The following is a 72,089-nucleotide window of genomic DNA, read 5'->3' on the forward strand; positions in this document are numbered from 1 at the left end:
GCATCACATAAAATGGCCACAGTTTTAAATTTAATGAATTTTGATATGTCACATGACAGGGTTCCTTGCACATTCCGAAGTGTCCCCAGTGACCACCGGTAACCGGTGACCTGTTCTGAAGTGGCCAGGTTGGGCCAGAGTACGTTGGCATCACTTAAAATGACCAAAGATTTGAATTTCATGAATTTTGATATGTCACATGACTGGGTTCCTTCACGAAAAAAAAAAGTGTTCCGGAAATCATGCAAATCGTACCATGAAATCGTGAATATCGCGATTTTTGCTTTACGAATTTTTGAACTATGCATATTGGGCACGAATTATCCAGGAATCGTGGATAAATATGCATGACTTTCCATGACCGATTTCACCCGTAAACGTGAATAATGTTCATGATTCCATGAAATGGATGCATGAAGTCGTGAAAAATATTCACGATTTTATGAATAAAAATTCATGATTACGGTCAAAAAAATATACCTCGTGAATAAAAAATCATGATTTCATGCATAAAATTCATGAAATCATGAATTTTTATGCATGAATTCGTGCACAAAACTCATGAGTTCTGGAATATTTTTTATGATTTATTTTTGATGGCGTAAATAAATTTCGTGAAATCATGTATAAACTTCATGAAATCATGCATAAATTTCATGAATTCGTGATTTTGTTTTTTTATGAAATCATGAATTTAATTCACGTTTACGAGTGTATTCGGGCATGTCTAATCATGCATATTTACTCACGGCTCCTGGTTTATTCGTGCCCAATATGCATAGTTCAAAAATTCGTAAAGTAATATTCGTAATATTCACGATTTCATGGTACGATTTTCACAATTTCCGGATTGCTTTTTCTGTATCTTTACCATATCGTGCCATTGGGGGACATATCGGAATTGACAAGGAACCCTGTTTTGTGAAAAAACGGAGGACATTTTATGGAATGCCAATGACATATCAAAATTCATTAAATTTAAAACTGTGGCCATTGTATGTGATGCCAACGTACTCTGGCCCAACCTGGCCACTTTGGAACCGGTCACCAGTTACCGGTGGTCACTGGGGACATTTCGGAATGTGCAAGGAACCCTGTCTTGTGACATATCAAAATTCATTAAATTTAAAACTATGGCCATTGTATGTGATGCCAATGTACTCTGGCTTCATCTGGCCACCTTAGAACCGGTCACCGGTTACCGATGGTCCCTGGGGACATTTCGGAATGTGCAAGGAACCCTGTCTTGTGACATATCAAAATTCATGAATTTTAAAACTACGGCCATTGTATGTGATGCCAATGTACTCTGGCTTCATCTGGCCACCTTAGAACCGGTCACCGATGGTCCCTGGGGACGTTTCGGAATGTGCAAGGAACCCTGTCTTGTGACATATCAAAATCATGAAATTTAAAACTATGGCCATTGTATGTGATTCCAATGTACTCTGACCCAACCTGGCCACTTTGAAACCGGTCACCGGTGGTCACTGGGGACATTTCGGAATGTGCAAGGAACCCTGTCTTGTGACATATCAAAATTCATGAAATTTAAAACTATGGCCATTGTATGTGATGCCAATGTACTCTGGCTTCATCTGGCCACCTTGGAACCGGTTACCGGTCACTGCGGAAGAATTCTAAATTTACGAAGGACCCAGTCATGTGATGTTCAAAAATGCTTTAAATAAATGAAAAATAAAATCATAAATTTAGTAAAACCAACATTCAAAATTGTGGTTTGGTTGAGCGTTTTAGCAGAACGCATTACCATGAATACAAAGAGACGAGTTGTTCCTTTTAATTCCGCTATATATTTTTAATATCTTGACAGATACGACAGATGCAGCATCTGGTTGGGCCCAAACGAGGTTGGGCGAGAATATAGACACCGATGTCAGAATTGCCAAGGAGGAAATACGGAAAGGATTTGTCCCCCATTTCAAGTCAGCAGTAGCCGAACACATCATCAAGGAGAAACATAACATCACAACTAGCGACGCGATCATCTTAAGACACATCACGAACCCATCGAAGCTTGCTGTCGCCGAAAGTTTGGAAATCTTCAAGGCAGGCAATCTGTAAGCCCATACATCCAATTGAAATGTTGGCAAAGACAAACTTATGGGAAATTGGACGAGCTTTCCGGTAAAAATATTTACGAGACTGAAAAACCAAGTCTGTCATATAGAAATTGCCAAAAACCACAAAAAAAACCGTTTTTTCAACATTTTTATTTTTAAAACCGCTGTATTTCCCAAGAATTGGACATAGGACAATGGTCAATATGGAGACTTTTATGTAAAATTGTCTGGAGAATCGATTGCCACTACCGGTTTTTTTAAAATTTTGACGTTTAGACCACTTATCAAAAAAACTGTTTTAGTAAATGATTTTTGTATTTTTTTAGGAGTGACATACTATCCTGCATTTTTCGTCAGTCTTTTGGTAACATTTTAGACTATTCCCTCAAAAATTTTGAACGAAAAAAAAAAGTGACATCACCTTTAAATTTAAGTTTTAGACTTAAAAATCAAAAAATCTCATAGATGTGGCATGTATTTTTGTTCCAGTGTATTTTTTTCAGAAAGCCCGTCCAATTTCCTACAAGTTTGTCTTTGACCACTTTTTGATACGACGCAACGGCTTCGAGATACAGTAATTTTTAAATTACAAAATACCAAGGGGAAAACCACTCTGATCAAAGAGCCCTGGGCACCTTCGGGCACGTCTCGGGCAACATCGGGCACGTCTCGGGCACCTTCAGGCACAAGCTCGGGCACCTTTCACTCTGAATTTGACAATTGGAAAAGTAAATTCAAAATAACAAAGAAATCAAGATTCTGTCACAAACATTTTAAATTTTCACAAACATTTGTTTCATGTTGCAAGTGCATTTTGTCGAATAAAATTAATTTGGAAGCTAAAGAAATGTATTTTGTTGACTTCTGAGATCGGGTGTAATGAAAACATTGATTCTTCAACAGAAAAATTCTTTACAAAAAATCTTGGATAAATTGTTAATTAGAACATTTTGTTCATAAACCAAGTTGACATCAACGGAATGTTATTTTTCTAACCATTACGATTCTGATGATTGATTCGATTGAAGCTTAATTTCATAATTTTCAATTTCGTTTATGAGAGAGTTTGCCAATATTTTGTAATGTATTTCAATTGTTTAAAATTAAAAGCAGTTACATCGACATCGTCGGTTACATGCTTCTGGTGTACCCTTTGGGAACAGAAAAGATAGCAAGAACGATGTTTAAGGTTTAGGCATTGGTTTTGTTGCTGTGAATCGATTCATTGACCAGTATTTGTTCACGTATCGACTTAAAATTTTAAATTAGGAGATCGTCGATTTATGTACTATCAAACACTTCAATCAATTGATAATGAAAGAGATTGCACCATGTTTCCTTTTCGGTTTAGTAAAAAATAAAAGATTACATCATTGGGACATTGCAAAATGATGCCCTTTCTTCAAGTAAAACTTCAATATTCTTTTATGTTTATTGAAAACAAGTTATTTTTATTAATCGTGAAAATGCAATGAGATAATAAACAGGGCGTGCTTTTTGGCCACACGGAACAGCTCTTAAATAAGCTTTGGGTCATCGCCGAGATATTTGTAAACAGGATGAACTGCGCGGGATCGGACCCGTGAACTTCTTTCACTTCGATCAGAGGTTGGGATTCCTCGGACTGGATTACAAAAATAAATCCACAGGTATTGTTTTCAATCGTTCTTCTCCTGAAAAGGCAAGGGATCTGGTCAGTTGTCAATCTATAGTTCATAAAATGCTTCTTACCAACAAAAAATTTACAGAACTCTGAAATACTCGATTCATTCCAGTAGAATAAAAAAGAAAAATTACTCTCCTCTTAGCAAAACCGAAGACTCAACACTGACAGGATTGAAATAACTTTATAAACAAATATTGCAAGACGGTTGCTATGTACCGTCTTGTTTTCTTCTTGTATCAGAGGGAATTTCGGAATCAATCACTGCTGACGCGAGTTCTTGAGTAATACTAACTTTTATTCTACAATTATTGTCCTTATATACTAGTGTGTAGAGTAGCTTCTGTCTACCTCAAACTCTCCACGGAAATTTCCATTCCCAGGTAGTTCCAGGCAGGCCCTATCGGAATCCTCCTTCACTCTCTTTCTTATCAGGATTCTACCATGATTCGTCTAGACTTGGCTTACTCATAGGTTTTATGCTTTTCCTGTCCTTCTTATTATTGCATCTAGACTATCCCTACTTAAATAATGACGCATTATTCGGGCAGGCAGAAACTGTATGAATCATAATTTACACCAGACCCCGTAAATCTACTGCCGTTGATTTACCAACTATCAGTTTTTGCCTTTTAATGTATTGTTTAATAATTATCTAAATTTGGATTGGGATACAAATTATATGGTGGTTGTTGTAGTTTTGTCTCTTCACATTCAATTATTTCTTGCTTTTCTTCCTCTGTTGCTTCCTTATTTGTTTTTCGGTTTGAATTTATACTAGCTCTTATATCTTTTGTATTCCTATGAGTTAAAAGATCTGTAAGCGAGTCCCATATACATGCTAGAAGTTGCCATCCTAATCCGTATATTTCATACAAAATTTTTCCATGTACAATAGTGTCAATTGTAAATTTAATAGCTCTAAATATAAAATAAATGCCTATACTTGTTGATGTCATTTTTCCTATCCAGTTACTCCATGATACAAACTTATTCCAGTATTTATTTAACACATTTTCAAGTATTTCTTGTGGAATTAATGCATCGAATTTAAATCCTTGGTAACTTGGATGTTGTCCTGTCAGTATTTTTCCTAATATATTTGCAACCGCCTTTTGATTTCCTTGTTCATAGATCATATTACGCATTTTCTCTATGCTCGCTTCATCGTATATTCCAGCTTCCATTAAGTTGGGAAGGGACGTATATGTCCAATCAGTAACGATATCAGTGGTCAACTTGTTTGGCTCTGTGGTTTCTCTTAAACGACCATCGGTAGTATACCAACGTCCTCCAAATATAAATTTAGCCGGTAATAAAGGGGTACATTCTATTTCTGTTCCTCGTATTTGAAGTATTCTTGTTACTGGAGTTAGGAACATAGAATTATTGTTATACGAAATTGGAATTTCTTGAAAACATCTTTCTGTTATTCTAACAGTTACGTAAACTGGTTTACATTCTAATATATGTAAAACTTCTCCAGCAACTACTGCTGTATATCCATCTCTTTTGACTATGCTATTGACGAACTCTGTAGGGTTCAATCTTGCCAAGGTCAATTTTGTTTCCATCATGGCTTTGTCAATTTTACACATTTCTGTCATAATGGTATTGTATACATCATTTAACTTTTGTCCAATATAACTTTCAACTAAAGTAATTTTTGAGTTGAAGTATGTAAACATATCATAGTTTTTATCTGAAGCTTGCTTCATAAAGGGAGATTTAAATCCGTTTTCTTCTAAAATGAGAATACGAGGATGATCTGTGCTGTAACCTTCATGATTGCAAACTTTCTTCTTTTCTCTTGTTTTGATTGAAAATAAATGGGTGTTTGATACTGTACTATATATCGCATGCTGTGCGAGGTTTTTGTTTTTAACAGTGTCTCCATCTACTGTTTTGTTTACTATACCTTCGTAGATAACTTCAAAATCGGTTTCCTCACATCTTTGATTCATGCTGGTTTCCCAAGTAATGTAACCATCTTCTGAATCCAAATATCTTCCGTGCGCGAAAGGGCTTTCAATGCCATTTCTAAGTTTTATCATATCGTTTTCAAAATCGATTGTGGCTGAGTAATCATATAGTCCGATTTCAAATTCGTAATACACTAAGGCATCTGTCCATGTATACAATGGAGTTTTGTAAATTCCTCCTTGACACGTGCTACCAACTACATTTCCTACTACAAGTATTTTTCCCCTTGATGTGGAATTTCTTTGTAGTTCGCGAATTGTTTGATCAGGAGCAATGTCAATAGTTCCTAATAAGTGCGCCATTTTGCATTCGTCTGTTTTGAAATCTTTTACTATGTATGCATAGTCATGCTCATAGTCTGAAGTATGAGAATGCATCCCACAATGTTTGATTGACCGTTTGAGAATAACTTTACATTGATAAACTTGTGTGGTTCCCTTATGGTTTTTTTGTAAAACTTGTATTTTAACTTCGGTTGTTGTTATGTTCTTGCTAGGTGGTACACAAGAAGCGACATCAAGTAATGAATATGTTGTGAGATTGATTTCAGGGTTCGCACAATCATAAGCTATTATTCCTGGTGATATACCTGATCCAAAGGCTAGAGAGAATAGCATCATGAACGCTAATGCTGCTAGACCACAAATATTTTTAAGTTTGGATCTTGGTCGAAGAACTCGTTTATTAGTTTGAGTGGAACTGGTTATGTTTTCATGTTTGGAATCATCTGATTTTGCATCATTTTCCTTTTTTGGATTTTGAGGGCTTACTTCTTCTGATTTTGAATGAATATCTATCTTTGCATTTGGAATTTTGGGGCTAATCTCTTCTGTTTGTGGATGAACATCCAAGATTGCCAACTTCGCAACGGGTCTAATAAAGTACTTTCCCGTTCCTGTTTTTATCCTTACAGAGCGAATAACTCCGTCTTTTCCGGGTCTGACATCTGTAATTAAGCATTTGACCCACTTACCCTTATTTTCTTCATCAGGTGTTATTGCTATGTCACCAATTTTAATGGGTTTGGTTTGTTGAGTCCATTTAGGTCTCTTAGTAAACTCAGGAAGATATTCCTTTATCCATCGATTCCAGTAGGTATTTGCTAATTGGCTCGATCTTTTCCAATGTTCTCGTAGAGCTTCAGCTTTTGAGACATAATTTAAAATTGGTTCCATATCACCGGAACAATTTATCAAAAAATGAAATGGTGTTAAGACTTCGTCGTCTTCTGAGTCTAAAGGAATATGAGTCAATGGTCTGTTATTTATGATATATTCGATTTCTGTTAACAAGCCGCGCAAAACATCTTCTGGCATTGTTTCTTGTACAGATGATAAAATACTTTTGACTTCTTTTACCATTCTTTCCCACACTCCTCCAAAGTGAGGTGCTGAGGGAGGGTTGAAAAACCACTCAATACCGTCACTTGCTAATCTTTGGCGGATTCTTTTCAATTCATTATTTGCCCCGATAAAGTTTGTACCATTGTCACTATACAGTTGCATTATTCTTCCTCTTCTTGCCTGAATATTTTTCAGACAGATGAAGAACGCATCCGTACTTAGGTTAGCTGACAAATCAAGATAAACTGCTCTTGTAACCAAGCAAGTGAATACCACCCCCCACCGTTTTTCAACACGTCTTCCGATTGAAACGTTCACAGGTCCGAAGTAATCTACTCCGGTATAGGTGAATGGTTTAACAAATGGAATCGTTCTAAAAGACGGAAGCGCTGCCATTATGGGTGGTTGAGGTTGCGCTGATCTATTTTTGCATAACTGACATTCATTTTTTACCTTTTTCATAGTAGCTCTGATGTCGATAATCCAGAACTTTTGCCTAACTGATGCTATTGAGGCATCCAGTTTTAAATGGTAAAATTTTTCATGATAGTATCTTAAAATGAGTTTACTAACATGATGATCTTTAGGTAATATAATTGGGAACTTTGCTGAGTAGTTCAACACTTCGGCATTCTCCAATCTTCCCTTTGATCTCATTACTCCGTTTTCGTCCAGAAACGGAGTTAGTCCCTTTAGAGAACTGTTTTTCTCAATTGGAACACCAAATGTTAAATTTTTCATTTCGCTTGGGAACTTATCCCATTGAGCTTTCTTTATCAAAATAATTTCCGCATTGTCGAAATCTTTCTTTATTAAAGTGTTTTCGAACTGAATATGTTTTGCCTTAGATTCAAGCCTTTTAGTTATAATTCCGATTGAACGTTTTAAACGACTCCAATCAGAACACCATTCTACGTTAATAAAGCTGTAGTCTGGTAACTTAGCTCCTTTTATAAGGTGGACCGGTTTTATTTCCTCTTTCGTTTGTAAATGTTTTTGTTTTGCTGGCCAGTATTCCTCTGTGTATTTCAGAAAAATTGGTCCATGCATCCAAATAGAATCAGTTTTTACAACCTTTGTAGCTTCATCTGCCGGGTTGTTTTTAGTATCAACCCATCTCCATTGAGATATTGTTGTGGATTCGAGTATCTCACTAACACGTAATCCTACAAATATATTGTAGGTTCTGACATCGGACTGTATCCAAGCTAGAACTGTTTTTGAATCAGACCAAAATAAGATTTTGTCTATTTTAATTCTTAGTTCTTTTAGAACGCTTTCTGCAATTCGACTCCCTAGAACTGCAGCTAATAGTTCTAGACGTGGAATTGACAGTAACTTATTTGGGGCAACACGTGCTTTTGCAGCAACTAAATTTACCTCAACATTATATGAATGTGAATCGTTTTCGCTTTTACTAACAGTCCGTAAATATACAACTGCAGCATACGCTTTATTAGATGCATCCACAAAAACGTGGAGCTCTCTTTCTCAATGTTAGTCAATGTTGAATAACATCTAGGAAAATTTATGTTTTTTGCTTCCAGAAGTCTTGTTATCCAATGATTCCAAGACTCATTCAATTCGTCTGGGATTGGTTCATCCCATTCTAATCCCCACTTCCACAATTCTTGCATAAACATTTTTCCTTGAATTGTAATATTTGAGATTAATCCCAATGGATCATAAACTCTCATTATTGTTGATAAGACATTTCTCTTAGTTGGATTTTCTGAACATTCAAGTTCCTTTACTTTAAAATTAATGTCATCGGTTTCGGTATTCCAAAAAATACCCAAAACTTTTTCGTAAAGTTGCTCATCGTCACCGAGTTTTATAGCGCTCGTTTCCATTCTTTTTGATTCTGGAATACTTTCGAGTAATGTCTTTGAATTAGAAACAAAATTCCTTATATTATAATGAGCTTTGTCGTGAATATTAATTACATTATTGACTACCTCTTTCGCTTCGTTCATTGAACTAAAGCTATCTAGGTAGTCATCTACATAATGATTATTCAGAATTGCATTAACTTCTTTGGGATATTTGTCCTGATATTTTAATGCATTTTGATTTTAAACGTATTGGGCGCAAGCTGGTGAGCAAGTTGCTCCAAATGTCATTACTTGCATAACATATGTATCAATTTCTGATTTATCTGATTCTCTGAATAAAAATCTCTGAGCATCTTGATCATCTTTTCTAATTTTTACTTGGTGGAACATTTCCTGTATGTCCCCAGAGATGGCGAAACGTCCTTCTCTAAATCTCATCAAAACTCCAAGTAAATTTGCGTTCGTATCTGGTCCAGACAATAAATTTGAATTCAAAGATTCCCCTCTTGTCTTTGCTGCTGCATCAAATACCAACCTAGGCTTAGGCGGTTGTTTGTTTGGATTTATAACGGAAAAGTGTGGTATATAATAAGTCTTTGATGATTTAGTCATCGCCTCGATTTGCGATAACTTTCTAATGTATCCCTTCTCTTCGTATTCCTTTATTTTATTATTATACCACATTCTTAGAGTCGGATCTCTTCGCATTTTTAGCTCTTGACCTTTCAATCTTGTCAAGGCTGCTGGATAACTATCTGAAAATTGAACGTCGTCTTGTTTCCAGAGTAGCCCAATTTCATATTGACCATTATTATAATTTAAGGTGGAGCTCATTATATTTTCTGCTCTCTCAGTTTGTTTTGAGAGCAGAGGTTTAATCGAAGGATTGATTCCAAGTCCTTCTAACGAGAAATATTCGTTCATTAACTTATTCATCGAAACATTTTCATCCTCATGGATCTCCTCATGAACTGCAACCGTAAATATTTTATTAAGTCCTCTATTAGTCTCAGACACTTTTCCATGCAAGACCCAACCAAGTCTGGTTCGATTTGCAATAGGTTGATTAAAAGTCCCTGCTCTCGATTCCAATCCTTGAATTACAAAGGAATGTGGCAATCCTAGTAGTAGCTTTGGAGCTTGGTTATGATAACTTTTTAAATCCGTATCGCTAAGATAGGGAAACTTTTTTATTATTTCACTTTTATTAAGCGACTGGGTTGGAAGCGACATTTTACTAATAGTACGCATCTTACGTAACTCGTATGTATTTCCATTATGACCCTCGATGCTAATTGAAATTTGCTGACTTTTATCATCCCTTTGGATGTTTCCGTCAGTCCATGAAAGAGCAAGTGGCATCTTTGTACCAGTTATTCCAAGTTGCTTTCGTACATCATCTACTAGTAAACTAGTGGATGAACCAAGGTCAAGAAGTGCTAATACTTCAACCTTCTTATTCCCATTTTTTAGAGTCACTGGCAATATTTGGTACAAGATGTCTTCATCATGTTTATTATGATGATTCACTTGTTTCAATGCCTTTTTTGTTTCATGAAGTAAAGGGTGGTGCTTCATTTTACACCCATTTACATTACATTTACGAGGATTTTGGCAATTTTTTATCATATGGTTTGAAAAATTACAACATCCGAAACAAATTCGATGTTTCTTTAATATTGCCTTCCTCTTTGAGACGTCCATTTTTGAAAAAACTGGACAGTCTGCGTTTTTGTGTTCGGAAGAAGAACACGTAAAACATTTATATTTTGTCGTAAAAGATGAATGAGAATTCAATCTTTCTTTTTTTAAATTTTTCTCTTCATTAAAAGTACTTGACTTCATCATGGTAGCTAATTTTTTATGGTCCTTGAGCCAATCTGATAATTCTTCCAAATCTGGAAGTTTATTTGGCTCAAGTAAATTGACCTGTTTCTCTTTCTCCAGCAATGACTTCATCCATTGCTGGCGAATATTAAATGGTAGCTTTCCTACCAAATCTTGAATCAATCTCTGATCTTTTAAATAATCAGGTTGATTCAGTAGCTTAACATTAGCTACTAAATTTTCGATTGAGTTTATAAAATCAATCAATGTTTGTGGTTTTTCCATTGAAGGGTTTCTTAAATTTATAATTTCTTTTAAGAATCCTTCATAGAGAATTCTTACGTTTCCAAATTCTTCTTTCAGGGATTTCATAATTTTAGGTACATTTTTATGATCCATCAATAAAGATGAAACGTGAAACAAGGCTCTTCCTTGTAAATGTTTATTCAGGCGGTTCAGATTTTCCATGTCGCTGAACTCGCCTTCTTTTGTTGTGGCTTCAAAAATACTTTGAAACCTGGGCCAGACCTTGAAGGACCCATCGAAATCAGGCAAGTCCATAAGGGCTTGTCTGGTAACAATCTTGTTTACTTGGAGAATAGCTTCTCCATTGGGATTCTCAACTACCATAGTAGTTGAGTTTCCACGTTGATCGATAATGGTTGATTTAAAGGTATCAACCACCTCTTTCAAGGCAGCTAGTTGAGAATTAGCCGCCTTATTTGTTATATATTTAAAGGCTTCTTTTTGAGCTTCCATCATATCATGAATTGGATTCTCAGAAGCTTTCAATTTTTTCGAAATTATATCACACCTAGGGCATATCCAACCCTGGGTGTTAGGTTCAACATTACCACAGGTACTATGGAACCAATGCAGACAATCACTGCAATGGACCATTTGACCCTTTTCGTCCTTATTTTGACACAGTTGGCAATGGCCAACTGTATTACCGCTAAAATTGAACAACTTAGAAGCCATGTTGCTTCTTGCTCTACAAATGTCTCACAATTTATAAATGTTGCCCTAACACTGATTACTTGATTACTTTTTTGTTACTAGATTAGTTACTTACTACTTTTTCTGAGGACTTGATCTTGGTGCTCGTTGTCGTCACCTGATGTTTGTTGCTGGACTATTACTGCTCTGCTGCTCACCGTTGCTTCGACACTAGACTATTGCTGCACTACTGCTCACCGTTGCTTGGACACTAGACGTTACTTCGACGCTAGACTATTGCGGCACTACTGCTCACCGATGCTTCAACGCTGGAATATTGCTGCTCTGCTGCTCACCGTTGCTTCGACACTAGACGTTACTTCGACGCTAGACTATTGCTGCACTACTGCTCACCGTTGCTTGGACACTAGACGTTACTTCGACGCTAGACTATTGCGGCACTACTGCTCAAAGATGCTTCAACGCTGGAATATTGCTGCTCTGCTGCTCACCGTTGCTTCGACACTAGACGTTACTTCGACGCTAGACTATTGCGGCACTACTGCTCACCGATGCTTCAACGCTGGACTATTGCTGCACTACTGCTCACCGTTGCTTCGACACTAGACGTTACTTCGACGCTAGGCTATTGCGGCACTACTGCTCACCGATGCTTCAACGCTGGAATATTGCTGCTCACCGTTGCTTCGACACTAGACGTTACTTCGACGCTAGACTAACACTGCACTAGACGTTACTTCGACGCTAGACTATTGAAATTACGACGTATTTCGTGACTTGTGAGTAACACTATCCTCTCTGGAGCTACCAAAAAATGTATCAGAGGGAATTTCGGAATCAATCACTGCTGACGCGAGTTCTTGAGTAATACTAACTTTTATTCTACAATTATTGTCCTTATATACTAGTGTGTAGAGTAGCTTCTGTCTACCTCAAACTCTCCACGGAAATTTCCATTCCCAGGTAGTTCCAGGCAGGCCCTATCGGAATCCTCCTTCACTCTCTTTCTTATCAGGATTCTACCATGATTCGTCTAGACTTGGCTTACTCATAGGTTTTATGCTTTTCCTGTCCTTCTTATTATTGCATCTTGACTATCCCTACTTAAATAATGACGCATTATTCGGGCAGGCAGAAACTGTATGAATCATAATTTACACTTCTCTTCCTCAAGGCTCAATCGGGCACCCTCGGGCACGTTTGGGCAACTTCAGGGCACAGCCTACTCGAGGGCAATGAGCGGAGTGGTTTTCCCCTTGCAAAATACAAAAATATTTAAATATCTTACGCCCTTCTCAAATGTTGTTTTCGAGTACTTTTGGCTCCATATACACAAAAATGGCTTATATAGGCCTAGGATAACATGTCTACAAAGTTTCATTGAAATCGGAGAGGGTCGGGTACAAAAGTACCAGAAAAATTCCTGATTTGAGCTGGAATTGCTCTATACTTAAAATCATTAGCATATTTAACATATTTAAAAAATAAATATTTCAAATACTTAAAATATTTTAAATACTTACAATATTAAAATACCTAGAAAATATAAAATGCTTAAAATTGTTTAAATACTCAACAAACTTTAAACACTTTGAATATTTAAAATACTTGAAATACTTAGCTCAAAACAAAGCGCCGAAATGTCACTCAGCGCATCCACGGGAACCGATAAAAAACGGGATTTTTTAGTTTCCAAACCCAAAACAAACCTCACTGTCTGTCACACGCGTAGAATGCCCCGGCAATTGACAGAAAAACGAAATCCCTACGAGTCCGCGACCAAGAAACTGTCACACGTGGAGATAAAACACGGGAACTGTCTTATGGACCATGTTCCCCTTGATTCGGCAATCAAAACAAACACGCGAACAAACCGGGAACTGTTCTGTCTTTTGCAGATTGTCCTCACTCTTACCTTGTTACTCCTCCTACCGCCCGGTCCTCCTCCCGCGCTCGGTCCTCTTCCTGCTAGCCCTTGGCTCCGTTGCCATTTCCAACGGAACGGCCGAAGATCTTTTCCCGGTTCCGGTGGACAGCACCTCCAAATCCCGGGTCCACAAATCACGGTCACTTTCACCGGCAAACACAACAGGACGCGACAAGTCACAACGCGATTGACTTCGTTTCAAATAAACACGCGGCTGAACTGGCAAGCGAAAAACAAGCTTGACAGTTCGAGTGAAACTGTTCTTGATTGATCAAGATCACTCGTCATAAACATGGATAAAAAAAAACAAAAACCCATGAATGTTATGCACGAATTCATGCATTTTATTCATGAAATCGTGTAAACTTTCATGAAATCATGAAAAACATGATTCATAAATTCGCGAATAAAATTTTACGACATAAAATTTACGCATGCATAAATAATCGTAAAATCATGAATATTTTTCATGATTTCATGAAGTTTAGTCATGACTTCATGAAAATCAGTCATGAAATCATGAATAGTGATACACGCAGAAGAATTCGGCATCATCAAATTGATAAATAAAATTATCAACATTAATAAACTATAATTATCATGTTGATTACAATAATTTACAATAATTAAAAACTTTTATCACTTTCCTACCGCTTATAATTGGTGATTTTGTGCCAGAATGTGATGAGGCGTGGATGTATTTTTGCACGTTGTTGAAGATGTGTCATATTCTAATGTTTTAAGAGAAATACCTAAATCACTTCTTAACCCATTTAAACTTTTGGTTGAGACGCATCATTCAAGCTATCAAAAACTATTTGATGATGATTTAAAGCCAAAGCACCATCATTTAGTGCACTACGCGTCATTCATTTTATATTCTGGCACACCGCGACACCAATGGGCGATGCGTTGTGAAGCAAAGCATCAGGAAGCAAAAGAATATGTAAGAACTAACAAGAACAAGATCAATATCTGTAAATCGCTAGGAATTAAGGCTATGTTTAAGTTTGCGTACAATGTCGTAAATTTCACATTTGTTGTACCAGATGTAGATTTAAATTAATCTCAAGTTTCGCCGGACAGTAGTGTTAGTAGTGTGCTAATCAAAGGCACACAATTCAAGCCAACTACAATTTTTTATACCGGACGTGCAGTAATAAGGATTTTTGAGCTCAATTCTATATTGAAGGATGCAGATGAGAAGTTAGTATTTGTTTGTAACACCATCAGGAGAGTTTTGTTCAACGAACATTTGCAATCATATGAAGTTAAGCGAACTGACGAACAAACCTATTTGAGAAATGTAGAGGAAATCGATTTAATTGCTATTAACTTGCACATTTTCAATGGTAAAGAGTACTTCAGGCATTGTAATTTCAGTCTAGTAGAATAATCACTCTCATTTTTGTGTATAAATGCAAATCTTTAAGGATTGAACAAATTTAAACCCCAAAATATGCCTTTTAGTTTAATTTGAACGAAATACCACGATAAATAAAATTATAATTATGACAAAATCCATTATCAATTTGATATAAATGTTGTATCAAGGCGATAAACATTTTTATCGATTTGATACCATTATTTTATCAAAACAATAAAAATTCTTATCAACTTGATAAGTTTTATTTTGACGTTTCTAAAACGAGTTTATCAAAATGATAAAACAAATTTATCAAAATAATAAAAAAAAAAATTCAAATCGATAGTAAAAATTATCGAATTTGATAAAATAAATAATTGGTTGCCAACTGATAATTTTATTTATCGAATTGATGGCAAAAGTTTATCGATTTGATAAATTCTTTTTCTGCGTGTATGCATGATTTCATGAAGAAAAATTCATAAATATTCGTAAAAATATTTTAGCCATGAATAAAAATCATAAATTCGTGCATTTTTATGCACGATTTCATGAATAAAATTCATGAAATCATGAAAGGTATCACGAAATCATGCACAAGATTACTAAAATACCCTAATTTCAAAATTGCCGAATGCTGAAATACCCATAAACCTTTGCTCCAAAATTTTTGAATTCCTCAAAACACAAACCCTCAAATTACCAAATTTCAAAATCTTCAATTTCTCGAATTTCAAATTTTACAGATTCCCGAATTTTTAAACACACAATTTTTGGAGCTTCTAAATTCCAAAATTTATATATTCTCAAATTTCAGTATTCTCAAATTTTTTAATTCCCAAATTTACAGATTCCCGAATTATAAAATTTTAATTCTTAATAACAATTTTCCCAAATTTAAAAATTCAAAAAATCACATATTCCAACAATCACTAATTCGAAAAAAAAATCAAATTTTTAAAATCCCAAATACTCTAATATTTAGATTCCCAAATTCATGAAATTTATAAAATCCTAAATTTGATTTCCATCAGTTTTAATTTTTGAGATTCCCAAATTGGGTACTAAAGCCCTATGTCAATTTTTTTGTACAACGGTAAAAAACACGATTAAAAACCATTTCTGATCACTTTTTTTCATTTTAATGCAAAAAAAAATGTGCCAAGACAACATTTTTTCGATGGATCAACTATGGTCCCCTTGGAACGAGCTGTCAAGTAGGAGCTTTTCTGTCAAGAAGGACCGCGAGGTTAATTTTTCAAAATTGATTTAAAAATCCATTTTAAACTCTTTGTGGTCGTACAAAGGGTCATTGTACTCAGAAAAATAAGCTTTATCGCTGTAGACAAAAATATCAGCAATCTAAGCTTCATTTTAGGACCCAATTTCCCAGAAATCCAAATTCCAAATTCTTAAAATCCTATATTCACTGATTCTCAATTTCTCATATTCCTGGATTCTGAAATACCCAAATTTTCAGATCTCAAAATCCAATTTATTCAAAATTATCAGACAATTTATTTCTATATTATCTGATTCTCGAATTCCCAAAATTCCATATTCAAAAATTCTCAAATTTCCAGATTCTCAAATTCCCAGATTTTCAAATTTAAAAAAATCAAAATCCTCAAAATCCCATATGCCCAGATTAGAAACAAAACAATTCCAGATATCCAGTTTTTTTTAAATCCCATTTTCTTGAATCCCCAGATTCCAAAACTCCCAGTTTATCAAAATCCCAATTCGCTTTATTTCCAAATTTCTTTTCAAGTTACACACACATACACACTGAAAGATTTGTATTTCTGAATAACTGATGTGTTTTTTGCTATAACAAAGAAAAATAAACACGATTAAATATGGATGCTTTTTCTGAAACAAAAGGAATATCCAACGGTCCAACGGTAAAACCAACGGTCATTTCAAAAACCGATTAAACCGCAACCCTTCGTTCGGGATGGCTGCGTGCTTTTTGTTTTGTTTTGACAGGCGTCACCAACCGTGACGACTCAAAATCGGCAACATTGTTCTCGATTTTGATGCAAATGTTAACGGACGACTGGTCGACAACATTCTGAATCGAATTTCAGAACGAATCGGGAACAATGTTGTCGATTTCCCGGACAGGATTTCTATCCCTGTACGTTAAATGTACCATCACTAAAGTAGCTGATATAGTTTATAAGAAAAAAAAAATCAATGTTTATGTTAAGTTAACTAAGTTTATAAGCTTTTTAACAAAATACATATAAATTTTAGGTAAAATTGTTAAAAAGTCGGAATTTTGCCTGAAATTTGTTAAAACTAGTTTTGTTTATAAAATTATTGATTTATATTGCATTTTATACTGAATTCGAAGCACGAATCACAAGTATTCACATTTTACATGAAATTTGTTCAACTGAAAATGCCTATAAATTTTGAGTTTTGTTTAACTGTGTTTCAAAAACACATATTTTTTATTATTTATAAACTTATTTAAGCTTCTCCTAGTAGAAAATTGTACAAAGAATCCGAAAATGCATTCCGTTTTCCGATTAAAAATCATGATCATTGAGAAAATCATGACACTTTGAGAAGTTTAAAATAATGACTTCCATCAACATTCTCTTAACTATAGTTAACTAACTTTATAAACCTTTCAAAAATTTATGAAAAGTTCTTCTTGAGGTACATTGAACACTTCTCTACCACGGTCATTATGTTTCTGAACCATTCCTTACGTATTTTAAATGTACTCTTCATTTTGCGGAAAAATCGCAAACCTATCAAAGTCACCCCGTTTTACGGTACCCAATTTACAACATTTAATCAAAAGCATACCCGAAAAAGCTGTTTGTTCGGTAAAATTGAGAAAGAAAATAACTGTTATTCATGGAAAAAGGCTTTAGCGAAAATGATGATTAGGAGATATGAAAATTCGGGAAAATTTAAATTCAAATAAACGGCAATTGGCCTAAATGTCACTTCGGGGAAATGGCATTCGGAAAAATGGCCGATTAGGGGAAATGGCATTTGGGGATATAGCCGATTAGGGGAAATGATATTCGGGGATATGACATTCGGGGAAGTGGCTGATTAGGGGAAATGATATTCGGGGATGTGGCCAATTAGGGGAAATGATTTTCGGGGAAATGCCATTCGGGGAAATGTCATTCGGGGAAATGAGCTAGACCCGGGTATGCCCGTTGCCCAGAACCGCGCGCGCCTGACCGGGTTCGGGGAAGTGGCGTTCGGGGATTTGGTCATTTGGGAAACTGATTTTCAGGGATGTGGAAAATTAGGGGAAGTGGCCATTCGGTAAAATGGTTTTTAGGGGTAGTCGCCATTCGGGGATGGACCGTTCGGGGAAATGGATTGTTCGGGGAAATGATTTTCGGGTAAATGACATTTCGGGAATGTGTCTTTTCGGAGATGTGACATTCGGGGAAATGTCTTTTCGGGAATGTGGGTTCGGGGAAATGTCATAGATTCATGGTTGTAGGGTAGAGTAGTCATCCAATGAGACACGGGAACAATGATAAAATGGCTCTCACAAGTCGTAGTTTCAACCAATCAGGCTCATAGTTGGGGGAAAGGTGTGTCTACTTGATACACGTTTGCCATAATAGTGGCTTTGGTTATGGACGCTCCCTTGCAAAGTTATTCATAAATGCTTGATTCTGGGGTGTAAAAGTAAATTATGGACAAAAATTACATTTTCGCTCATAGGCTGCCATTAACACAAAAACTATTTTTTCTTCAGATTTCTTTCGACTATTCATAGGAAATGAGTTGGGCTACAATGTCCTTTCATCAGTTTTGACTAAAGCCCATGGGTAACCATGAGACACTTTGATTTTTCTTCATTAAACTTTTTAAAATCTTTGGAAATCTTTCAAAACATGAATTTAAAGTGATTTTTGGCATATTTATTTAGTTTAAACTTCACTTAACCAAAAATATAAAGTTATTTGGTATGAATATATGGATTTTACAAAATTCAGATACTTTTTAGTATAACTATTGTTAATTAAAGTTTCATGTTGGCAAAATTGCTTAAAAATGTTCAAAAAGGTCACCTGCAATGATACAACACAAAAACATGATGTTTAGCTCGAAAAGTTTTGATTTTTATCAGGGCTGTGGAGTCGGAGTCGGAGCCGGAGTCGGTGGAGTCGGGTCTTTTTGGAGACCTGGAGTCGGAGTCGTCAAAACTCGAACAGCTGGAGTCGGAGTCGGAGCCGGAGCCGGCTAAATTTTAGTCGGAGACGGAGTCGGAGCCGAAAATTTCTGATAACCCGGTGTTGGAGTCGGAGTCGGAGTTATCTTAAATTTAACAAATATTATGTTTTTTTTTTCAGTATTTGCCATAAAACTGCTTAATTTATTAAACGTCTTATATTTTTTTGACATTTTTTAATTTTTTAGAGATCTATGATCACTAGATGATAACCTGTTAATCCACTCTTACCCAAGTATGTAGTATCATCATAACTCAAACATTAAAAACAATATTGGTTCTGTAGTCTGAAATATTTAATTGATTCTCGACTGCTTCCTTTTGCCTACATTTATAAACCCTTTCAATTCAAATTTGACCAAATTTAATCTAGTTCTTTCTGAAAAAAGTACACACACAGTCATATTTTACACCGATAGCGAATGTCTTGGAGGTTTTATGTGAATCATTTTTCATGAAAAAAGTTACAAGGTTATGAAAAACATAAAAAATAATAAACACTATTTATGGAAATCGGAAAAAAATCACTGGCAGTATAAGTATCATCCAACAAATAATCAACGATTATAAAAATCTTTTACTTGGAACTCAACATGAACATTTGAGTAAAAAAAATAAAGTGTCGCGCTTAAAATATTTGAAACTGACAAAAAATATCAAAAAAAAACCCGATTTAATCCCACCTGGGGTGAGATAGAGCCTTTCTTACAAAAGAAAGATAACGGCAGTTGAATTTTTTCAAAGAAATAGCAAAATAAAGAATGGTCCATTCATGAATCAATTCAAAACTCAACAAGATTTTTTCATAAAACTGAAAAGCGCTGGTTTTTGCCTCATTTGCCATGGCCGGGTGTAAGCTGTGCTCAGCATTTTCGATTTTTTAAATCAGATCAAATTATTTGTGAGGCAGAGAATTTGCTCACAATTTGCGATGTTCGTAATGTTTTCTGCTTATCGCTAAATTGTTCGTATTCTCTGAGTGTTTTTTGCACTTTTCAAAATATCAAGAATTGACGAGAAAACAAAATAATTCCGTTTTGCTCCGGAGCGTTGAAGTGGTTACAAAATGACTGGCACCCGAGAATTTGCCGTGTTGTAAAAGATGTAACGGTAAAGCCGCATAAATGTTCTTGAAAGCTTTGAAACGCCTACTGGAATTCACTAAACTGACATTTAGGCGTTAGGCATAATTATGAGCTTTCAATAAGCAAGCCAGAAAATTATGTAGTATGCATTTAGGCGTTTTTTGGATTGAGAAGCATACTGCGACTGAGCGCTCGGAGAGAATTCACTATGACAAACGCACGCTGGGTTCATTGCCGACGAGCCGATACGATGAACCAAAATACTAACAAACAAATAAACTCGTAAGATCGATCAGAGAATGAGCAAGAAAAAAAGAGCAACAGAATGAGCATAGAGCTATCTACGTGCGCATGTATTGCGTGTACGTACACGAAGGATTTTTAGGTTCAAATTTGTGGTCGCCAGCAAAAACAAATGGTAAGCTAGTGTGCGTGAGATCGGGATTAGATAACTCAAACAGCTTCAGAACGGGTAGCTGCTTGCGTCGTGTTTGCGTTCACTGAAGCTTAGCATAGATAATCATGATAGGCTATGTGTGATGAACGAGCCATCGATAGGGCAACATGTACAAAAAGGGAGTAATCTAGTTGTTGCCCAAGGTGCGAATCCCCCAGAGGTCGTTTAGGACTCTTTACAGCAAAACTCGTCGTTTCCCTTAGAGTAAGCTTAAAGCTAAAAAATAGTATGTATTTAGTAAGTTTGATCAATTCATATCTGTGGTACACTTACAAATTTAGTCCAGAACTTTTGTAGGGGTTCACTGTTGGTACGATTCAAGTTGGTGCTGGTGTGAACCTGATTTTAGTTTAGTATTAGATTAACCTTCCCTTGGTATTAAAAAAAAATCACACATAAGGTATTGGGGTCCTTTTCGACCCCAAACTTTAAAAAATCGTCAAAAATCCAGTTTTTGACCGATTCCGGTTCTTTTGGTCACAAACGAAAGCTTAGAACGTCCCCTTTCCGAAACCGACCTGGAAAACCGGATTTGGTCACTGTGGCTACCGGGAATCGGCTACAACCGAAAAAGGACCTTTTGAGACACCAACTTTGACGACCTGTATCTCCGGCAAATTTCAACCAATCAGGATGCTCCGGGTTGCATTCGACAGGTATTTACCTGTACTTTGACCACAAATATTAATATCAGGGCCAGGTGACCTACCGGTTCCGGAAATCCGGAACATCCGAAAAGTTCATGTGTTCCTGTTTTTCACATATATGTGATACCAATACTCTCATGATAGTTGAAATTGATCCATAAAACTTACTTAAAACACAATACACGATTGCCAGAACCACTCTTGAGTGTTAGTGGCCACTTCCGGGTAACCTGGAACCGGTTCCCGGGTACCCGATGAACGGCCAACATGACTTTTTTGGTGAAAACCTATCATGTTGCACATCAAACTCCATGAAATTGAAAGATATGTCCATATTTGGTAATGCCGTTGTTCGCTGAGCCATCCTGGCCAATCTGGAACCGGTTACCGGTGTCCCCTTGGGGACACTTCCGGAATATGAGAGAAACCCTATCATCCGACATATCAAACTTCATGAAATTGAAAGATATGTCAATTTACGGTCATGCCGTTGTTTGCTGACCCATTCTGGCCAATCTGGAGCCGGTTACTGGTGGCCCATTGGGGACATTTCCGGAAAATGAGAGAAACCCTATCATCCGACATATCAAACTTCATGAAATTGAAAGATATGTCAATTTACGGTCATGCCGTTGTTCGCTGACCCATTCTGGCCAATCTGGAGCCGGTTACCGGTGGCCCCTTGGGGACACTTCCGGAATATGAGAGAAACCCTATCATCCGACATATCAAACTTCATGAAATTGAAAGATATGGCAATCTACGCTCATGCTGTTGTTTGCTGACCCATCCTGGCCAATTTGGAACCGGTTACCGGTGGCCCTTTGCCCCTTGGGGACACTCTCGGAATATGAGAGAAACCCATCATCCGACATATCAAACTTCATGAAATTGAAAGATATGTCAATTTACGGTCATGCCGTTGTTTGCTGACCCATTCTGGCCAATCTGGAGCCGGTTACTGGTGGCCCATTGGGGACATTTCCGGAAAATGAGAGAAACCCTATCATCCGACATATCAAACTTCATGAAATTGAAAGATATGTCAATTTACGGTCATGCCGTTGTTCGCTGACCCATTCTGGCCAATCTGGAGCCGGTTACCGGTGGCCCCTTGGGGACACTTCCGGAATATGAGAGAAACCCTATCATCCGACATATCAAACTTCATGAAATTGAAAAATATGGCAATCTACGCTCATGCTGTTGTTTGCTGACCCATCCTGGCCAATTTGGAACCGGTTACCGGTGGCCCTTTGCCTTGGGACACTCTCGGAATATGAGAGAAACCCATCATCCGACATATCAAACTTCATGAAATTGAAAGATATGTCAATTTACGGTCATGCCGTTGTTCGCTAACCCATTCTGGCCATCATGGAACCGGTTACCTGTGGCCCCTTATGGACACTTCCGGAATATGAGAAAAAACCTATCAAAATCATGAAATTGAAAGATATGTCAATCTACGGCCATGCTGTTGTTTGCTGACACATCCTGGCCAATTTGGAACCGGTTACCAGTGGCCCCTTGGGGACACTTCTGGAATATGAAAGTTACCCTCCCATCAGACATATCAAACTTCATGAAATTGAAAACTACGTCAATCTACGGTCATGCAATTGCTCGCTGACCTTTGGTTGAAAAAAAGCAAAGCAATCCACTTTAACGACCCCCGGGTCTTTTGTGGGCTCTGTTGCAAGTTTCTGCTCATTTCTAGGCGTCCGAAGGTTATGTGTGGTGAGTCACCCAAAACCTCTTTTACGCAAATGGACCGACGTTTTACTTCCCCATCCGATAGAAGGCCAGGAGGATAAGGCGGGAATCGAACCCGCGCCTCATAGCAACTTAGGGATCGGCAGCCGAAGCCGCTAACCACCGCGCCACGAGGCCCCGAGGTCCTTTGGTTGACATATCCATGAATTTCATGAAGTTTGATTCGTCGGATAATAGGGTTTCTCTCATATTCCGGGAGTGTCCCCAAGGGGCCACCGGAAACCTGTTCCAGAATTGCCAGAATGCATAAGCAAAGAATGGCATGACCGTAACTTGACATATCTATCAATTTCATAAAGTTTGATATGTCGGATGATAGGGTTTCTCTCATATTCCGGGATTGTCCCCAAGGGGCCACCGGGAACCATTTCCAAAATGGATCAGCGAACAATGGCATGGCCGTAGATTGACATGTCTTTCAATTTCATAAAGTTTGATATGTCGGATGATAGGGTTTCTCTCATATTCCGAGAGTGTCTCTAAGGGGCCACTGGTAACCGGTTCCAGTTTGGCCAGAATGGGTCAGCGAACAACAGCATGGCCGTAGATTGATATATCTTTCAATTTCATGATAGGGTTTCTCTCATATTCCGAGAGTGTCCCTAAAGGGGCCACCGGTAACCGGTTCCAGATTGGCCAGAATGGGTCAGCGAACAACAGCATGACCGTAAATTGACATATCTTTCAATTTTATGAAGTTTGATATGTCGGATGATAGGGTTTCTCTCATATTCCGGAAGTGTCCCCAAGGGGCCACCGGTAACCGGTTCCAGATTGGCCAGAATGGGTCAGCGAACAACAGCATGACCGTAAATTGACATATCTTTCAATTTTATGAAGTTTGATATGTCGGATGATAGGGTTTCTCTCATATTCCGGAAGTGTCCCCAAGGGGCCACCGGTAACCGGCTCCAGATTGGCCAGAATGGGTCAGCGAACAACGGCATGACCGTAAATTGACATATCTTTCAATTTCATGAAGTTTGATATGTCGGATGATAGGGTTTCTCTCATATTCCGGAAGTGTCCCCAAGGGGCCACCGGTAACCGGTTCCAGATTGGCCAGAATGGGTCAGCGAACAACAGCATGACCGTAAATTGACATATCTTTCAATTTTATGAAGTTTGATATGTCGGATGATAGGGTTTCTCTCATATTCTGGAAGTGTCCCCAAGGGGCCACCGGTAACCGGCTCCAGATTGGCCAGAATGGGTCAGCGAACAACGGCATGACCGTAAATTGACATATCTTTCAATTTTATGAAGTTTGATATGTCGGATGATAGGGTTTCTCTCATATTCCGGAAGTGTCCCCAAGGGGCCACCGGTAACCGGTTCCAGATTGGCCAGAATGGGTCAGCGAACAACAGCATGACCGTAGATTGATATATCTTTCAATTTCATGAAGTTTGATATGTCGGATGATAGGGTTTCTCTCATATTCCGGAAGTGTCCCCGAGGGCCACCGGTAACCGGTTCCAAATTGGCCAGGATGGCTCAGCGAACAACGGCATTACCAAATATGGACATACCTTTCAATTTCATGGAGTTTGATGTGCAACATGATGGGTTTTCACCAAAAAAGTCAAGTTGGCCGTTCATCGGGTACCCGGGAACCGGTTCCAGGTTACCCGGAAGTGGCCACTAACACTCCAGAGTGGTTCTGGCAATCGTGTATTGTGTTTTAAGTAAGTTTTATGGATCAATTTCAACTACCATGAGAGTATTGGTATCTAATATATGTGAAAAACAGTAAAACATGAACTTTTCGGATGTTCCGGATTTCCGGAACCGGTAGGTCACCTGGCCCTGATATTAATATTTGTGGTCAAAGTATAGGTAAATACCTGTCGAATGCAACCCGGAGCATCCTGATTGGTTGAAATTTGCCGGAGATACAGGTCGTCAAAGTTGGTGTCTCAAAAGGTCCTTTTTCGGTTGTAGCCGATTCCCGGTGGCCACAGTGACCAAATCCGGTTTTCCAGGTCGGTTTCGGAAAGGGGACGTTCTAAGCTTTCGTTTGTGACCAAAAGAACCGGAATCGGTCAAAAACTGGATTTTTATGATTTTTAAAGTTTGGGGTCGAAAAGGACCCCAATACCTTTAAAGTAACTTTTTATGGACGCTCCCCTAGGGGTCGTCCAAGGTTTGTTTGTTTTGTGAAATGTGTATTTATACTATAAATTTAATGTCAGAAAATTTCAAGGCTTTAGCATGTATATAGCAAAAGTTATGGCAAATTAAATTTTCAAAAAGGCCGAAAAGGACCCCAATACCGTAGGAAGGTTAAGTTTACCTTGAACTCATTCTTTGAGTACTTACAATAGTAGATGTACCAAATGAGTCAGCTATTAGCTAGTTTCGATTAAATTAATTTTGCCGCAGCCGATCAAGCTAGATATAATAAGTGTAATAAGTAAGTATAGCGTGTAAACCAAAGTGTTTTGGTTCTCACCAGAATTCAGATTAAAATGTTCTGTTCGCTTTCGATAGCCGTACAAATAAGAATAAATTTAAAAACGAGCGCTAATTTGTAAATGATGGACTAATTCTACTATGTCACGTCGAGAATGATCTGCCGTTCTCCTCGATCTTGACGTTCTTCCTTCGTTCGTCTACTTGTGCCCTATTGACACTCCCGCGGGTGAGGGGGAGATCAAATAATAGTCTAGATCGCCGAGGGGTTTGCTCGCCTGGTCATCTGCTTCAGCAACACTAGTATCAAAACTCTATACGCGCCAGCATCACGCGCCAGCATTACTCGCGTCTGCATGTGAAGCTCAACTTGACAACTTGTCGACGAGGCGTCGAAATTCGATCGTCCATGATTTTTTGCAGATTTTTCGAATGAATATTTCTCGAGAAATGATTTGAGAACGAAGCTTGATTTGGCGTCGGAGCCAAAAGCAAACACTATACCTTTCTTTAGTAAGAAAGGCAAAAATGGAAATTTTCTAAAATCTGAACGGTAAATCCGAATGAGGTCAAATTTGTTTCAGAACATCGTGTATGGTCTAGATTATGATGTGGAGAAAAAAAATTAGATAAAATGCCAAAGGAATAGTTTTGGCATTTGGTGAAAATTGGCTTTTACCTTTTTAGGGGTTTTTCCCCCTCACAGTGAATTAGTCCACAAGCTGTAAATCAAGAACCACATTACCGACATGGATGAAAATTCATTTGAAAACCGCCTGATTTGGTGAAAACACACTCCGAGTCCCCATAAAAAATGGATAAATTCAAATTTGGTATGGAACTGGTTCAGGTTCAGCACATCCCCTTTCAAATGCGCCCAAGAGAGCTTAAATCCATAATGTGGGCTCTGAGAAACCCCCTACCACAAAATTGAGCACTTTTTTACCACACACGGACGTCACGCGTGCTCTACAGTAAATTAAGCGCCAAAATTCGGATATTGGAGGTAGACCAATTCTGTCATTGTCAATCGATCGGGCGTCGAAAATCGATCGTCCATGATTTTTTGCAGATTTTTCGAATGAATATTTCTCGAGAAATGATTTGGGAACGAAGCTTGATTTGGCGTCGGAGCCAAAAGCAAACCCTATACCTTTCTTTAGTAAGAAAGGCAAAAGTTGCAACTAATTTGAATATGTTATATACAGTCGACTCTCTGGCTGTCGATCTTCTAGATAACAATATTGCTCCTGCTGTCAATATTTTTTTCAGTCCCTACAAGGAGCTTGCATTGATTTTTCGTTCTATAATTTGATAACTCCCGCTCTCGACGGTCCCTTCAATATCGACAACGAGAGAGTCCACTGTATATCGATTGTCTTAATGTTTACTATTTTTCTATTAACATCTGGGATTGTTGATTCTTAGGCAAACTGTTTTGTTATTGTTGCATATTATCGTTGAAGAAATCTTAAGATTTCAGGATAGGATAGAATTTCAATTTAAAAAAAGTATAGAAAAAAACATGAAATTTATATTTCAAACATTATTCAAAATAATCGAAATATTATTCAACCGGTAAAAAATTTATTTAATTAAAAATATTTCAACTGTGGATTTTTGTTTTTTATCCAATTCTAAGTTTTTTTTTAATATATTTTGATAGAGGCGCGACCATACATAAAGCTTCGTTTAAGGTGAAGATTCAAGATGTATCGTGCGCCTCCTTTTAAATGTACAGAAAATTTTAAAATTAGAAAAAAATAAAAATTCCTAGGTAAAATATTTTTTAGTTCACGGACATTTGAAAAGGACCACTTAAGCGTCCTTACCACGAAGATTTTTTTTAGATCAGAGATTTGTTATAATGATCTTCTTCAGGCATGGCTTGATGCTCATGTACGTAAATCAATGGAGATATAAAAAATAGTTGCGTTTTAAATTGTGCTTATGTGCTTATGATAAATGCCACCCTAAAAGTGAGCAAATTGAATTGAATGTTAAATCGATCATTAGGGCCAGCTTTCTTTTAATGATCATTCAAAAAATAACAATTTAAAATTTGAGCTTTTAATAAATTTAATGAAAATTTGAGGTTAAGTAAATAAATCCAAATATACTTACCAAACTGTTCTTCTGAAAATGCCTTCAAAACTGGAGATATTTTTTGATTTCTGTTTCAATAACGTAAAAAACTTGTAAAACTAGATTTTTTTCCGTTTTTTTTAAACTTAGAGAGTTTTTAAATAATCCTATTTATCAATGTTTTCGAAATAATAGTTAACTAACTTTTGAAACATTCAAAAATATGTGGAGTCGGAGTCGGAGCCAACCATTTGTTGAAACATACACTCACAATCAGAATAACCCTTAAAAGGGTACTTTTTTTTTCATAAAATAAAAGGGTACTTTCTATCCTTTTTTCAACTTTACCCGTCGTCACCCTTTTGAAAGGGTACGAGAGCAAAACCCTTCAAAAGGGTACTTGCCCAGTACCCTTTAAAAGGATACTGTTAACAGAACAGCGCGCTCACTAGCGACATCTATAAGTCAATTTTGTTTCGTTGTAACAGTGCTGCCATCTATTGTAATATTCATAAGTTCTTTGAAAATTAGGTTTTGTTCGGATAAAAAGTTTGTTTATTTTTGTAAAATAATATTTACTGTTCAACATAAAAAATAATCCTCGAACATAAACATGCTTTGGGATTCAACTATGCACTCGCGATCACAACGTCTCGCCAAGGGATGAATGTTGACCATTTCGACGGAAATTTAGCACAGGTCCGTTTTCACCGTGAAGCTTCACCGTAATCGTGCCCTATTCACGGCGCTGGTTCTAGTTGAATTCGACGGGAGCTCGAATATCAGCTGGGTGTTCTCCTCGTCGACAGTGTCCGGAGCCTGCATTCAGGATGCACTCCAGCTTCGTCATCCGGCACTCAACATCGTCGTCGGGGAACACGACATCGTGGCGGAGTGATACGCTGGGTAAAACACTTTGCTGCCACCTCGAGCTGCGGAAGAAACAGACCTAGGTGACGGAGCCTGAAAAGATTGGAACTTTTTAATCAGTGCTCTATTTACAAGTTTGCCAACCGGTCTTACCATTCACCACGTCCTGGTTGGCCTATATCCGACGGAAGTAGTCCGGAATACCCGGAACATAGTCGATACAACCAAAAATTTACGGAAGTGGAACCGATGCCTCAAGCCGAACCAAACACGCCAAAAACAAGCATGACATTTGAAGTTCTTATTTTTAAATGCAGGGCGGCGCTGGAATCGTTTGCAGCAAAGAAAGATACCCTTTTGAAAGGGTAAAGCCAGTGAGGTGAATTAAAAGGATGGTTTTCACCCTTTTAAAAGGATACAATATACCCTTTTGCAAAGGGTAAACTTCGAATACCGTTTAAAAGGATACTTTTAACCCTTTCAACCGGTAATTTTATTTTTGAGTGTAGAATAGGTATAGGTAGAATTACAACTCGTTGCTCTTCCCATATAATCGCTTGGCGACACTGCCGAACGGGGAACTAAAAAGTCTGCAAACTAAAAGACAAATCCAGCGAAAGCTCAACGCTGCTTTTTGATGGTGAGAGATTTGACAGCTCCCATACTAAATGTCTCGATTTTCATACTTTTTGTTAATTATCTTTTAAAATAAAATACTTAACATATGGAAACTATATATTTTTGGTGCCCAAAATTCCTGCTGCATCGAATGGTGTACTTATCTCGATTGCAATTTTTTTGAGCAGTTTTCATTTTAATAATATTCTAGACACATTTTGTGCACCTAATCAATCAATACTTTTATCATAAATAATCATTTTATTGCTTAAAATTGAGTTTTCCTGAGCTCCCATATTCAAATACATGGAAGCTGTCATTTCTAACACCATTGGCCACCTAGCGGCCATTTCAAACTGGATTCATCTAATGAGGTGCGCATTTTTTTTGACACGCTGTCATTTGCAGTGACAGATCGCGGGCGCGATTTTATTTGCATTTCTCGGGTTATTTTTCAAAAGGTCCTTAGCGCCAGTTGTTAACAAAGCGGCTTTTTAATCGGTTCGAATCGGTACGAATAATCAAAATCAAAAATGCTTTGAATTATTCATCTGCACGTCCTTTAAATGCTCTTTACTGAAAAAATAAAGGAAAGTTGATTTGTTTTAATTTCTGAAGCTTGAGTGCTTCGGAGGTTCAGAGCTAGAAGAGCTTATCGGGATTTCTCGCCGGATAAAAGCTTTACTATTTTTTTTCGTTGGGGATCTCCGCTCGATGGCTATCCCTAAACACGTGGCATTTCCCCTTTTGTCATCGATTCTTTTCGGTCGTTCCCCAGAAACGCACCACAGCTAATAATTTAACAGTTGGAGAACCTAAAAAACATTCCTGTTGCCAAGTGTCTGTACCGGCGAAAAATCGTTCCTGTAGCTGAGTTTGAGTGCTGGCGAAAGACCGATCCAAAGAACTTCGTAAGCTCTTGCAATTATGAACCACCGGAACGTACGGAACGCTAAAGTTTGCATTTGCAAGATATTCTTTTTAATAACTGTCGAAATAAAATCCAAAGTTTTTTTTTAAAAGGTCCTTTTAGCTATTGTCTTTCATATGTTTATGGGACCTTTTTTTTTAAAAAAAAACTCTAGAAATATAATTTACAATAAAAAAAACCATTGACATTATTTTTTGCAGGATTATTCTTGAAATTTGTAAAATAATATTCAATGCCCACCTAACTACGATCATCTTGTACCTTGGGGTAGGTTAGTTCCCCGTTTCGCCACCAATCTCAGTTAGGCAGCACTGTTTTGTCTCCCGGTTAGATTAATGAGTGGCAACTCTACCTATACCTATTCTATGGTTGAAAGCTGGAGTCGGAGTCGGAGTCGGCTAGAGTTGGTAGGCCGGAGTTGGAGTCGGAGTCGGAGTCGGAGTCGGAGTCGGTTGGAGTTGAAAGCCGGAGCCGGAGTCGGAGTCGACTGATCTCAGAAAGCCGGAGTCGGAGTCTCTTGAAATATGACCCGACTTTGCCGCCCTGATTTTTATAGAGTGTCTCATTGTTCCACACCTGTCTCATTGTTCCTGCCAAGTGCGTCTACAATGAGACAGTTGAATAACTCTGGCTGTAGACATCAGATCGATCTCATATTTTGGTCAATGCTAGAACACTTTAATAGAGAGAATGTAACAAAAAGCTCATTGAAAAATGCAGATGACAAAAATACAAATATCATTGAAAGTTGAAAACCAAAAGTGTCTCATTGATGACTACGCTACCCTACTCAGAAAAAAAGGTTTATCGTTGTAAACAATAATATCACAAATTTAGGTTTAGTTTTGGGACCCAATTGATCAAATTTTATGACACTTGTTCAATAATTAACGTATAAAAACGCTTGTGCAGCAGTTGTTCAACAACAAAAAACGATGTTTTACTTACTACTAGGCTACTAGTCTGCAGTCCTGTTAGCTGCAGCAAGTGACGTCATCATAGTCATATAAAATTACTTATGAAAACCTAACCTTTATTCAAATAACAAGTAATTAAATCATTACACAAATTGTATTTATAAGCTCAATATTTAAACTAAGAAGCAATGTTGTGGCTCTCTAGAATTTTCCAGTAAGTTTAAAAATTGAAGCGACGTTTACCATCAAATCTGTATCCGTAAGCAGCAGCATTACGAACATCTACTAATGCAGGATTTCTATTTTTAAAAAAACTACCATGTGAAAATGGTGCTCTAACATTGTTATTAGGTATACCGTTTGTTTCTCGGGGATAAAATGCTGTGAATGTGCCATTTGATAAAATTACATTTTTTATTTCGACATCTTCGGGATCGTAGGCGATACACATGAGGGTGTAAGCTAATATAGTCAATAAAACAAATGATACATTTTTTTCCTGCTGAAAGTAAACGTTTAAATAAATGGTAAAGTAACAGAAGTGACATGAGACAATAGATTTACGCTGAAATTTTAAGTTTTACTAAAAATGAACAATTGTGTGTTTTTTGCATTTTGTGCCACAAACTTACTTTTACTATTGCGAGAAGCATGCTTCTTTGATGTTTGATGTTATGATGCCTGTAAACGAATAAAAAAAACGAAAATGAACTAATGCGTAATGACTTCTATTGAGAAATTAAAAGTGAGAGTGTGTGCAACATGGAGTTAAACTTTCTATGAAGTTGCTGTGAAGGTTACCATGACACTTTGAAAAGTTTAACTCCATGTTGCACGCACACACTCTCACTTTTAATTTCTCGATATGATGGCCTACTACCGTACCCTCCAAGCCAGTATTCCGTTTTGTGTCAAGTTAAACCCAAAGAAGATGTTGTGAAAAGTGTTAAACAAGAAGTGTAGTCAACCTTATAGCTTTAGAGGTAAACCCCACTGAGAGTTTTGGTTCGAATTAGAGGCTAAATCGACTCGAGGCTCGAGCCAAAATTTTCCCTTTTTTTATTCATAAAACTTCCCAAGTAACCATCCAGCACTAGCAAAAAGTCAGAAATCGGCAACAGATTGGCATTCCATTGCTAATTAGTCATGCAACAGCATTTACAAATGCAATTCAGCACTAATTCAACTGCACTGTCCAAAGCTGAATAAATGCTGTTTAAGTGCAACTGCTAGCAACACTGTCATACGTTTTTCCATCAAACTAGCAACATTGTTCTCATTCTGAGAGAAGAGTGAAAGAGATAGTGCGAGAAAACAACAACCTTCTCACTTTCTCGCTTTGCACCAAAAAATAAACAATGATTGAAAGCTGTCGAAGCCAGCCGGCTCAAAACCTTTTTCATCTCGCTTTGCATCATCATCATCCTCGTAAGTATTTAACAAGTATTTATTTATATAACTTAATAAAAATTAATTCTTCACAGCTAACACGTACCAGTGCCATTCCACCTTGTTGGTTGACCGCAACAATAAACCGCATGCAGAAATGGCGTTTTTGTCCTGCTGGTGGGTCCGGATTCCCCCGCCGAACTAAGCGGGCGGCGGACATTTAATTAGATCTCTTCAAGCCAGTTCAATCAGAAAGGCTTTCAAAATTGTATGTGGTAATTAGATTATTATATTTTTTCATGAATAAAAGACATCTTTAGACCATCGTCAAAAACTGTTTTCTTAAGTGCCCTTTCCAACAGGGTGAAAGAGTAAACACAAGAAGTTGCTTGGCATTCTTTTAAGTGGCTGCATATATGTCTCTAAAAACCAGCTAGGAAAACCATCTCTTATTTAGGTGAGAAGGCACGAGCTCGGCAATCAACAGCGACGGCAACATCTAGCATCTGGCTTCACATCCCAATCTCATCAACTTCAACCAAAAAAATCGACTTCACAAACTCGGTCAGCTGAGTCGATAATGTAGTAAAAAGACAAACCAAAATAGAATAGTGAGAATGGGGAAGGCGAGAGAGAACGTAATATTTTTGTCTCTCTCATTTTTTGACATTTTCTGCAGGGGTGGACACCAACAGTAGGGGCCAGCCTTGGGGCCAGCACTAAACCGGCCGAGTAAAGTCCAAACTCGGTCATTGTCCAGCACTGAAGTACCCTGACTGAAAAGTCCGTCGGACGTCCGTCGTTTGTCGTCCGTGCAATCGTACGACGTCGCACGACAATGTCGTGCGACTTTCGCACGAATGTCATACGTTTTTGCTCCAAAATGTCGTATTTGTCGTGCGATCGATCATCGAAATTGTTCGACATTGTCGTACGACATTCGACCGACGTCGCACGGTTTTGTTATTTAGGTTGTCGTGCCTTTGTCGTGTGCTGTTTTTATCGGGTTTTTAGGTTATGTTGCAGTAAAAATAAACATTTTTTTTATTTTTAATTATTATTAGATGTATTTTTTCTGTAAATTAATCTTATTCACTCGATTTCACAAACATTCATTAATTTTACTTATTGTGTGTCGCGATCTTCACGTGGTTTTTGGCGTTGTCTTCCGGTTGGCCTTTCAGCTCATCTCGTCGCTTCGGCATCTTGGCCGGACTTTGTCAGCCATCTTTTGGAGTCAACGCCAGCGTGTAGATACGGCACTGGAGCGGCGCTTCCATTCAATTCCCACAGATTGATGGCCTACGGGACAACGTTGGTTTACGCACTTCTGGTGTAGGTGTTTTTGCGGTCGTTACAGCTTCCGTTCCGTGGGACAACACGGAAACGCTGGGTTGTCAGCAGGATTCGATTGGAATATTTTTGGTTACCTGAAAAAAGATTACGTCATTCGGCTAAATCATCCAAAAACATAACTAGAAATGTAAAATTTAACCTTCAATGTAAAATAAAAAAAATGTAGTCAATTTAAACTTGTAAATTTGTAGAAAAAAAATTTGTTTAACACAACAACAAAAATTCAAACATTTTTAATTTCAGATAAAAAATCAACATCAACGCATGTTGATTTTTTATCAAAAATTTGTATGGAGAATTTTGTTTTCTTTTTTAATTTAAAGTGCATGTGTTTCTTGGGACTCTGAAGTCCTTGCTTTAAAAAAGCAATGAACTTAAAAGTTTTTAAACAATTTTGAAATGTTTTAATGTTAGAATCGTTAAAATTTAAAATATCTGAATATTTTTAAAATAAAAATTAAATCTTTGATATTTTGAAAATATCAAGAATTTTAAGAATAATACAATTTGAAAATATAAGAGTTCTAAATTTTACAATTTAGGAATTTTTGACTTTTACCATTTTATAATTTCATAGTTTTATAATTTTAACTTAACATGGGGCTCACGCACACTATCAAAACAAATGTTTGGCAGTGTGTGTGAACTTCGTATAAAAGGGGTGTCAAACTAAAAAGTGACCTCGTTCGTTTGACAACAGTTGGTGTCAAACCATCGGGGTTTGAGTGTATTGTTAAAAGATAACCAAGATAACCAAAGAAATAAACAGAATTGAATTGAATAGAAATAATTTTATAATTTTTATATATTTTGAATTTTTATCATATTTTTGAACGAAACCATACCTTTTAATTGTATTATTTTATATTTATTAGAATCTTAGAAAATTTTAATTGTGGAATTGAAAAGATTCAGAATTGAAAAAATAGAATATTATTGTTTAGAATTTGTGATGGTTTCAGGTTTTAATTCTCCAGTCCCCCTCCCCACCCCCTTCTCCCCGCACACTTTCATCGTCCTCATTTATTTTCCGTCGTCCTAATGGGATGCACACCCTCTATCGTTTCAAAACACAACTCACCGTATAAAAACCACGCATCGCCACCTCCCAATAAACACCAATCCGCTTCCTCGATCACAGACTGGGTGCTCCCCTTCCCGTCTTCCGGCATGGCCCGCCGGAGTAACAATGTGACCCGTTCTCCTCCACCTCCACCACGAAGGCCGAAATCAGGAAATCTTGAATATAAATATTGCTGTGATAAAGTCGATCGCAAAAAAGCAACGCTACTTACCAATCAACCGGCCAAAATCCACACGAAACTTTTCAACAACGTAAACTGGTTCGATTCGGTTCAAAGTTTCTCTGATTTGATCAAGTCCAAACAAGACCAACTGAAGAGAACTGTCAAACTGCGTCGACGAAAATCGTGACGTCAAATTGAAGGAAAATCGATGGAAAAAACAATGTCGGGCATGTCGAGTGTTTGTCGTCCGTTTGTCGTCCTTTCGACCAATCGAAATCGAAACGGTAAAATCAAAACCGCGCGACAGCTCGTACGACGTGCGACATTTTTCAAACAGGGAGCTGTTAGGGCTGACCTCAAAACTTCTTAGCTTTTGCTGGTAGCTGTGAAAGCGCTTTCAGTGCTGAATAGTGACCATGTTTTAGTGCTGGATGGTTACTTGGGTTACTACAAAAACATAAGACTATCTGCAGCGCGAAGTTTTATAATTGTTTCGAATGGGGTACGGACAGGGTTTTTCACAAAATAGTCGCCAGGTTCGCATGGTTCTTATGCTAGATCCCTCTGGTGGTACTTTTGTGATACTTATGGTACGTTCGTTTGATGGCTAGTTCCACACTGAATGCCGCACTCAGAGCTGTCAAAGTGTTTCTTTGAAGAAACTCGCGCTAGTTCCGCACGAGTTTCGCCGCCATCTTGCAACTGAAACTCTACCCAGTGAGAAATACGGGGCCGATCAGACCTACAGGGGCCGACGCGGGTCTGATTTTGAGACACGCATCAGACCCGAATCCTTAAGGTGTTTCGCACCCGAAACGTCAACCTGTCAAGGTTGTTCGAACATCGCAAGAGGCCTACATGCGGGGCCGATGTAAGAACGACGTAAAGGTGAAAAATCGGACGCGCATCAACCTCTCTTTTTAGGTTCTTCTTCTTCTTTTTTCTGCCATCTGTCAAACTCATAATTTGTTTTGATTGAAACAATTAGTTTATTTTTCGCGTTTTTTGCTCTTTTTTCACTTTATTTGACAAAAATATATACAGCGGGACAGGTTCCGGTTGATCTGGCCTGAAAGGATTCGTGTAGCGGTCGTTCCGAGGGAACTTGCATGGCGGTGCAGGAACGTGGTCGTCCGGTGTGGCATGTTTCGGGCGGCGTCGATCCGAGAGCGCTTGCAGTGCCATGGCCGCGTGCCGGTTGCGGACGGCGTTTGGGGTTGGGTGCAGACCAGGGGACTGGGCCATTCGGCAGAATGACAGTCGGCGGAATGACGTTCGGCAGACAACCAAAAGGCAGAAAAGGTCATTCGGCAGACAAACATTCGGCAGAAAGTAGATTCGGCGGAAAAGTACGAACGGCAGAAAAATGTTCGGCAGAAAAGGTCAAATGGCAGACAGGGTCATTTGGCGGAACGTCGATTGGCGGAAAAGCACATAAGGCAGAAAGGTTCATATGGCAGAAAAGTACAGAAGGTAGACAAACAAATGGCAGAAAAGATCAATAAGCAGAATATATCATAAGGCAGAATATTATTTGGCAGACAAAGTCATTTTTGTCGGATCTCCTACGAAAGGCCGAATCTCAGAAGGCCGAATCCCGAAAGGCCGAAATTCAAAAGGCCTAATTACTCGAAAGGCAGAATTCTCATAAGGCCGAATCCCAAAAGTCCGAATGCTCGAAAGGCCGAATCTCAACCCCGCCCGAATATTTTTTGAAGTTTATGTCCCTCGACTCTGACCAAAGTCGAGGGGGGGGGCAAAGAAATAAAAAAGTATAAAAATTGAAATTACGAGCCATAGTTTCAACATTTTAATGAAAAAAGTGTTTTAAAATGCATTATACACCTGTCCAGTTGTTTTGCAATCATTAGTTTCCAAAATATCTAAGTATTGACGAATTTTTTTTTTAATTTTTTTTTTTAGATTATTAATGCAGAAATATGCTTTTTAGATTGTTTTCAGTTCTTTAGACTTCTATTTTCATGGAAATTTTGAAGTTTTTTGGAATTTTTTTTTTGCCCCCTGATTTTTCAGACCGATTTTGAAGGGGGAGGGGGGGGGGGCGACATAAACTTTGAAAAATATTTGCAACGGCCTTATGTATTAAAAATTGGTTTCGAAATTAAGAAGGCATAACTTTCTAGCATTGCTGCTATAATTTTTTTTAAAATTTTCTATTTATTTGCCGCAAAAAATCAATTGCAATAGTTTGAATTCATTTAAGTACTTGGTGACGAATGATCAAATTTCGGTTATCGTCACCATAATTCAATAAACAACAAGATTGAAACACACAAATGCTTTAATGCATTCTACTCTACTCACTTGTATGCTTGGTAACAATATGATAGGTAAAGATAAACAGATTGTACTCATTATGTACTTATTTCGCCTAAAATTACAAAAAAAAAACAAAGTATGTTAGTTTAATGTATCTTTAAACATCATAATCAATGAAAATCGTGAAAATATGAACAAAATTCTGAATTCCACAATCATTCTGCCTTTCGAGCCATTCGGCCTTTTAAGACGTTTTGCCTTCTGAGCAAAATACAAAATCCGGCCTTTTGAATTTCGGCCTTCCGAGATTCTGCCTTTTGAGTTTCGGCCTTTCGAGGCAATCCCTTTTTGTCTAACTTCCCTGACTGAAAAGTCCGTCGGACGTCCGTCGTTTGTCGTCCGTGCAACCGTACGACGTCGCACGACAATGTCGTGCGACATTCGCACGAATGTCATACGTTTTTGCACCAAATTGTCGTATTTGTCGTGCGATCGATCATCGAAATTGTTCGACATTGTCGTACGACATTCGACCGACGTCGCACGGTTTTGTTATTTAGGTTGTCGTGCCTTTGTCGTGTGCTGTTTATTCGGCTTTTTAGGTTATGTTGCAGTAAAAATAAACATTTTTTTTTTCAAATAGTTTTTAGATGTATTCAAGGGGTAGGACAGAGAGAAACTGAGTGACTCAATTTCTCAAAGTTACTCAATCTTACTCAATGTTACTCAATTTTTCTCCTGAGTAATTGGAAGCCAGGTTACGAAATTTGTGGATAGATGTTTTGACAGATCAGCGTGATTGCAAGAAATTATTTCATCCCACTAGGCTGCCGCATTTTTTTTCGGTTTGGTTTTTGCTGCGAAAAAAAATGTTCCGGATTGTGATGCGGAAGGTGGAAGATTTCTCCGTTGCCGCACGTGATCATTTACAACGCAGTGGTTTTTAGTTTGCTGGCCTAGCCAAGCTTCACGCTCTTTGAATGTCACCGTTCGACCGTTCCGTCAAGCTGCTGACCTCGTCGTGCCAAAGTGACCTAGCGCCATTTTTGGAATCCCATCAGAATGGGCGGACGAGGAAGACCCTCGGGATCCCCTTACTACGACTCGAATACGGCGGTTGTTCCGCGGCGGATGCCGTGCTTCCGGATATCGAAGTGGCAATCATTTTGAAAGGGGTCCTCACCCGCCTGGATGAGTCAAGGAGCTGTTTTCTTATGTCGTTCGCGTTCTTATCATGGTGGCCAGGACCTGACACGGGCTGCTTATAGTATCAAACATTCTGCCAGTAAGGAGCCTAAGTCTGAGGGGAATAGTGGGATGAAAAAAAATGAAACTGAACAAAACTTTATTGATGAATGATTAAACACATTTGCTAGTGGAGGTTGATGTTTGAGTAAAGCTGCAGAAGAGCGGTCATTGCTGGATTGAGTCATCGTCATATGTCCTCTTGGCTCAGCTTTTTGTAGTCGTCCTCGGGAAGGTGTTCGTAATGGCCTTCCTTTCGGAAACCGGTTCCACAAAACCTAATCCGTACCATCATCGCCCTCCTCGATCCGATCGTGGCCAGCACCGATCGGGCCACCTGACAGCCTGTCCAGTTTTTCAAGACCCCTCTGTTAAGGGTAGAAAAATTGGTAAATTTTAGAAATGGGCAGAAATTTGCATTGTTTCGGATTGTCTACCATTTCTTTTTGGCTTTGAAGCTTAGATCCACCTCACCGTACACTCGGAATGCCATCTGTTCTGCTGGGGGTCCGACCGAAGATGGCCAGAAAATCTAGTAGATCATTTCGCGCGTCTAGATATTTATCCTTCCGCTTGGCCGGCCGGCAGTCCATCGTGTCAGCCCGGGTCCAGTTATTTCTGTTGAGGATTCGATTCGCTTGGTCGCGAAAAACTCCTTTTTGCGGTCTTAATGTCGATCAGGATTTTTACGGTCATTGCCACGAGGCACTTTTTGACTTGGCCTCGTTTTTCTTTCATATTATTTTTCCTTCCCGATCATCTGGCCATATTTAATGCTATCATTACTTCCGGTGATGACCTCGGCGCGTTCAAGGAGCGGTTTGTGCTGGGTGGATTCCGGCCAGCAGAGCTTTCAGCACTTCCTGAGGTGGAGTCATCGCCATAAATCCAAACTTTATGCGCATCACCTGCAACAAATCATTACGAACGTATCCCGTTCAAGGAACCGTTGATTTCAGGTTGGTCGAAACGGGATAAAATGCCTCGTCCACAAAATCGACGATCACATCGGCAAACGTAATCCTGGCCACCGTGTCGTATTGTACACCTTTGTTTCGCAAGATCAAAGTATGTCCATGTCGATCGGAGATGTTTGCTGGACCGGGGTTTTGACCACGTTCCGATCGTTGAAGACGATGGCGTCATTTTCTATAAATCTTCTATAAATCAAATTGCCTTCCGGGGGTAGTTTAAGCGGCTTGTGGGTTTTGTCCAGGTTGACGTCCTGTCGCTGGAACCTGAAAATAGTTAGATTTGTTTTTGTGCCAACTTGGACACTAAAATTCCTTTCCTCCACGGACACGGAATCAAAAAAAAAGTACAAGGAACTGCCTGAATTATTCTACCATTCTACTGGCCGTCGCCCAAAACTGTTCAGGATTGCTTCCGGAACCATCCTTCCCAATGAACCGGCCTTTGCATCCGCCGTATCTAACGGAATTTTCAATAATTGAACCTATCTTTCTGTTTCGTTGGGGTTTTTCAGCTTCAAGTTGATTTTGTTTTGCATTATTTATCAACGTCAGTTGTCTCGCTTTCAAATGTCAGTGTCAAAATTTGTTACGTCGGTTGTGAACTCACATTAAGATTGAGAAATTCTAAGTGGCTCAATGTTACTCAATTCTATTCAAGATTTCTCAAAATCACTCACTGTCCTACCCCTTGGATGTATTTATTCTGTAAATTAATCTAAGTTGCGATCTTCACGTGGTTTTTGGCGTTGTCTTCCGGTTGGCCTTTTAGCTCATCTCGTCGCTTCGGCATCTTGGCCGGATTTTGTCAGCCATCTTTTCGAACCGACGCCAGCGTGTAGATACGGCACTGAAGCGGCTCTTTCGTTTATTTCCCACGGATTGATGGCCACCGGAGTACGGGACAACGTCGGTTTACGCACTTCTGGTGCGATCGTTACAGCTTTCGTTCCGTGGGACAACACGGAAATGCTGGGTTGTCAGCAGCAGGATTCGATTGGAATATTTTTGGTTACCTGAAAAAAGATTACGTCATTCGGCTAAATCATCCAAAACATAACTAAAAATATAAAATTTAACTTTCAATATAAAATTTAAAAAATGTAGCCAATTTACACTTGTAAATTTATAGGAAAAAAGACAAAAAATGTTTAACACAACAAAAAATTTCGAACATTTTATATTTCATGTAAAAAATCGTTGATGTTGATTTTTTATCAACAATTTGTATGGAGAATTTGGTTTTTTTTTTAATTTAAAGCGTGTGTTTCTTGGGATTCTGAAGTCCTTGCTTTAAAGAAGCAATGATCTTTAAAGTTTTTAAATAATTTTGAAATGTTCGAATGTTAGAATCGTAAAAATTTAAAATATCTTAATAATTTAAAAAAAAGATTAATACAATTTAAAAATTTTAAAGTTTATGATTTGTAGAATCCAAATATTTTACAATATTATCATTTTAAATTCTAATATTCTAAAATTGAATAATTTAACATTTTAATAATTTAATAATTTAATAATTTAATAATTTAATAATTTAATCATTTAATAATTTAATAATTTAATAATTTAATAATTTAATAATTTAATAATTTAATAATTTAATAATTTAATAATTTAATAATTTAATAATTTAATAATTTAATAATTTAATAATTTAATAATTTAATAATTTAATAATTTAATAATTTAATAATTTAATAATTTAATAATTTAATAATTTAATAATTTAATAATTTAATAATTTAATAATTTAATAATTTAATAATTTAATAATTTAATAATTTAATAATTTAATAATTTAATAATTTAATAATTTAATAATTTAATAATTTAATAATTTAATAATTTAATAATTTAATAATTTAATAATTTAATAATTTAATAATTTAATAATTTAATAATTTAATAATTTAATAATTTAATAATTTAATAATTTAATAATTTAATAATTTAATAATTTAATAATTTAATAATTTAATAATTTAATAATTTAATAATTTAATAATTTAATAATTTAATAATTTAATAATTTAATAATTTAATAATTTAATAATTTAATAATTTAATAATTTAATAATTTAATAATTTAATAATTTAATAATTTAATAATTTAATAATTTAATAATTTAATAATTTAATAATTTAATAATTTAATAATTTAATAATTTAATAATTTAATAATTTAATAATTTAATAATTTAATAATTTAATAATTTAATAATTTAATAATTTAATAATTTAATAATTTAATAATTTATTAATTTAATAATTTAATAATTTAATAATTTAATAATTTAATAATTTAATAATTTAATAATTTAATAATTTAATAATTTAATAATTTAATAATTTAATAATTTAATAATTTAATAATTTAATAATTTAATAATTTAATAATTTAATAATTTAATAATTTAATAATTTAATAATTTAATAATTTAATAATTTAATAATTTAATAATTTAATAATTTAATAATTTAATAATTTAATAATTTAATAATTTAATAATTTAATAATTTAATAATTTAATAATTTAATAATTTAATAATTTAATAATTTAATAATTTAATAATTTAATAATTTAATAATTTAATAATTTAATAATTTAATAATTAAATAATTTAATAATTTAATAATTTAATAATTTAATAATTTAATAATTTAATAATTTAATAATTTAATAATTTAATAATTTAATAATTTAATAATTTAATAATTTAATAATTTAATAATTTAATAATTTAATAATTTAATAATTTAATAATTTAATAATTTAATAATTTAATAATTTAATAATTTAATAATTTAATAATTTAATAATTTAATAATTTAATAATTTAATAATTTAATAATTTAATAATTTAATAATTTAATAATTTAATAATTTAATAATTTAATAATTTAATAATTTAATAATTTAATAATTTAATAATTTAATAATTTAATAATTTAATAATTTAATAATTTAATAATTTAATAATTTAATAATTTAATAATTTAATAATTTTAATTTAATAATTTAATAATTTAATAATTTAATAATTTAATAATTTAATAATTTAATAATTTAATAATTTAATAATTTAATAATTTAATAATTTAATAATTTAATAATTTAATAATTTAATAATTTAATAATTTAATAATTTAATAATTTAATAATTTAATAATTTAATAATTTAATAATTTAATAATTTAATAATTTAATAATTTAATAATTTAATAATTTAATAATTTAATAATTTAATAATTTAATAATTTAATAATTTAATAATTTAATAATTTAATAATTTAATAATTTAATAATTTAATAATTTAATAATTTAATAATTTAATAATTTAATAATTTAATAATTTAATAATTTAATAATTTAATAATTTAATAATTTAATAATTTAATAATTTAATAATTTAATAATTTAATAATTTAATAATTTAATAATTTAATAATTTAATAATTTAATAATTTAATAATTTAATAATTTAATAATATAATAATTTAATAATTTAATATTTTAATAATTTAATAATTTAATAATTTTATAATTTTATAATTTTATAATTTTATAATTTTATAATTTTATAATTTTATAATTTTATAATTTTATAATTTTATAATTTTATAATTTTATAATTTTATAATTTTATAATTTTATAATTTTATAATTTTATAATTTTATAATTTTATAATTTTATAATTTTATAATTTTATAATTTTATAATTTTATAATTTTATAATTTTATAATTTTATAATTTTATAATTTTATAATTTTATAATTTTATAATTTTATAATTTTATAATTTTATAATTTTATAATTTTATAATTTTATAATTTTATAATTTTATAATTTTATAATTTTATAATTTTATAATTTTATAATTTTATAATTTTATAATTTTATAATTTTATAATTTTATAATTTTATAATTTTATAATTTTATAATTTTATAATTTTATAATTTTATAATTTTATAATTTTATAATTTTATAATTTTATAATTTTATAATTTTATAATTTTATAATTTTATAATTTTATAATTTTATAATTTTATAATTTTATAATTTTATAATTTTATAATTTTATAATTTTATAATTTTATAATTTTATAATTTTATAATTTTATAATTTTATAATTTTATAATTTTATAATTTTATAATTTAATAATTTTATAATTTTATAATTTTATAATTTTATAATTTTATAATTTTATAATTTTATAATTTTATAATTTTATAATTTTATAATTTTATAATTTTATAATTTTATAATTTTATTATTTTATAATTTTAAAATTTTATAATTTTATAATTTTATAATTTTATAATTTTATAATTTTATAATTTTATAATTTTATAATTTTATAATTTTATAATTTTATAATTTTATAATTTTATAATTTTATAATTTTATAATTTTATAATTTTATAATTTTATAATTTTATAATTTTATAATTTTATAATTTTATAATTTTATAATTTTATAATTTTATAATTTTATAATTTTATAATTTTATAATTTTATAATTTTATAATTTTATAATTTTATAATTTTATAATTTTATAATTTTATAATTTTATAATTTTATAATTTTATAATTTTATAATTTTATAATTTTATAATTTTATAATTTTATAATTTTATAATTTTATAATTTTATAATTTTATAATTTTATAATTTTATAATTTTATAATTTTATAATTTTATAATTTTATAATTTTATAATTTTATAATTTTATAATTTTATAATTTTATAATTTTATAATTTTATAATTTTATAATTTTATAATTTTATAATTTTATAATTTTATAATTTTATAATTTTATAATTTTATAATTTTATAATTTTATAATTTTATAATTTTATAATTTTATAATTTTATAATTTTATAATTTTATAATTTTATAATTTTATAATTTTATAATTTTATAATTTTATAATTTTATAATTTTATAATTTTATAATTTTATAATTTTATAATTTTATAATTTTATAATTTTATAATTTTATAATTTTATAATTTTATAATTTTATAATTTTATAATTTTATAATTTTATAATTTTATAATTTTATAATTTTATAATTTTATAATTTTATAATTTTATAATTTTATAATTTTATAATTTTATAATTTTATAATTTTATAATTTTATAATTTTATAATTTTATAATTTTATAATTTTATAATTTTATAATTTTATAATTTTATAATTTTATAATTTTATAATTTTATAATTTTATAATTTTATAATTTTATAATTTTATAATTTTATAATTTTATAATTTTATAATTTTATAATTTTATAATTTTATAATTTTATAATTTTATAATTTTATAATTTTATAATTTTATAATTTTATAATTTTATAATTTTATAATTTTATAATTTTATAATTTTATAATTTTATAATTTTATAATTTTATAATTTTATAATTTTATAATTTTATAATTTTATAATTTTATAATTTTATAATTTTATAATTTTATAATTTTATAATTTTATAATTTTATAATTTTATAATTTTATAATTTTATAATTTTATAATTTTATAATTTTATAATTTTATAATTTTATAATTTTATAATTTTATAATTTTATAATTTTATAATTTTATAATTTTATAATTTTATAATTTTATAATTTTATAATTTTATAATTTTATAATTTTATAATTTTATAATTTTATAATTTTATAATTTTATAATTTTATAATTTTATAATTTTATAATTTTATAATTTTATAATTTTATAATTTTATAATTTTATAATTTTATAATTTTATAATTTTATAATTTTATAATTTTATAATTTAATAATTTTATAATTTTATAATTTTATAATTTTATAATTTTATAATTTTATAATTTTATAATTTTATAATTTTATAATTTTATAATTTTATAATTTTATAATTTTATAATTTTATAATTTTATAATTTTATAATTTTATAATTTTATAATTTTATAATTTTATAATTTTATAATTTTATAATTTTATAATTTTATAATTTTATAATTTTATAATTTTATAATTTTATTATTTTATAATCCGTATATCCGTATAACAGGGGTGTCAAACTAAAAAGTGACCTCTTTCGTTTGACAACAGTTGGTGTCAAACCATCGGGGTTTGAGTGTATTGTTAAAAGATAACCAAAGAAATAAACAGAATTGAATTGAATAGAAATAATTTTATATTTTTATATATTTTGAATTTTTATCATATTTTTTGAACGAAACCATACCTTTTAATTGTATTATTTTATATTTATTTGAATCTTAGAAAATTTTAATTGTGGAATTGAAAAGATTCAGAATTGAAAAAATAGAATATTATTGTTTAGAATTTGTGATGGTTTCCAGTCACCTTCCCCCACCCTCTTCTCCCCGCACACTTTCATCGTCCTCATTTATTTTCCGTCGTCCAAATGGGATGCACACCCCCTCTATCGTTTCAAAAACACAACTCACCGTATAAAAACCACGCACCGCCACCTCCCAATAAACACCAATCCGCTTCCTCGATCACAGACCGGGTGCTCCCCTTCCCGTCTTCCGGCATGGCCCGCCTGAGCAACGATGTGACCCGTTCTCCTCCACCTCCACCACGAAGGCCGAAATCAGGAAATCTGGAATATAAATATTGCTGTGATAAAGCCGCTCACAAAAAAGCAACGCTACTTACCAATCAACCGGCCAAAATCCACACGAATCTTTTCAACAACGTAAACTGGTTCGATTCGGTTCAAAGTTTCTCTGATTTGATCAAGTCCAGACAAGACCAACAGAAGAGAACTGTCAAACTGCGTCGACGAAAATCGCGACGTCAAATTGAAGGAAAATCGATGGAAAAAACAATGTCGGGCATGTCGAGTGTTTGTCGTCCGTTTGTCGTCCTTTCGACCAATCGATATCAAAACGGTAAAATGAAAACCGCGCGACAGCTCGTACGACGTGCGACATTTTTCAAACAGGGTTCCTACCAGCAACTTTATCGAGACAGGACCCAGTGAGACAACCTGGACTGAGCTTACGACTTAACCTGTAGGTCCGACGGGGGCCAACATTTAATTTCCCGTCCGACGGAAGGCGTGACCAGACAAATCTTTAAAAGGGCATAACATTTCCGATCTTTTGATACCCATACATCTAGGTTTTCTTTAAAACCCACGTTTTTAAATACCTGGGCTTTTTGCCTAGTTTGATCCACGAGAACAAAAATTACGAAAGTCCATACATTTTTAACAGGTTGCTCAAACGAAACCATAACAACGTTTTTGCCTAAGTATTTAAAAACGTGGGTTTTATAGAAAACCTAGATGTATGGGTATCAAAAGATCGAAAATTGTATGCCCTTTCCGATGCCACATAGATTGACTTGTGAATTGTGGACCGGTTCGGATGCCGGCGGATTTTCCGACGACGTAATTCCGGGTTGGTGCGAAATTCCAACGAAAAATCTATTCTAGCGATACAAAGACCCCCAAAACGGTGTTATACCCACTCCAGAATGTTTATTTAGCAATTCTATGGTAATATATTGACGTTCAGTTAAATTAAAAGTTTGCAAAATTAAGTTTAGATAAGTTTTATATATAATTTCCAGAGTTCTATAAACTTTCATACTAAGTAAGTAGTAAACTTTATATTCAATCCAAAATATTTTTTTAATCAGTCAAGGATGCCTATTTGGAGTTGGGAGACTGGAATTATGGTGATTTGTCAACAAATAACATTATTTATGTTAATTTTTCGAAAGGTGTACAAACTTTTGTTGCACCTTTTTTAATTTCTGTAATAGTATTTGTTATATAACTTTTTATTGAAATCATCTTTTCATGAGCTTTTTATAGCAAAATGTTCGGCATGAGTTTCTGAACAAAACGTAGTACTAGGTTTTTGTCAAACTTTTAATTGTTTATATGTTTCATCACAAAATGTGCATTGTGCCCAAGGGGTGTAAATACTTTTTTTACATACTGTACTTTCTTTTAATGTGTACCAATACCAACATTGACCAAAATATGACATCGGTATTATGTCTACAGCCCGAGTTATTCAACTGTCTCATTATAGACGCACTTGGCAGGAACAATGAGACACTCTACGAAAATCAATTATTTTCTAATAAAACGTCATGTTTTTGTATTGTTCCGTTGCAGGTAACTTGCCTTAATTATTTCAAAGCAATTTTACCAACTTGAAACTTTAATTAACAAAAGTTATACCAAAAAGTATCAGAATTTTGAAAAATCCATATATTTATACCAAAAAACTTTATATTTTTTGTTAAATGGAGTTAAAACTCAATAAATATGCCAAAAATCACTTTCAATTAATATTTTGAAAGAGTTACATATAGTGCGTCCATCCCGGGAATTCCCGGGATTTTTCCAAAACCGGGAAATCCCGAATCCCGGGATTTTTATATTTTATCCCGGGAATCCCCGAAATCGGTAAAAATATCAATGGAAATTCAGATTTTGTTGTGGAAATAGATTAACAACGATTAAAAAATAAAAAATAAAATATTAAGCATATATCAGCATTGATTCTACTTATAGAGAATAATTGTTAGATCCGTAAATTGAATAGCGCTTGAAATTTTTTCTCTTCACCAGGGTTATTAAAATATCAAAATATCAGCTCTCAGCAACTACAATTATCCCGCCTGAATATTCATGCCTCAAATACAATTGCTTTTATCTCCCTATTGAAACTATCAGTGCCGAACATAGCCGAACACGTTTTCGTGTTTACACACTCGCGATTGACATTTTCCTATTCTCTCTCATTCCCGCTTGCACGATTATCCAACCCTCACAGCGTTTAACCATAAAAGCCGGCACAAAACCAATTTATGCATGCGCAGTTTTATAGGACGTCATGCGTGGTCGACTTCTAATAGCCATCTCGCGTTCTCTCATTGCAATTTTCGGAGAGATTGAGAGACTCAGCGGTGAGAGCGCATAGTCAAGGAAAAGGGGAGGAGTGATAGAGAGAGAATGATATCGCTGAGAATCATGAGACACAAGAAGAGATCTCACAAGCTATAGTGACAGCCGCTATACTCTTGGATATTTTTGGTGCAGAGATAATCAATTGACAGCTTTTCTATCACTCATTTGCAACACTGCTCTTCACTTTTATATTCATTAATTTAAATTGAAAAAAGTAATTTTAAATATTTTTTATGAAACATCTTTGGCAACCAAGACAAATGTATCGAATCAGAACAGCTGTTTTAGTTTATTTTTTTTTGCATAATATTTTGATTTTTCTGATTGATTTCGGTTAAAACAGAAACAGAACAAAACAATTAGTACACCGATCTCCAAATTAATTGCTCTAAAATCTCGTGTACTTATTCAGTCTGTAGTCCAGATTTTCTCCAGTTGGCGGTAGGGACTTTAAGATAATTTGTAAAATATTTTTTTATTTTGGATTAATCAATAAATATTTTCTATTTAGAACATGAATGTCTAAACTTATCTTAAATTTTACATTTGTTGGTATGATTTTATTTGCTGTTTTTTTTTATTTGTTGTTTTAGACATTTTAAAAAAATGTTGAAGCTTTTCTGGTCATGTCTTATAAAAAAATGTATTTATAAGAGACTTATTCAATTTGAATCACACTGGATTAAAATTTTTGATACATTTGAAAACCAAAGCACAACAAAGAACAAAAACTAATCTTTCAAGCTATCTAAAAACGGTTATTCTTGTTCAGAGTAGATTTTCACCAATGAACAGTATTGAGCTAAATCCATGATTTTTAGCTTGAAAACATAAATTTTATTAATGTTTTAAAAATTCCCGGAATCCCGGGAATTCCCGGGATTTCAAAACCATTTTTCCCGTTTCCCGGGAAATTCAAAACCCGGGAAAATTGGACGCCCTAGTTACATAGATTTTGAAAAGAAGAAAAATCAAAGTGTCTCATTGTTACCCATGGGCTGAAAGGAGTGAGGAACAATGAGGCAGCCCTGGATTCTGGGTATATTCTTAATTTTGGTCAAACCAAAAGAAAGGACATTGTAGCCCAACTCATTCCCTATGAAACGTCGAAAAAAATCTGGAGAAATGTTAGTTTTGGTGTTTATGGCAGCCTATGAGCGAAAAACTATTTTTGTTCATAATTTACTTTTACACCCCAGAATCAAACATTAATGAATAACTTTTCAAGGGAGCTTCCATAACCAAAGCCACTATTATGGCAGACGTGTATCGTGTAGACACACCTTTCCCCAAAATATGAGCTTGTTTGGTTGAAATTACTACTTGTGAGAGCCATTTTATCATTGTTCCCGTGTCTCATTGATGATTACTCTACCCTAACCTACATCCCACATAGAAAAATGGGCGGAAAACGGCCAAAAAGCGGGGACGTTTTGCCTGTAAGCGGGCCCGATTTTCAGCACGCTTTTTCCCCTCGTTGTGGGCTTTTTCGTGCCAGAATGCAACATTTAGGCGGGCGTTTCGCATTTTGGCCGAGCTGTTACGCCCGTCTGTGGCACGCTTCTGGGCACATTTTGACCACGATAACGGGCAAAAAAACGATGGCGGAACGGGGCGCATTTCGGGGGTGCTTCTTCTTCTTTAGTATTTCCGGATTCAGTTTAGAGCGGTTAGGGTGATCAATACAAATTGGGTGTCAAAAAAACAAAACAGATTAAAATTTTTATTCAAAGAGTTCTTAAAATTACAATAAAAGTCACTAAACCTATTTAAAACTAGCTTATATAAATAAAAGATGAATTTATAGGTTTTAGTAAATTTAAACTGGTCCTATTGTTTTAAATAACTGAATTTGATAAAATTATTTTACTATACTAACCAAAATAGTTTCAATAACTTTAAATTAGTAGTAATTATTAAAATTTAGTTGAAGTTAGGTAAATTTTGTTAAATTAAGGTAAATTTAGATTAATTGCGTTAAATTTCAAGTTTAGTTTAATGTTAACTACAACTACAATACAGTTGAATCTAGTATATTTTATTTAAATTTAGTTTATTTAAGTAGAATTGAGTTAAATTGATGTGAATTAATTATAATATAGTTAAATTTGATTGAATTTAGTTAATTTTATTTGAATTTAGCTAAATTTCGTTACATTAAGAATAATTTAGTCAAATTTAGATAAATTTAGTTGGATTCATATAAATTAAGTTAACTCAAGCTACATAAAGTTATATCAAGTTAAATTAAGTTAAATAGAGCTAAATAAAGTTAAATGAAGTTAAATACAGTTAAATTAAGTTAAATGAAGTTAAATAAATTCAGATTTATTTAGTTAATTTAAGAAAAATTTAGTTAAAATAAGTTAAATTAAGTAAAATTTAGAAAAAAATAATTAAATTTATAAAAATTTAGTTGAATTTTGTTTAAAATTAGAAAAATGTAGTTAAATTTAGTTTAATTCAGTTAAATTTAGTTTAATTCAGATCAATTTAGTTAAATTCAGTTAATTTTGACTAAGTTTTGTAAATTTTGGTTAAATTTTGATAATTTTAGATAAGTTCAGTTATAGTAAACTAATTTTAGTTGAATTCAGTTAAACCAAGACAAATATAGATAATTTTGTCTAAATATAGTTAGATAAGGTTAAATTTTGTAAAATTTAGTTCAATATAATTGTTTTATTCGTTAGTCAAAAGAAAACACGTTGTTTCTACTTAACTAACTGCGTTTATTCTCGACGACGTTACTGCTCCGCACTCGGAAGGAGAAAGAATCAATGAGCACGAATGAACGAGAAAAGCGCGGGCGCGCGCTGCTGAATGACGTTCAGAGGGAACGTTCACAAACTACGAATTCCGGGGCCGGCTACATATGACGTACCACAACATCCTCCCTGTTTTACAATAAAGAAAATGTTGTTTTTTCTGGATCTCTTGAACGTCGAATTTCCTCGATACTCGACATCACGTGTGAGGTTTCTTACGTGGACGCAAGTTTTCCGGATAGTATGGAGTCCGCGTGACATCTACTCTCTGGTTTCGGGTCAGGAAAGGTCTGGTTGAAGTTGGATTTCCGCTCTTCCCTGGATCTTGTAGTGACCTTCCCTGATGGACTTCAACATCTCTCTGTCCTACGATGCTCTGAACTTTCACACGGTGAATATTCATCAGCGATTGACCAGGATCTGGGGCACTTGACGGTTTTGCAGAACTTGACCAATTCCAGGACACGACATACGTTCGCCGAAAGGAGAGGACCATGATCGAAGTTTACAACTTGCATTAATAGGTTGTACTTACGACCTGCTTTCCGACATGGAACCTTCACTTGACCGATCACTGGAATGTTGTATCCACCAAATCCTCGGAGACGAAACGCTGATTGCTCCAGCTTGACTTGGTCATGTCCTGTCATCCTTTTTAACCATTTAAGTCCCACAAGGCTGATGTTGGCGCCAGTATCAAGCTCGCACGACACGAACTGCCACTTTCCAGCGACGAGACACTCCAGCTCCGCCGAAACACTTCCGCCGTTGATTGCCTTTTCGACGATCTTCCCGATTGAACGGGTATCACTGCTATCACTCTCACTTTCCTCCGTCGTTGAGCCTTCATCTTCGTCACTTTCGGTCACACGATGCTTCTTCTGCTTCTTTCTTCGCTCAGCTTTACACACTTTTTCGAAGTGGTTTTTTCCACCACACCTGTTGCACTTCTTCCCAAGTGCTGGGCATGCACCCTTGGTAAAGTCGTGCATAACGCCACAGAACTTGCACTTCTTCTTGCTCCTCTTTACGCACTTGACTTCGCCGCTCTGCTGCACTTCGGTTACTGGGTGGCGTTCGGAGATCTCCTCGGTACGGCACATGTCCAAGGCCACAGCTTCCGTCAGGTGTTGGGTAGTGATCAACTTCGATCTAAGTCGCAACCACTTTACCGACGTTGCTAGCTTGTACATGATCATGTCTTCCTCCAGAACATTAAACTTGCACAACTTGGCGAGCGACTTAAGACGGCACAGATAGTTGTCGATGCTCTCATCTGCTGCTTGTTCCAATGAAAAGAACTCGAACCAGTCCACGAACTTGTTCCGTTCACGGGTCACTTTGGCTTTGATCGCTGCCAACACTAATGCTGGATCGTCCCGCTGAGCCGCCGTCAGCTCAAAGTTGTAATACTTTTTCAACGCGTCTCTGCCCACCACCGAAAGCAAAATACTGGCTTTTTGCTTATTCTGCGCAACAGGCCAACCATCCATGCCGATCGCACTGGCATACGTTTTCCAGTTCTTTTCGAAAAAGTTAAAGTTCTCCTCCATTTCGCCCTCTAACTCCAGCGGGGGCGGAAGAGGAATGTACGCCGCTGCAGGGTTTCCGGCTTGTGAGTTCGCCGCAGGCCCACCTGCCGGCGGTTTCACCTGATGGTCCTTGAGAGAACCAATCATCTCTTGAAATCTTCCCATAAATTGGGCGAACTGATCTGCATTAGCCTGTCCCATTTTGTGGTCATGTCGAGGAATTTCAGTTGCTCACTTCTTAAATGGTAGATTATGATGTTAGGAACAATGTTTTCTTAGACAAGAAAAAATAATAAAATACTTTCTCGCACCCCCTAATCGATTTACTGAAAAAAATCACTTTTTTGAACAAATTTTCTAAAATCGCTTGGAATCAATACAAAAACTGTTTCGATCAGGTGTGTATTATCTTCAAACGATAGGTTTTTGTCCATAGATTAAGATGCACTATCAGTATTAGACGAAAATTTAAGTTTTTGGACTCGAAATTCATCGAGGCAAGCCGTGCGTGCGTCGTGACGTTTAAAATTTTTGCTCCGCGTTTTTCGTTTTCTTAAGAGTTTTAAACATTTGAAAATTTTAGTTTACAATGGAATTTAAGTTTCAAATTTATGATTGTATGGAAAACGGTGTGTTAACTTTTCGCGATTTTTGTTCCGGTAAATCTCTTCCGGTTGAAAACTTCCGGCGGATCTCTGTCCCGGTGGATAGATGCAGAATGAGCTGGAGTTGGAAAGCGGAAGAAGCATTCGGGGAAGTGAAGTTCATAGTTGTTCCAGATGTGAAATCTTTTTCTGGACGATTCAGTCCTAAGCAAGAACGGGAGGAATCAGGTTTGGAAAAGAAGAAGAAAAGAAGGAAAATTTTGAGGTGGAATCTTCCTTCAGAGGGAAGTAGAAACGGCTGGAAACAGGAGTGGGATGAGGAAGGTTCAAAAGCAAGAAATTTAGAGTATATAATTTGAAAGCGGTTGTGGAATTGAAGATTTTTTTGGCGATATTTTGAAAGTGAAAATAGTGTTGTCACACGAAGCTTTACCAAGCACGCGTTTGTGGCAAGGGGCCGCCTCTGCTGCGTCTGGGTGATTTGTCGAGTGCTAAAAACTCAAAAGCGGCTGCCAGCAGGTGTGATGGAAACAAAATTGCGTTGAAAAGGGAAAATTGTGATGATAGTAGAAATTTTGTGAAAAATCAGAAGAAATTAGAGATGGCGGATTGACGGGAACATAAAGGAACAGAGGGTCGCAGAGTAACAAGCGAGAGAAAACTTGCAGAGCTGACGTTCGATGCCTACTACGACCATTTGGGTTTTTTTTGAAATTAAATATGTCTTTATTGAACTCTCTTATAATAATTACATTTCTTTTACATGATAAGTGGTATGGCCTAATGCTCTTCATCTTTGTTGTATTTTTCGTTTTATTATTAACTGATCATATTTATTTATTTGCTTCAAATTGTTTTACATTATTGCATTGAATTGAATACATTTGGGTAAAAAAGAAAAAAATCACTTTAACAACTAATCCTAATCTAAAACTAAAAAATAAATCAATTGAAATATTCAAAATCACTAGAACGAGTAAACTACGAACTGTATTTTAAGATGAATGCTCCAAGAGTTCTTACTTGTTCCTGGCGAGTTTTACAACCACGCAGTGTTGTTGTCATCTCAATGAAAATGTTCAGAAGTTCTTGTGGTGAAAACAGGTCACTACTGCCTTCACCCGTTGATGTTGGTTGGTTTTCCTCGGTTGCTGACTGAAGCCTGGAGGTGTTGTATGCTCTGCAACTCTTTGCCGCTGATTCAACGGCAATGGCTGCAGATTTGGAACCACTCGAGTAGATCCTGCTCCTGGTGACGCCAAAGCAGGAAAATCCACGTCCGTGTATGCTGGTGGTGTTTTACGACGATTTGGTTGGTGCCTCGTCGTCGCTTGCTGCCGAATTTTTAAAAACTCAGCACGTTTTGGGCAGCTTCGATTCTTGGTAGAATGGTTGCCGCCGCAATTGAAGCATTTGGCTTCGATGTTCTCGTTGATTGTTTCGCAAGCTTGAGTTTTGTGCTCACCTCCGCAGGTTGCACAACGACTCTTGATGAAACAGTTCCTTCCACCATGTCCAAACTGCAAGCAATTCGAACATTGTGTCACGTCACGGTGCACTGGACGATAACGTTCCCAAGTCACGATGATGTTGAAAATTGCCCGAACTGCTTTCAGCTCAGACGGCGTTGTCGATCCTTTCTCGAGATGAACCAGGTACAGTTGATCACGATACTTGATGTCCTTGTTGTGTCTCGTCATCTTGAAGACTTCGATCACGTTCAACTTAAGAGTTTTGAGCTCTTCTTTCAGCACACTCACATCCATGTCGTACAGGCCTCGGAGGACCTGTTTCATGGGGCGTTTACCCTTTCGTCATGGCTGTAGTATTCAATCTTTGTGTTGTTTAGGAAATCCCGAACGTAGTTGTAATCCTTTCTGGTAGGTAGCAGAATTTTGAGTCCATCAGCACACAAGCGAATGGAAGCTCGTAAAGCACCAGATTTGATAAACCCGGTCAGCCACTTTCGCACCGAATCCGATGACGATGTTTTCACAAAAATGGGTGGCAACTTTTCCCGTCGTTCAAATTCTTCCTTCTCGCTCACGTCCACAGGGAGGGTAGCGAACTGGTTTCCAGACGAATTTTGAGCGTCCTTGCTCAAACTACCTGGCTTTGCAGGTAGCGCTTCGGCATTCTTTAGCTTCTTCAAATCTGCCGATCCTGCTGGTGAGGACCGCCTCTTTTTCTTGCCGTGAGGCATTTTTTGCACTTTTAAAGCACTTTTCAGGAGCTAAAATCCAGGAGTACCTCACTGAATGATGGTCCACAAAGGAATGACCATTTGGGTGAGTTCGTTCTATGTTGAACATTTTAGTGGGGAGGGGGAGAACATAAGTGCGAGAGCCAATAGATCTGAGTGAATTTGTTAAATTAAACTAATTTCATCATATTTTACAAAACCCAAAAAACCATGATATATTCCATCTATAATATTCTACTTGTCGAAGATTTTCATGTCGTTTCATTTTGATGTCAGAACTTCATAAGAAATTATGTGACTCTAAACTGACGTAGCATTTTACCCATCCATTACTTTATTTTTTTTAAATTCTGATCTTTACCATAAATTTATTTTAAAAATCAAATAAAAAACTGGTTTTATAGTATAATAACTTCGTAATTTTCCTCTAATTGGTCGCAGTGGCAATAAAGCTCAACAAAAGATAGTATAACATAATTCTGATAAAATTGCTTTATTCCCTGCTATCTAAAAAAAAAATTGTTATATCATATTATTATATGGTAAAAATGTTTTGTAACAGTAAATGCGTATTAGTTACAACAAGTAAAAAGTGATTATTCTAACTTCTGTCTAAAATGCTCTAAAATGCAGTCAAAACTGAGACATAATATCTACAAAATAAAAATAATCCTTTACAAATGTTTTGAAGTTTTTATTAATTAAAAACTGGTCAAGATTTTGGCTTGATTGATACATTTCTCTGGTTAGTTTGCAAGGCGTCGTAACAGCCACCGCGACCTCCGACACTTATTTGTTTTGTTTTCCGGAACAAATCAATTTTTTATTGTTTTTTTTTTGAATAAAGATTTAAAAGAAAGGCAGATGAATAATTCAAAGCATTTCGGCACACATTTTGGATAATTCGTAAATTGATCGAGAACGGCTTCGTTTAGAACTTGCGCTTAGGACCTTTTGAAAACTAACCCGAGATTTGTCAAATTGTTGAAAACTCAAACATTACAGTTTTGGATCCAACTGGTGGTTTCATTTAATAGTTATTTTCAAAATATGTTTTGTTACAGGTATAAATATTTAACATTAAATTTCAGGATCCCTGGGGAGACTTTATTCATTAAATTTATAGTTTAATTTCTAGAATTGTCTCGATGTTGGCACCAATACAAAATTGGTTTAACTGTACTTGCAGATTATTTGAATAAAAAAAAGTATTTTATGGCATCCTAAATTGTCAATACTTAGTAATTTGCTATGTTAGTTTTTATCAATATTTATCAATCATTTTTTGACAGCATTTTAAACATATTGTTGCCAAAATTGGGACAATTTTCTATCAGTAAGAATTGTGACACTTGTTTTGAAGTTTTTCTTCTCCAGCGTCTTCATTTTTCTCTAATGCGGTTTTAGCTCTAGCTGTTGTTGATTATTTGATCATAGCTGCTTAATAAATTTTGGAAATTAAAGCTTCTAAACAACGTGAATTATATTACAAGTTTTATTTCTTTGATCTTTCATTATTTTCCCTTACATATTTATTATATAATTTGTATTTAAAATTCAAACTCCAATGCCCGTGTTACCCCACTTCCCTTTGTCTTAGAGGGCTCATATTTGGCATGAGTTCATCTCATGTATAGACAAACAAACGCTGAAAGTTTCATCCAAATCGGAGCACCTCGATACGACCTTTAGAACAAACCGAGCAATATTTACAAAAACTGCCTCTTAAACACGCAAATAACATTCCAAAAGGGTGTAGCTCCAAAACATCACTGTTTGCACGAAATTTGATTTCAGATTCGGATTCAGCGGCCAAAATTACTATAAAAAAGCATACCCTGACCTTTGATACATATGCTTGCTACATCGTGTAATTAGTAGGCCTTGCTTCAGAATTCTGAGAAATTTTGAAAATTGGCACTTTTTTCCTCACTAAAACTCAAATATCTCGGCTCTGGAGTGTCGAAATTGCATTTTCTCAGAAGGAAAAATGTTCGCCAAGAAATTTCCTACAAGCTGCACGTATTGGTTTCACTGGGAAAAATAGGCTACCCTGAATTAAATGAACATTTCTGAAAAAAGTTTCGAAAAAATGCGATTTTTTCGACACAAATCCGCCTGGGAGAGTCCAAAAACTTACATTTTCGTCCAATATTGATAGTGCATCTTAATCTATGGACAAAAACCTATCGTTTGAAGATAATACACACCTGATCGAATCAGTTTTTGTATTGATTCCAAGCGATTTTAGAAAATTTGTTAAACAAAGTGACTTTTTTCAGTAAATCGACTAGGGGGTGCGAGAAAGTATTTTATAATTTTTTCTTGTCTAAGAAAACATTGTTCATAACATCATAATCTATCATTTAAGAAGTGAGCACCTGAAATTCCTCGACATGACCTCAAAATGGGACAGGCTAATCTGCATCCATTTTCTGCACTATTTACTTCCGGAAAACACTCAAAGCAACGCGTGAACGAAAAAAATATAGCTGCTAACAGGATCGAACACGTTTGCTTTCACTGCACAACTGCCCAAAGTCACTGCCGCAAATGATTTTTTCGTCGCTTGAGATGAGTTTTTCTTATTTCACTTCCGCGATTTTTAATGACGCCGGAACACCACGAGTGCTTCTGACACCATGTTTTATTCGTTAGTCAAAAGAAAACACGTTGTTTCTACTTAACTAACTGCGTTTATTCTCGACGACGTTACTGCTCCGCACTCGGAAGGAGAATGAATCAATGAGCACGAATGAACGAGAAAAGCGCGGGCGCGCGCTGCTGAATGACGTTCAGAGGGAACGTTCACAAACTACGAATTCCGGGGCCGGCTACATATGACGTACCGCAACAATAATTAAACATAGTTGAATTTAGTTAAATTTATTTAAATATAAATAAGGCTGGTAAAAATATTTTTAAAAGTTTTTGTCACCCCCCCCCCCCCCTTCAAAATTGGCCCGAAAAATCAGGGGGCAAAAAAATATTTTTACAATAAACTTCAAAATTTCAATGAAAATTCAAGTGCAACCAGCTGAAATCAAATTAAAATACATTCTCCTGCGTTTAAAATCATTTTTAGCATGTTTGGGTTTATTAAAAAATCTTATGATTTTTTGAAGATTTTCGATGCAAAATCTTTTTTTTTCGATACAATTTTTGTTTTTGTCAGATCTTAGATTTTTTGAAAACTAATGATTGCAAACAACTGAATTAGTGTAAAATGCATTTTAAAACACTTTTTTCATTTAAATGTGAAGACTATGGCTTGTTATTTAAATTTTTATATTTTTATTTTTTTGCCCCCCCTTGACCTCGGCCAGGGCCGAGGGACAAAAACTTTTTTAAATATTTGCATCGGCCTTCGGCAGTGCGTGGCCGAATGGTTACGCTGTCCGCTTTGTAAGCGGATGATTCTGGGTTCGATTTTAGCGAGTTGTGGCGCTATAACCACGGCAAATAGAGTCCAGGGCATTCGTGGAAATACAGTGTCCCATCCCAGAGGGTCCCGGAGTACCAAACCTTCTTAGCATGGTGCTCCCAACGAATACAACCAAAATCTCGGAGCAATCCGAAGGTCGTCAGTTCAAACACTGGGGTGGAAGGTTCCTTGGAGTAGAAAGAGGTTTGAGTGCTCTCCCCATTCAAGCCTTCGGACTCCTAGGTTCGAGCAGAAACTTGCAATAGAGACCATAAAAGACCCGGGGGTCGTTAATGTTGATGGTTTGATTTGATTTTGGCCTAAATATAGCTAAATATAGTTGATTTTAGTTAGATTTGGTTAAATTTACTAAAATTAAGTTAAATTTACTAAAATTTAGTTAAATTTATTTGGATTTAATTAAATTTAGTTGAATTTTGTTACACTTAGTCCAAATAAGTCAAATTAAGTTAGATTAGGTAAAATTTTATTAAGTTTCGTAAAATTTCGCTTTATTTAGTTCAATTTAGTTAAATTTAGTTAGATTTAGTTAAATTGAGTTATAGTTGGTTACATTTAGTTATAATTAGTTAAACTTAGTTAAATTTAGTTAGATTTATTTAAATTTAGTTAAATTTAGTTAGATTTAGTCAAAATATGTAAAAATTAGTTAGAATAATTAAAATTGAATAATCTTTGTTAAATTTATTAAAACTATGTTTAATTGAGTAAAATTTAGTTAAATTGGATTAAATTAAGATAAACTAAGTAAAAATTGGTAGAATCAAGTAGAATTATGTCAAATTTAGTTAAATTATGTTATACTTAGTAAGATTGAGTTATATTTCGCAAAACTAAAGTCAATTAAATTAAATTGAGGTAAATTTAGTTAAATTAAGTTAAATTAAGTTAAATTTAGTTTAAAAATATTAAGTTTAGAAAAATTTCGTAAAATTTAGTTTAATTTGGCTTAAATTAGTTAAATTTGGTTAAATAAAATTAAATTTGGTTAAATAATGTACAATTTATTTATTTTTAGTCAAAAAAGTTGAATAAATAAAGTAGTATTAAGCTTAATTAGCTCAATTCACTTAAATTTAGGTAAATTTAGCTAAATTTACTTAAATTTTGCTAAATTTAGAAAAAAATAGTTAAATAGAGTTTAATTACTTTTAATCTAGTAAAATTAAAATAAATTTAGTAAAATTGAGAAGAATTTAGTTACATTAAGCAGAATTAAGTTAAATTAACTTAAATTATGTTAAATTTAGCAAAACGTTGGTAAAATTTAGTTGAATTTGGCTAATTTTAGTTAAATTTGGCTTAATTTAGTTAAGCTTGATTAATTTTTGTTTAATTCTGTTGAATTCAGTTAAGTTTAATAAATTTCATTAAACTTCGCAAATTTGATTTAAATTAGGTTAAATTTAGCAAGCAAGTTAAATTGGGGTAAATTAAGATAAACTTAGTTAAAATTGGTAGAATAAAGTGAAAAAAGTTCAATTTCGTTAAATTAAGTTTTATTTAGTAAAATTGAGTCAAATTTGGTAGAATTCAATTCAATAAAGATAAATTCAGTAAAATTTAGTAAAATTTAGTTAAATATGTTGAGTTTAGTAAAATTTGGTTTAATTTGGCTAAAATGAGTAAAATTTAGTTTAAATAAGGCCGATGCAAATATTTAAAAAAGTTTTTGTCCCTCGGCCCTGGCCGAGGTCAAAGGGGGGGGGGAGGGGCAAAAAAATAAAAAATATAAAAATTTTAATAACAAGCCATAGTCTTCACATTTAAATGAAAAAAGTGTTTTAAAATGCATTTTACACTAATTCAGTTGTTTTGCAATCATAAGTTTTCAAAAAATCTAAGATCTGACAAAAACAAAAATTGTATCGAAAAAAAAAAGATTTTGCATCGAAAATCTTCAAACCCAAACATGCTAAAAATGATTTTAAACGCAGGAGAATGTATTTTAATTTGATTTCAGCTTGTTGCACTTGAATTTTCATTGAAATTTTGAAGTTTATTGTGAAAATATTTTTTTGCCCCCTGATTTTTCGGGCCAATTTTGAAGGGGGGGGGGGGGGGGGGGTGACAAAAACTTTTAAAAATGTTTGTACCAGCCTAAGTTAAAATATGCTTAAAATTGTAAAATTTTGTTGAATTTTATCAAATGTGGCTGAATATAGTTTAATTTAAATAATTTTGCCTAAATTTTTAAATATTAAGTTTGATTTAATTGAATGTACTAAAATTAACTTCAATTCAATTAAATTTAGTAAAATTTTACTAAATTCAGTTAAATTTAGTTAAGTTTAGTCAAATGTGGCTAAACGAATCTATGACATTTCCCCGAAACCCACATTCCCGAAGAGACATTTCCCCGAATGCCACATCTCCGAAAAGACACTTTCCCGAAATGTCATTTACCCTAAAATCATTTCCCCGAACAATCCATTTCCTCGAACGGCCACATCCCCGAATGGCGACTTCCCCTAAAAACCATTTTCCCGAATGATCACTTCCCCTAATTTTCCACATCCCTGAAAATAATTTTCCCGAATGACCATATCCCCGAACGGCCATTTCCCCGAACGCCACGTCCCCGAACCTGGTCAGGCGGGTATGGCCGTTGCCCTGAACCGCGCGCGCGGTTCTGGGCAACGGCCATACCCGCCTGACCAGGTTCGGGGAAGTAGCGATCAATAAAGTATCATGTCCACAATGGAACGTTCAAAAAATTCCGAGCTTCAGGCCGTTCAAAGTTTATGTCGCCCCCCCCCCCTTCAAAATTGGTCCGAAAAATCAGGGGGCAACAAATTTTTTTTTTCAAAAAACTCCAAAATTTTAATGAAAATAGAAGTTAAATCAACTGAAAACAATCTAACATGCATTTTTCTGCATTAATAATCATATTTAGCATGTTTGGACTGGATTAAAAATATGTTGATTTTATATGAAGTTCCAATGCACAGCACCGCTATAACTTTTTTTTCACAAAAAATAAAATTTTCGTCAATACTTAGATATTTTGGAAACTAATGATTGCTAAACAACTGGACATGTGTTTAATGCATTTTAAAACACTTTTTTCATTCAAATGTTGAAACTATGGCTCGTAAATTCAATTTTTAAACTTTTTTATTTTTTTGCCCCCCCCTCGACTCTGGTCAGAGGCGAGGGACATAAACTTCAAAAAATATTTGCAACGGCCTCACTTGAATTTTGAATATTCAAATTGATGTAAGTGCGACAACTGGCCAAAGGGATTTAAGGTCAGAACGTGTTTGACACACGTTCAGGCCCGACTACCGTAAAAATTTGTAATTGTTACTCGGGACCTTGGCAACTAAAATCAACCAAACTTCGGGACAATGCACAGAATGGTCAACCAAACAAAACGTGTTTGGCTCTATTTTTCGTTTATTCAAGGCCAAACATTAAAACGCGTTTTTCTCGGAACGTCAAAAAGCGACAAACGACAAGACAACACAACAACGTCGATTTGATACATTGATCATTTCGCAAAAAATGCTTTTAGTTGAAAATCAAAATACAGTCCAGACTCGATTATCCGAAGGCCTTGTCAAAAGTTCACTTCGGATAATCAAATAATACAAAAAAAATAAGTCGTCTTTTTTTTTAGGCTGTCGAGCTTAAGTATAGCCCCTAAACTACTTTAAAGTGATCAAGTAATTTTAAATCTAAAATGGCGGTGATGAAATATTCAAAAAATGCATATTGTAATTCAATAATCAACTATTTAGATTTGATTGAAAGGGTTGGTCGCGGAACTCGAATTGGACGCGAAAAAATTAAAAAAAAATGTTCATAGCCATATGCCAAAATTGATTAAGACAAATCAGTTCAGTTAAACAAAATCTAGAACAAACTGAATCCTGCGCATCGAGTCAGTCGCTTCGCTTCGCTTCGCTAGGAGACGGTGATTTTAGCGGATTGCAGACTGGATTTCGTCATGTTAAGTGATGATTGTCTAAGCCCAAGTTGCCTAGGAATTGATAACTGGGAAAAGAACCAACTCCACCTGAACCAGATTCTCAACACCATGACAGCCGTCCATTGCCGGCCGCTCCCATCTCCACCGCGCACCAGGGACAAGGAAAAGGATTTGGAAGACGGGAAGTGTTGATGCTCCACTTTTTTCAGAGTATTAAGGGAAAATCTCCACGGTATCCTCAAGTAAGTTTCGCTTGGAGTTGGACGGTTTTTGGGAAGGTAAAAGGTCTAGGATACGCTCTAAGCAAGCGTTGCGACCATTGGCATGGTGTGTTTAAGGGCTTTAGTTTTATTCTCAAGGCAAGCAATCGGATGCTGCTGTAGAGACAATTCCGGTTTAGTTTTAAATTTTAATCAAACAGTTCAACCCTAGACAGCCGGCTGTGGAAAGCTTGAACTGACCAAAAGAGAATTAAACGCGTCCGTTGTTAATATGTGATTTCATTCTCTCTCATTTTAAAGAAATATGTAGCGAATTTATCGAATATAGAATGCATACAAGACGCGATCTTAAATAGAACAAAATAAAACACAAAAAACGGCCACGCATCTTCGCTCCTTCCACAGAACTAGAAATTAACTATTTTAAAGAAAAACTATGTGAATAATCTAACAGGAAATAAATAATGTTGTAAATGCGCGATTCATGTGATTATGATTCATGTTGAAGGAATCTACCGGTGTTAGAATAAGGTACACACATAAACGCACACACACAAACACACGGGCGCGCGCGCACCGTGCGTTAACACGGAACAAACTCACCGGAGTCATGCTTGATTTTTGAAATCCACAAGAGCAGCTGCAAAGATAGCTACAGATTTTTCTTCCTTTGTACAGATTTTGAAGAAATTGGTTTGGCACCATCGTTGTCGAAAAACGCGCGCGCTCTCTGGTGGTTAGTAGCGGAATCTTATCCCAAACAAAGAAGCAAAGAGAATGCTGGATGACGTAGTTCGTTTCCCGACGAATGCACTGGGATTTAGGCACACAAAATTCCGTCTAAGCACTGAGTATTTCTCTAATATTCCACTATGTACATCACGTATACGGTCTGAACTTTAACAAAACCAAATAATATAACGATAGCACTTGAAAAAACACCGAAAATCGACAAAATTTCCGCGGACCGCGACGCGCTTGCAACCGACTGAAGTGGCAGTGCTGCCGACTCTCCCATTTTGACTAAACTTTGTACTCCGATATTAAAACATATCCCGTTATAAACCTAACTTTTGTGTTTTAAGCTGAATTGCTAATTCAAATATGGGTCATTCCATCTGAAGCGGAACAGCATTTGAAAATTAGCCTCTTCGATCCTGCTCAAATTTGGCAGGGCTATTGATACTATCAAAACATGCAAGAATCCCGAATTTCATCCAAATCGGAACACCCCCTCCATTTTTGTACCTCCCCAAAAAATCGACTTTTTGGCGATTTTTGACCAAACCTCCTAGTTTCAAACGACGATAACTCAGGAACCACAAATCTTAGAGGGTCGGTCTTAGACTCAATTTTGAAGGAAATTGTAGAATCGTTTCCGTGATCAAAATTTTGATTAATTTATTTTGTCTACCTGTATTGCGCAATTGAAAACTTTAAACGGCCGTATCTCAAAACACCCCAACTTATTTTTTTTATTTGACCTCACCATCGTGTTCCCCGGCCAATTTTACATAAGAATCACTTATCGACAGAAATGAATATGTTTCGTTGCAGAGATATCGAATTTTAAAGTTTTGTGTTTTCGAGATTTCCTGCATCAGCTTCATTCGACGCATCTGCTAGAAGCACACAGGCGGGCTGATCAATAACTGCTACCTGGCCATTTATTGAAATAATATTTCATCATAAATAATCTTTATCAAATTGGGCAAAAATTGACTGTATGGAACACTGTAGGAAACTGGAGTTGAATCACGAATGTTCATCTGCTCAAAAGAATGAATGAAGTGAATTTCTGTGCTAACCCACAGGACAGAGCAATAACGACACACAGTAAAGGGCAGAATTGGATTCCGACGGAGCGAGCAGGAAAATGCTATTAATCTTGTTAGTAACACTAAACAATAAGTGCACGATACATTAATGAGTAAAAAATATGAACTAAAATTAATAAAATTTGTTGATACGTTGTACTCTAGTGAAGGACGATCACAAGGAGTAGGAAAAGGATTTCTGGAAAGTATAAAACTGAAAAAATGTAAGAAAATAACAAAGTTTGATCTGCTGCAAAGCGGCTAATTCCCCAAATTTAGTTGCGATGATTTCGACACCGTCCGAACAACAGTATTTTTTCTTATATCATTCTTGGATTCTTTTAATCAAATGGAGATGGCTCACAATATAAAAATTGATTTTATATAATCGATCTTTTAAACCATAAATCGGATTTGCAAAATTATGGTAAAGTGTCAATAATAAACTATAATAATAATAATAATAATAATAATAATAATAATAAAAATAATAATAATAATAATAATAATAAAGCAGGTTTTGGGCTTTTTGCTGAATGGCACTATTTTGCTACCGCCCATGATAAAGGCCCTAGTCATAGCCTCGGAGGTACTCTAAAACGGTTAGCAACACGTAAAATAACCCAATAAATATTCCTTTCACAAAAATAGATTGATCAAGGTAGGGGAACAGCATCTAATTCCAGCGTTCCTCTAATGTTGCCATATCAGCGCTTTGGCATTCAATTACAGCTGATTAAAAGCGTTTTCAATTGAAATCGAGTGATAAATAGCTCAATAATAAGTGAACAAGCAAGTTTCTATCAAAAGTTTTGCAAAATTTGTTGTTTAAATAGTGAAAATGAGCAAATTGGACGAAACTAGGAGCGAGGACATAACCTGCCAAACATACTAGAAATTTCTAGGTATTAGCTATATGAAAAATATTTGCGTAAAATTGTAAAAAATATAAATTAAATTAATCATCTCCCAGAACACCAGGTAGCAGTTATTGATCAGCCCGCCTGTGTGCTTCTAGCAGATGTGGTGAATGAAGCTGATGTAGGTTATCTCGAAAACACAACACTTCAAAATTCGATATCTCTGGAACGAAACATATTCATTTCTGTCGATAAGTGATTCTTATGTAAAATTGGCCGGGGAACACGATGGTGAGGTCAAATAAAAAAAATAATGTGGGGTGTTTTGAGATACGGCCGTTTAAAGTTTTCAATTGCGCAATACAGGTAGACAAAATAATTTAATCAAAATGTTGATCACGGAAATGGATTCTACGTCCAATTTCCTTCAAAATTGAGTCTAAGACCGACCCTCTAAGATTTGTGGTTCCTGAGTTATCGTCGTTTGAAACTAGGAGGTTTGGTCAAAAATCGCCAAAAAGTCGATTTTTTGGGGAGGTACAAAAATGGAGGGGGTGGTCCGATTTGGATGAAATTCGGGATTCTTGCATGTTTTGATAGTATCAACAGCTCTGCCAAATTTGAGCAGGATCGGAGAGGGTAATTTTCAAATTTGCACTTTTTCGTGCACAGTTGAGATGGAATGACCCATATGCTATTGGAATGTAGCAAAGATATTTGTTTATGAGGTAAAGTAAAGACTTTTGTTTTATTATTTTCGTTTCTAACATCTAGCTGACATTTAGGTTAATGAAATTATGGACACAGGTTAAAAAGTGCACAAGCAAGAGTGACAATCATGTGCAAAACATTAACTCCGTTGTGCTCGTGGTTTAACAATGTGATTGGAAGACGTGTGCTTAAAATCCCAGATTTTTGTCGTAATGATCCTATGCTACGTTCTACTTCATTTCGAATGGATGCTAGAGCACGAGTTCTTTCGATTGCTGTCGAGCTAAGTTGCTTTTTCTTACTTGATGAGTCGGGTACCTTGAGAATAGCTCCTTTGTCCTGAATAGCCTTCCTTAGGGCATCTCCACCGCAGAGATCTAATTGCGTTGCAAACCTATCGGTTGGATCCCCAGTTTTAGCTTTGCTCCGTAGCTAATACACGTTTTCGCACCGCTGGGAGCTAATTTGGCTACCGAATCAAGCCCACCGCGGGGATCTAATTTATTCATTTTCAAATTCTGGCCGTTTTGTTGATCGAAATCAATAAAACTACATTCTAGCATGATAGAACATGCTTCCAATTGCATTATATGTCCTAATTGTTTACTTACATCAATAAAATATCATTTTCAAATTTTTGAAAGAGTTCATCCGATTTGCTCCCGACATGTTTGCACCCCAACTTTCGCACCGCGGGTAGCAAAGCTAAAGCTAAATTAGCCTTCGAGTTCATTCAGCGAAGAAAAAGTTCATCGGGGATCCGTCGAGTAGCCAAGATAGGTGCTCGAGAAGTTCCCGAGCTGCCGGTGGCTAATATTTTCAGCGATTTTTTGAATTATTTGTATTTGTTTTGGTTGAAGATGCATTTATTTTGAATATCAAATTTGAATGAATATTAAAGAAATCAGTAATTTAGTTCAAAACTATTTTAATCAATTGAAAAAATAATCAACCACATATATTAATATAAGCAAATCATCACCGAAAATTTAAACATGAATGTCCAAAATTTAACATTTTTAAATTATGTATAAAATTCAAATATATATCAACCGAAACAATGTAATTGGTCAAATGTGAGTTTGTAAACAAAGGGTGTATCACAGACAAACAGACGGGACACTCGAGTGCTGAACCATCGTCCTTCACAAACGGTTATTTCAAATGCAATTTTGTTTCGGCATCCACTCACGCGGCGCTGATGGCGCTGCTGTCGTGACAGCTCACCCGTCTTTTCTCAAATCCTGCGCATCGAGTCAGTCGTCGCATAAAGCCGTTGCTATTTAATCCTTACCACGTAGATACCGTTTTGGAAAATTGTCCTTTGCTGAAAATTGCCGCTACAAAAAAAAATCTTTATTTTATGGAACGTGGATGATCTCAATAACCCGCACTCTTGAAGCGTCCGCGTGTTTTATGGATGGCCTTCTACGGTTATTTGTTTTTTTTTTTAATCTAAAAAAACACGTAGGAGAATTTAATATTAACGTCATACTTAAAACAAAAAATCCCTAAATAACAATATAGTTTATATCAAGGTTATCATTCGGGAAAATTGATTTTCGGTGAAGTAACCATTCGGGTATATGTAAATTCAGGTAAATGACATTCGGGGATATGGAATTTTCGGGAAAATGATTTTTGGGGATGTGGAATTTCGGGAAAATGATTTTCGGGGATGTGGAATTTTCGGGAAAATGATTTTCGGGGAAGTGGCACTTTCGGGGAAATGATTTTCGGGGATGTGGAATTTTCGGGGAAATGATTTTCGGGGATATGGGATTCGGGAAAGTGGGATTCGGGGATAAGGGATAAAACCGGCTAAACATAGTTTAATTTATACAATTTTGCCTAAATTTTTAAATATTAAGTTTGATTTTATTGAATGTACTAAAATTAACTTTAATTCAGTTAAATTTAGTAAAATTTTACTAAATTCAGTTAAATTTACTTAAGTTTTATCAAATGTGGCTGAACAAAGTTTAATTTATACAATTTCGCCTAAATTTTTAAATATTAAGTTTGATTTTATTGAATTTACTTAACATTAATTCAGTTAAATTTAGTAAAATTTTGATAAACTCAGTTAAATTTAGTTTGATTCAGTTAAATATAGTTAACTTTAGATTAATTTATTTCATTGTTGTGTATTTGTATATCTTTGAATTTGATTTTTTGTTTGTATTTTTGCATACATACATTTTACATTTTTTGATTTTTGTATTTTTTTGTATTTTTGTATTTTTGTATTTTTGTATTTTTGTATTTTTGTATTTTTGTATTTTTGTATTTTTGTATTTTTGTATTTTTGTATTTTTGTATTTTTGTATTTTTGTATTTTGTATTTTGTATTTTTGTATTTTTGTATTTTGTATTTTTGTATTTTTGTATTTTTGTATTTTTGTATTTTGTATTTTTGTATTTTGTATTTTTGTATTTTTGTATTTTTGTATTTTTGTATTTTTGTATTTTTGTATTTTTGTATTTTTGTATTTTTGTATTTTTGTATTTTTGTATTTTTGTATTTTTGTATTTTTGTATTTTTGTATTTTTGTATTTTTGTATTTTGTATTTTTGTATTTTTGTATTTTTGTATTTTTGTATTTTTGTATTTTTGTATTTTTGTATTTTTGTATTTTTGTATTTTTGTATTTTTGTATTTTGTATTTTTGTATTTTTGTATTTTGTATTTTTGTATTTTTGTATTTTTGTATTTTTGTATTTTGTATTTTGTATTTTTGTATTTTTGTATTTTTGTATTTTTGTATTTTTGTATTTTTGTATTTTTGTATTTTTGTATTTTTGTATTTTTGTATTTTTGTATTTTTGTATTTTTGTATTTTTGTATTTTGTATTTTTGTATTTTTGTATTTTGTATTTTTGTATTTTGTATTTTTGTATTTTTGTATTTTTGTATTTTTGTATTTTTGTATTTTTGTATTTTGTATTTTTGTATTTTTGTATTTTTGTATTTTGTATTTTTGTATTTTTGTATTTTTGTATTTTGTATTTTTGTATTTTTGTATTTTGTATTTTGTATTTTGTATTTTTGTATTTTTGTATTTTTGTATTTTTGTATTTTTGTATTTTTGTATTTTTGTATTTTTGTATTTTTGTATTTTTGTATTTTTGTATTTTTGTATTTTTGTATTTTTGTATTTTTGTATTTTTGTATTTTTGTATTTTTGTATTTTTGTATTTTTGTATTTTTGTATTTTTGTATTTTTGTATTTTGTATTTTTGTATTTTGTATTTTTGTATTTTTGTATTTTTGTATTTTTGTATTTTGTATTTTTGTATTTTTGTATTTTTGTATTTTTGTATTTTGTATTTTTGTATTTTTGTATTTTTGTATTTTTGTATTTTTGTATTTTTGTATTTTTGTATTTTTGTATTTTTGTATTTTTGTATTTTTGTATTTTTGTATTTTTGTATTTTTGTATTTTTGTATTTTTGTATTTTTGTATTTTTGTATTTTTGTATTTTAGTATTTTAGTATTTTAGTATTTTAGTATTTTAGTATTTTAGTATTTTAGTATTTTAGTATTTTAGTATTTTAGTATTTTAGTATTTTAGTATTTTAGTATTTTAGTATTTTAGTATTTTAGTATTTTGTATTTTAGTATTTTAGTATTTTAGTATTTTTGTATTTTTGTATTTTTGTATTTTTGTATTTTTGTATTTTTGTATTTTTGTATTTTTGAATTTTTGTATTTTTGTATTTTTGTATTTTTGTATTTTGTATTTTTGTATTTTTGTATTTTTGTATTTTTGTATTTTTGTATTTTGTATTTTTGTATTTTTGTATTTTTGTATTTTTGTATTTTGTATTTTTGTATTTTTGTATTTTTGTATTTTTGTATTTTTGTATTTTTGTATTTTTGTATTTTTGTATTTTGTATTTTTGTATTTTTGTATTTTGTATTTTGTATTTTGTATTTTTGTATTTTTGTATTTTTGTATTTTTGTATTTTTGTATTTTTGTATTTTTGTATTTTGTATTTTTGTATTTTGTATTTTTGTATTTTTGTATTTTGTATTTTTGTATTTTGTATTTTTGTATTTTGTATTTTTGTATTTTTGTATTTTTGTATTTTGTATTTTTGTATTTTGTATTTTTGTATTTTGTATTTTTGTATTTTTGTATTTTTGTATTTTTGTATTTTTGTATTTTGTATTTTGTATTTTTGTATTTTTGTATTTTGTATTTTTGTATTTTTGTATTTTTGTATTTTTGTATTTTTGTATTTTTGTATTTTGTATTTTGTATTTTTGTATTTTGTATTTTTGTATTTTTGTATTTTTGTATTTTTGTATTTTTGTATTTTTGTATTTTTGTATTTTGTATTTTTGTATTTTTGTATTTTTGTATTTTTGTATTTTGTATTTTTGTATTTTTGTATTTTGTATTTTTGTATTTTTGTATTTTGTATTTTTGTATTTTTGTATTTTGTATTTTTGTATTTTTGTATTTTGTATTTTGTATTTTTGTATTTTTGTATTTTTGTATTTTGTATTTTTGTATTTTTGTATTTTTGTATTTTTGTATTTTTGTATTTTGTATTTTTGTATTTTTGTATTTTGTATTTTTGTATTTTTGTATTTTTGTATTTTTGTATTTTTGTATTTTTGTATTTTTGTATTTTTGTATTTTGTATTTTTGTATTTTTGTATTTTTGTATTTTGTATTTTTGTATTTTTGTATTTTGTATTTTTGTATTTTTGTATTTTTGTATTTTTGTATTTTTGTATTTTGTATTTTTGTATTTTTGTATTTTTGTATTTTTGTATTTTTGTATTTTGTATTTTTGTATTTTGTATTTTTGTATTTTTGTATTTTTGTATTTTTGTATTTTGTATTTTTGTATTTTGTATTTTTGTATTTTTGTATTTTTGTATTTTTGTATTTTTGTATTTTGTATTTTTGTATTTTTGTATTTTGTATTTTTGTATTTTGTATTTTTGTATTTTGTATTTTTGTATTTTTGTATTTTTGTATTTTTGTATTTTTGTATTTTTGTATTTTTGTATTTTGTATTTTGTATTTTGTATTTTTGTATTTTTGTATTTTTGTATTTTGTATTTTTGTATTTTTGTATTTTTGTATTTTTGTATTTTTGTATTTTGTATTTTGTATTTTGTATTTTTGTATTTTTGTATTTTTGTATTTTTGTATTTTTGTATTTTTGTATTTTTGTATTTTTGTATTTTTGTATTTTTGTATTTTTGTATTTTTGTATTTTTGTATTTTTGTATTTTTGTATTTTTGTATTTTTGTATTTTTGTATTTTTGTATTTTTGTATTTTTGTATTTTGTATTTTTGTATTTTTGTATTTTTGTATTTTGTATTTTTGTATTTTTGTTTTTGTATTTTTGTATTTTTGTATTTTTGTATTTTTGTATTTTTGTATTTTTGTATTTTGTATTTTTGTATTTTGTATTTTTGTATTTTTGTATTTTTGTATTTTTGTATTTTTGTATTTTTGTATTTTTGTATTTTTGTATTTTTGTATTTTTGT

At 33.7% G+C, this 72,089-nt stretch overlaps 1 protein-coding gene and 3 long non-coding RNA genes across 4 annotated transcripts; 1 reads left to right on the plus strand and 3 right to left on the minus strand.

Annotated features, from left to right (window-relative positions):
- Positions 1–21,033: 21,033 nt before the first annotated feature.
- LOC119767744 lies at positions 21,034–25,669 on the minus strand. The gene is made up of 3 exons (XR_005277688.1): positions 25,631–25,669; positions 25,498–25,569; positions 21,034–21,091 (listed from the first exon to the last, which is right to left on the minus strand). It is a non-coding gene; the product is annotated as an uncharacterized LOC119767744 (long non-coding RNA).
- Positions 25,670–31,110: 5,441 nt separating this feature from the next.
- Positions 31,111–31,909, minus strand: LOC6038020. Its single transcript, XM_001847814.2, has 3 exons — positions 31,892–31,909; positions 31,644–31,692; positions 31,111–31,513 (listed from the first exon to the last, which is right to left on the minus strand). Exons 2-3 carry the CDS (start codon positions 31,662–31,664, stop codon positions 31,232–31,234), a joined length of 303 nt encoding a protein of 100 aa, XP_001847866.2. The 5' UTR covers positions 31,665–31,692; positions 31,892–31,909; the 3' UTR covers positions 31,111–31,231.
- A 91-nt stretch (positions 31,910–32,000) lies between these two features.
- LOC119766862 lies at positions 32,001–32,734 on the plus strand. Its single transcript, XR_005277181.1, has 2 exons — positions 32,001–32,439; positions 32,496–32,734. It is a non-coding gene; the product is annotated as an uncharacterized LOC119766862 (long non-coding RNA).
- A 752-nt stretch (positions 32,735–33,486) lies between these two features.
- LOC119766861 lies at positions 33,487–35,226 on the minus strand. Its single transcript, XR_005277180.1, has 3 exons — positions 35,052–35,226; positions 34,838–34,995; positions 33,487–33,830 (listed from the first exon to the last, which is right to left on the minus strand). It is a non-coding gene; the product is annotated as an uncharacterized LOC119766861 (long non-coding RNA).
- Between the last annotated feature and the right edge of the window lie 36,863 nt (positions 35,227–72,089).

Source organism: Culex quinquefasciatus, chromosome 2 (genome assembly GCF_015732765.1).
Source record: "Culex quinquefasciatus strain JHB chromosome 2, VPISU_Cqui_1.0_pri_paternal, whole genome shotgun sequence".
NCBI lineage: Eukaryota > Metazoa > Arthropoda > Insecta > Diptera > Culicidae > Culex > Culex quinquefasciatus.

Coding starts and splice junctions, on each gene's coding strand:
- LOC6038020 (XM_001847814.2), bottom strand. CDS start 31,664: ATGCTTCTCGCAATAGTAAAA. Junction 31,514..31,643: donor TGCTTCTCGCAATAGTAAAA/GTAAGTTTGTGG, acceptor GTTTACTTTCAG/CAGGAAAAAAATGTATCATT.